This window comes from Trachypithecus francoisi, unplaced genomic scaffold (assembly GCF_009764315.1).
Source record: "Trachypithecus francoisi isolate TF-2019V2 unplaced genomic scaffold, Tfra_2.0 Lachesis_group5, whole genome shotgun sequence".
Classification (NCBI taxonomy): domain Eukaryota; kingdom Metazoa; phylum Chordata; class Mammalia; order Primates; family Cercopithecidae; genus Trachypithecus; species Trachypithecus francoisi.
Window position 1 is genome coordinate 138005751 of NW_022681470.1, and position 71860 is coordinate 138077610.

At 44.3% G+C, this 71860-nt stretch overlaps 1 protein-coding gene and 1 pseudogene across 7 annotated transcripts; both read right to left on the reverse strand.

The window, feature by feature from the left end:
• Positions 1–7691: 7691 nt before the first annotated feature.
• On the reverse strand, positions 7692–26837 carry LOC117074215 (zinc finger protein 440). Of its 6 annotated transcripts, none has more exons than XM_033195425.1 (5): positions 26628–26837; positions 11438–11573; positions 11171–11231; positions 9327–10479; positions 7692–8898 (listed from the first exon to the last, which is right to left on the reverse strand). In XM_033195425.1, exons 1-5 carry the CDS (start codon positions 26688–26690, stop codon positions 8728–8730), a joined length of 1584 nt encoding a protein of 527 aa, XP_033051316.1. In that variant the 5' UTR covers positions 26691–26837; the 3' UTR covers positions 7692–8727. The 6 variants fall into 6 exon arrangements, with proteins under 6 accessions (XP_033051316.1, XP_033051319.1, XP_033051318.1 ...); XM_033195428.1 differs by having other exon boundaries at positions 7692–8665; positions 9365–10479; positions 26628–26836; XM_033195427.1 differs by adding an exon at positions 20224–20427 and having other exon boundaries at positions 7692–10479; positions 11438–11564; positions 26628–26831.
• A 13463-nt stretch (positions 26838–40300) lies between these two features.
• On the reverse strand, positions 40301–58387 carry LOC117074221 (annotated as a pseudogene). The gene is made up of 6 exons (XR_004433529.1): positions 58213–58387; positions 43938–44073; positions 43671–43731; positions 41876–42993; positions 41295–41531; positions 40301–41070 (listed from the first exon to the last, which is right to left on the reverse strand). The product of XR_004433529.1 is annotated as a zinc finger protein 439-like (transcript).
• Between the last annotated feature and the right edge of the window lie 13473 nt (positions 58388–71860).

The following is a 71860-nucleotide window of genomic DNA, read 5'->3' on the forward strand; positions in this document are numbered from 1 at the left end:
AGATGCCACTCAAAGCTGCAGGGGCCACCTGTACTTCTCAGCAACTGCATCTAGATCTGGGTCCTGTACAACAACCTCCTCAAGTTCCATGATTTGATAGAACTACTCACAGTTCACTTACGTTTACCCACTTACTATGAAGGATACAACTCAGCAACAGCCAAATCAAAGACATGGACAGGGACAGAGTAAGGGGTGTAGAAAGGAGATGGGGGTAGGTGGGTAATCCTGAAAATAGCTGTGATTCAAGAAATCCCCCATCCTTTATGTTGTGCAAGGGCACCTTACTGCAATGAAACAACCTTCCCATTATGACTTAGATGATGCCACGTTTGTTATCTATGACAAACCAGACACAGACTAGAAATTGCAGTATTTACCTCACAAACCATTAGGCAAAAAGCTTTGTCTTTAGTGATCAGTCAAAATGAAATGTCTAATATTTGTTTTTTTGAGACAGAATCTCGTTCTGTCACCCAAGCTGGAGTGTATTAGCACGATCTTGGCTCACTGCAACCTCCACCTCCCTGGTTCAAGTGATTCTCATGCATCAGTCTCTGGAATGCCGGGGTTACAGGTGTGTGCCATCACGCCCAGCTAATCCTTGTATTTTTTGTACAGATAGCATTTCACCAAGCTTGCCAGGGTGGTCTTGAACTCCTGACCTCAGGTGATTGCCCATCTCAGCCTCCCAAAGTGCTGGGATTACAGGCATGAGCGACCACGCCCAGCCACCCCTGAATTTCTGACTGACCCCTTCTAAGCCTATATGCAACCCCACTTTATGTAGTTATTTAATATTTTTATTTTTACTTGTAAGTTCAGTACCTAGACTCTTTTTATGACCTCTCCTAATGATAAGCTGATTTCAAGGTCTAGAATTAAAAGTTATTTCTTACCTAAACCTACATTTGTTTCACTAGAAATGTCTAGAAAAACCTCCATGACAAAAACTGTCACTTGTGGAGGGCATCACTGAGTATCTGCCTGTGGATTCCTAGCTTTCCAGGGCTCTGAGGTTCTCTTAGTACAAAGCGCTCCTCCCATAGTCAATTTGAGCAGCTGAAACACCTACAGTGGGGGTACCATGGGAAGAACCAGGTGAGCTTTATTTATTTTTTTTGGAGACAGAGTCTTGCTCTGTTACCCAATCTGAAGTGCAATGGTGTGATCTCGGCTCACTGCAGCCTCCGCCCCGAGTTCAAGCGGTTCTCATGCCTCAGCCTCCCGAATGGCTGCAATTACAGGCTTGAGCCACTACACCTGGCTAATTTTTGTATTTTTAGTAGAGATGGGGTTTCGCCATGTTGGCCAGGTTGGTCTCGAACTCCTTACCTGAGATGATCCACCCACCTTGGCCTCCCAAAGTGCTGGGATTACAGGCATGAGCCACCACGCCTGATGTTAGCTTTCAATGACCTCTCTTTGTAGGTTTCTCATTGGCCTTAGCTTGCAGTCACTGGACTCAGGCCTCTGTTTCAATGAGAAAATACCCAGTGTTTGAAGAATCCAGCTTTTCTCTCAAACTTGCTTTATTATAGGCTGGAAGTAAATTATAAGGCACTTGCCTATCACCCCTCATCAGGAAAAGTATCTAACCCTTTCAGTCAATAAACATATTGAGAAATGTGTTGGCCGGGAGCGGTGGCTCAAGCCTGTAATCCCAGCACTTTGGGAGGCCGAGACGGGCGGATCACGAGGTCAGGAGATCGAGACCATCCTGGCTAACATAGTGAAACCCCGTCTCTGCTAAAAAATACAAAAAACTAGCCGGGCGAAGTGGCGGGCGCCTGTAGTCCCAGCTACTCGGGAGACTGAGGCAGGAGAATGGCATAAACCCGGGAGGCAGAGCTTGCAGTGAGCTGAGATCTGGCCACTGCACTCCAGCCTGGGCGACAGAGCAAGACTCTGTCTCAAAAAAAAAAAAAAAAAAGAGAAATGTGTTTACACTACCATGTAATTGCTCCTTCCATGTGCATGTCAAAAAGATTAATTCTCTTCCTTGTTCTTGGGCTATAAGTGATTAGAAAACACGGAGAAGAGACAGAGGTAGGATCCTTTTGAGACCACTACCCCTCCTTACAAAAAGTTAAAGTAATCATCCTTGAAATTTGGTAAGCTGCAGTTTGGCAAGTGGCAACCAATGAAATCATTGAAATATATGCACTGGCTTTGTATGGAAAATGTAACCCTAATTAAGCATCTTCATTTTGCCCTACAGAAGTGAAGACTTAACTTCCCCATGTTGGAGCAGTGACCCCACTCTTCAGGATCTGTTTCCCCAGTGGCTATCCTCAAACTTTGTGCTCAGATATACTCAATATTTAATCATATTCTCTGAATCTTACTATCTTATTAAGGTGGACATTATTACTTCATTATGATTTCCACAACAAAGCACATACTACACATTAATCATATGTGAACACAAACATATGACAACAGTTGCCAGCCAGGTCTTACCCCACAGATAACAGGAAAAGAACAGTTATCCATCATTACAAGTTCTCCAACCTGCAAAGGAGGACTGATATATTGCTGAATCTTTGTAATTCACCAATTTATCTACTATACTTTGTTGTGGAAGTTTACTCATTTTTCCCAGCTGTAATAAAAGATTTTCCCTATTTCTTTTCCCAAGCTGCATTCCCAAAGCTAAGCCCTGAAACTCTGTTAGAAATTATCCATAAATGGCCAGGCATGGTGGCTCACACCTGTAATCCCAGAATCTTGGGTGTGGTGGCATGCACCTGTAGTCTCAGCTATTAGGGAGGCTGAGGTGGAAGGATAGCTTAAGCCTGGAAGATGAAGGCTGCAGTGAGCTGAGATTGTGCCACTGCATCCCAGCCTGGGCACCAGAGCCAGACCCTGTCTCAAAAAAAAAAAAAAAAGGAAAGAAAAAGAAATCATCCACGAAAAAGGACAGACCAAGAAATGTACTACACCGCCTCTAAGGAAGAAAAAAATTAAACAAGAAGTTTGAGGCTGGGCATGGTAGCTCACGCCTGTATCCCAGTACTTTCAGATGCTGAGGTGGGCGGATCACAAGGTCAGGAGTTTGAGACCAGCTTAGCCAATACGGTGAAATCCGGTCTCTACTAAAAATACAAAACTTAACCAGGCATGGTGGCATGCGCCTGTAGTCCCAGCTACTCGGGAGGCTGAGGCAGGAGAATTGCTTGAACCTGGGAGGCAGAAGTTGCAGTGAGCTGAGATTGCACCACTGCATTCCAGCCTGGGCAACAAGAGCACAACTGTATCTCAAAAAAAGAAAAAAATAAGAATTTTGAAACTAACACTATATAAGACAAATGATTTTTTCCTGAAATCTGTCTTTATCTGGGCTCTGTGCAAAATTTTCTTATCTTTCCAATCATAATGAAAATACAATTTACAATTCATTTTAAAAATCTGAAGCTGCAATAGATGGACACCTTTTTTTTTGTTTTTTAACAAAGGCTCTCATTCAATTGTCCAGGCAGGAGTACAGTGGTGCAATCACAGCTCACTGCAGCATCAACCTCCCAGGCTTCGGTTATTCTTCTGCCTCAGCCTCCTGGATAGCTGGGAGTACAGGTACGTCCCACCATATCCAGCAAATTTTCTGTATTTTGTGTAGAGAGAGGGAACCATGTTGCTGTGGCTGATCTTGAGCTCCTGGGCTCAAGTGATCCTCCTGCCTTGGCCTCCCAAATGGTTGAGATTACAGATGTGAGCCACTGTGCTCAGCAATGAATAATTCTTTATAAGGGGACAAACCCTGTCTGAGCATGATGGCTCATGCCTGGAATCCCAGCACTTTGGGAGAATTGCTTGAGACAAAGAATTAGAGAGCAGCTGGGGCAACATAGCATAATCCTGTCTCTATTACTTAAAATTCTAAATGAAAGTCTGAAAAGTAGAATTTCCCACCTATTCTCTCTGAGGGAGCCTTCATCTACACAACGTCTGCTTTGCCAGCCAAGCTTCTTCCTTTCCTCTTGCAGAATCTGTCTTGCTATTAAATCTGACTTACCCATCAAACCTGGGATTTTTTTGGCCATGCCACGTCTGCATTCGTTCCTACCCTGGAATGGTAGTTTTTGTCTTATTGATGGGTGGGTCTTCATTCTGAAGGATCCCATATATACATGTTAAATTTGTATAACTTGTCTCCTATTAATCTGCTTAACTTCCTTGATCTGAAATTTTTTCCTGTTTTTCCACTTTGTTTTATTAAAAAAAGCACAGAAGTAAAACAGGCATATCTAAAAATGAGCATTTTCATATCTCATGAATCAAGGTATTTTCCATATATAACCAGAAAATGCTGTTCATATTTAATAATTCCTTAACATCAACACAAGAGTAATATTAAAACCTTATTAATTGTATAACGTGGAATTCTGAAAGCTTAGTTTGAATTCGTTTCATTTTCTCTGTCGTACATTGAAGAGAGTGTGGTGTTATGGTATGTATTTGTTCTCATCCAGGGTAATGTTGAGTGTGTTAGGCCTCTGGGGAAGGCCCCTGACCTTCTGCTGCCCTCCTTCCACTCTAGTTTCCCCACCTTTTTGATTGTGGGTCTTAAAACCCTCCCATGAGAGGGTCCCACTGACTTCATGAAAAGTTTTAGTCTTGGAAATACTCATGATATTCCCTATCTGTAGCTGTGTGTCTCAAGTTAGTTCAGAATAAACAAGTGTGTGGACTGCTAAAATAATTTATTTCTAAATGCTGAAAGTCAAAAATTGCAGATTTCCTTGTCTAACCAGATGCAGAAAAGCATATGTTATGAAGGATCAGGACTCCAACAGGCACTAACGTCACTGCCTTCCAAAATTAGTGGCCTTCCTGGCATATGAACACTCTTTGGGACTGTGCTCCAATGTCTCTTTGGGTTGCTACTTGGCTCTTTGTGAAGGATCAAGACACTGTCATAGTCTAGGCCAATGTCAGGCTCTCCAGTGTGTCCTGTTCAACACCCTCAACCTGCACTTCTATTGTTACTGTCATTGGCCATTCCAACACTGTGCTTGCATCCTGTGTAAAGTCACATTTGGGGTCAAGTGAATGGTGGTGTTTCTACTCTTCGGTGAAAAGTATCAGGGTGCATTTGGCCTTCAAGGCAGAAGGATGAGACAGGGGTTACATCCAGGTGCACCCAACTGTTTTTTAAATTTATTTTTATTTTTTGTGATGGAGTCTTACTCTGTTGATCAGGCTGGAGAGTACAATGGCCTATTCTCAGTTCAGTGTAACATCCGCCTCCCAGGCTCAAGCAATTCTCCTATCTCAACCTCCTGAGTAGCTGGAATTACAGGCACACACCATGATGCCCATCTAATTTTTGTATTTTTAGTAGAGATGGGGTTTCACCATGTTAGCCAGGCTTGTCTTGAACTCCTGACCTCAAGTGATCTACCTGCTTTGGACTAGCAAAGTGCTGGGATTATAGGTGTGAGCCACCGTTCCTGGTCAGGTTTCACTGCCTTGTCTTCCCTGCTCTGAGTTACTTTGTGTGACCTGACAATCAATGATTCCACCCTTCACTGATGTGGATACATTATCTGGGACTGGGTATGTCACCTCCACACACAGACAGGGTTTGGTCAGTGGCTGATGCTGCATCCTGTGGTGCCTGGATTTTGAACTTAGGGAGTTTTAAATAAGTGTTTCTGAAGAGCAGCTTCATTGGCACCTAAAAGGAAGTGACTGAATTGGTCTATGCCATTGCATAATATAGAAAAGAAACTTCTATGTTGCTGTTAACTTTACACTGCTGATATAAGCAGGCTGTTGACAAGTTAACATCAACAGCACATTATCAGAGAAAGACAGGCTTGTATTTAGACAATTTACACAATTTTTTTTTTTTTTTTTTTTTTTGAGACGGAGTCTTGCTCTGCCACCCAGGCTGGAGTGCAGTGGCCGGATCTCAGCTCACTGCAAGCTCCGCCTCCCAGGTTTACGCCATTCTCCTGCCTCAGCCTCCCGAGTAGCTGGGACTACAGGCGCCCACCACCTCGCCCGGCTAGATTTTTGTATTTTTTAGTAGAGACGGGGTTTCACCGTGTTAGCCAGGATGGTCTCGATCCCCTGACCTCGTGATCCGCCCGTCTCGGCCTCCCAAAGTGCTGGGATTACAGGCTTGAGCCACCGCACCTGGCCAATTTACACAAATTTTTAGCCTCCTATGACTCAGTAAAGCAATTTGAAAAAATGTAGCTTTATAAGGCATAAATGAATTTATATGTTTTAACTAAGGTACTTTCTGATAAACAGTGCCCATACATTTTAGGAAATATTTTAGTCTTTAGAGAATAAGTAAGGCAAAAACGGGTCCAGGAGTCTACAGATGACCTCCCCTCACCACAAAGTCAAGTCTTTTTTTTTTTGAGACGGAGTCTTGCTTTCACTTTGTCACCCAGGCTGGAGTGCAGTGGCGCAATCTCGGCTCACTGCAAGCTCCACCACCCGTGTTCATGCCATTCTCCCGCCTCAGCCTCCCGAGTAGCTGGGACTACAGGCGCCCGCCACCACGCCCAGCTAATTTTTTGTATTTTTTAGGAGAGATGGGGTTTCACCGTGTTAGCCAGAGTGGTCTCAATCTCCTGACCTAGTGATCCACCTGCCTTAGCCTCCCAAAGTGCTGGGATTACAGGCGTGAGCCATCTCACCTGGCTCTAAGGCCAAGTTGTTTTTTGTGTTATTTTTGAGATGGAGTTTCACTGTTATTGCCCAGGCTGGAGTACAATGGTGCGACCTCAAGCTCACTGCAACCTCTGCCTTCTATATTCAAGCGATTCTCCTGTGTCAGCCTCCTGAACAGCTAGGATTACAGGAGCATGCCACCACGCCCTGCTAATTTTTGAATTTTTAGTAGAGACGGGGTTTGATCATATTGGTCAAAATGGTCTCGAACTCCTGACCTCAGCTTCCCAAAGTGCTGGGATTACAGGCATGAGCCACTGTGTCCAGCCAAGGCCAAGTCTTTTACCACTGGAGAGACACGTGTCATATACCAGGCGTATGAGACAACGCTCCTCAGTGACCACGATGGATCAGGACAAAAAAAGAGAACATTTTATAACTACATTTCTAAATGTGATAAAAGAAAACATATTTCAAATCATAACCATGACCAAAATTTTTCTCTTCTTACTAATGTGACTTGGAATTCTCATACTCCCACAGTCATTGATGACTTGTGGTCATATTTACCACTACGGTATATTACACCCTTGCTGACAGCAGGTATGGCACTGGTGATTTTGGGGAAGAAGGCACTCAGAGGTATATGAGATAACTTTTGGTATTATGAGTGAATGAAAAATTAGGGTTGAGGCTGGGCACGATGGCTCATGTCTGTAATCCCAGCATTTTGGGAGGCCGAGGCGGGGCAAACCATGAGGTCTGGAGTTCGAGACCAACCAGACCAATATGGTGAAACCCCATCTCTAATACAAAATACAAAAAATCAGCCTGGCATGGTGGTGCACGCCTGTAGTCCCAGCTACTCAGGAGACTGATGCAAGAGAATCGCTTGAAACCTAGAGGCAGACGTGGCAGCAACCTGAGATCATGCCACTGCACTCCAGCCTGGGCGACAGAGTGAGATTCTTTCTGGAAAAAAAAAAAGAAGAAATAAAGAAAGAAGGAAAGATTGATTAGAGTTAGATAAAGTACCTAAGTATGAAAAGTATGAAAAGTAAAATTTCTGAAAAAAAAAAAGATGCCTGGCATTTTATCCACATGGTTATACTGACTCACAATGTCCAAGTAATAACAATTTAACAGTATAAGGTTGATCTAATACATGACACCAATGGGGTATTATAGCTTCTTAATTATTTAAAAAGAATAACATTTGTTAGTATGCAGTTATTATAAACAGTTAATTGTTTACATTCATTATGTGTATTCAAAGAATCTTGTCAGGTCTGAATGCTTTCCCATACTGCTTACATTCATAGGGTTTCTCTCGAGTGTGAGTCCTTCCATGGATTTGAAGGTGTGAGGCTGATCTGAAGGCTTTCCACATTGCTTACATTCACAGGGCTTCTCTCCAATGTGAGTTCTTTCATGATACTGAAGGGAACTAGAAGAAATGAAGGCTTTCCCACACTGCATACACTCATAGGGTTTCTCTCCTGTGTGAGTCCTTTCATAATATTGAAAAGAAGTGGAAGAAATAAAGGCTTTCACACATTGCTTACATTGATAGGGTTTCTCCCTAGTGTGAGTTCATGATATTGAAGAGAACTGGAAGAAGTGAAAACTTTGCCACATTGCTTACCTTCATAGGGTTTCCTTCCAGTGTGAGTCTTTTCATGTCTATGAAAGGAAGTAGGCAAGCTGAATGCTTTCCTGTATTCTTTACATTCATAGGGTTTCTCTCCAGTGTGTGTTTTGCATGTATTCAAAGGATCTTGGCAGATGTGAATGCTTTCCCACAACGCTTACATTCATAGGGCTTCTCTCCTCTGTGCATCCTTTCATGTATTTGCAAAGAAGAGAAATTATGGAACACTTTTCCACATTCCTTACATTCATAGGGTTTCTCTCCAGTGTGTCCTTTTATGAATTCAAATATTTTTGACAGATCTGAAGGCTTTCCCACATTGCTTACATTCATAGGGTTTCTCTCCAGTGTGAGTCCTACCATGCTTTCAAAGGTGTGAGGTAGATATGAAGGCTTTCCCACATTGCTTATACTCACAGGGGTCCTCTCCAGTATAAGTCCTTTCATGATACTGAAAGGAAGTGAAAGGAAAAAAAGGCTTTACCAAATTGCTTACATTCGTCGAGTTTCTCTCCAGTGTAAGATTTTTCATGTATTTGAAATGACTTGGCAGAATAAAAGCCTTTCCCACATATCTTACATTTATAAGGTCTTTCTACAGAGTGCATTCTTATGTGTGCTTGTGTCCTTTCATGAATTTGACGGTTCCTGGCAGATCTGAAGGGTTTCCTACATTCCTTCCATTCATACGGTTTCTCTCCATTGTGCGTCCTACCATGCATTCGAAGGTGTGGGGCACATCTGAAGGTTTTCCCTTATTGGTTACACTCACAGGGTTTCTCTTCAGGGTGACTCCTACCATGCATTTGAAGGACTGAGGCAGCTCTGAAGGCTATCCCACATTGCTTGCATTTATATGGCCTCTTTCCAGTGTGAGTCCTTTCATGATATCGAAAGGAACTGGAACTAATGAACATTGCTTGCATTCATAGAGTTTCTCTCCAGTGTGAGTTTTTTCATGTCTTTGAAACGATTTGGAACAATAAAAGCCTTTCCCACATATCTTACATTTATAACATCTTTCTCCCGAGTGTATTCTTATGTGTGTTTGTGTCCTTTCATGACTTTGAAGGTTATTCACATATCTGAAGGCTTTCCCACATTCCTTACATTCATAGGGTTTCTCTCCAGTGTGAGTCCTACCATGCACTCGAAGGTGTGAGGCAGATCTGAAGGCTTTCCCACATTGCTTACACTCATAGGGTTTCTCTCCAGTGTGAGTCCTTTCATGATATCGAAGGGAACTGGAATGAGGGAAGGCTTTACCACATTGCTTGCATTTATAGGGTTTCTCTCCACTGTGAATTTTTTCATGTCTTTGAAATGAATTCGCAGAACAAAAGCCTTTCCCACATATCTTACATTCATAAGGTCTTTCTCCAGAGTGCATTCTTATGTGTGTTTGAAAACTTGTAAGAGAGGATAATGCTTTCCCACACTGCTTACATTCATAAAGTTTTTTCCTAGAGTGGATCCTTTCATGTATACGAACGTAACGGGGACACGTGAATGCTTTCCCACATTCCTTACACTGATAAGGCTTCTCTCCCGTGTGACTCCTTTCATGTCTACGATAGGATCTGGGACTATGAAATGCTTTCCCACATTCCTGATATTCATTAGGCTTCTCCCCAGTGTGAGTTCTTTTATGTATTCGAAGGGTAGAAGAATAACTGAAGGATTTACCGCATTGTTTACATTCATATGGTTTCTCTCCAGTGTGAGTTCTTTCATGGATAAGATATAATCTGAGACAATGGAAGGTTTTCCCGCAAAACTTACATTTATAAGGTCCATCCCCTTTGTGTATCACCATGTGTCTTTGAATGCTTGAATAGAAAACAAAGGTTTTTCCACATTCTTTAGAAGCATAGGGTTTCTCTCCAGTGTGATCCCTTTCTGGTGTTCTAAAGGAGGGGCGATATCTGAAGGCTTTTTTAGGTTGTTGACACTTACATGGCTTCGGTCCATATTCCTGATACTCATATGCCTTGTGTCCAATGTCACCTCTGATGTTCATATTAAAAGATGAGTTACCTATGCCAACTTCTCCACACACAAAGCTGTCACATGATTTTACTTCAGGAGAAGCTTTTTTCTCCTGGAAGTTCAGCCTGTCTTGTGGAACCTGGGTAAAAGTTTCTTCACAATGACTGTCTTCTTTAATTTCATTGACTTTGTCTTCTATGAGACTCCTGTCAAAAGTGAGAAGCACATTACGAAGGGTTTGTTTATAAGTAATTTTATATTCATCAACAAGTACTGCACTTGCATTTTTAACACTGTCCATCAAAGTGTAGGCTTTCGGCCCTGGCTGAATTGTTTGAAGGTGACTGGACAACATATTCTACAAGGTGTCCCAGCCATAAGTATTATTTTAAAAAATGTTTATATGGGACTTCTTAATACTCTTCCCAAGTAAACTATTTTACAAATACTAAATACTCTGTCATTTTTCTTTTGTTTCAGGGTCTTGTCCTGTTGCCCATGCTGGAGTGCAGTGATACCATCATAGCTTACTGCAGCCTTTACTGGCTCAAGTGATCCTCCTGCCTCAGTCTCCTGAGTAGCTGGGACTACAGATGCATAGCACAATGCCCAGCTCATTTTTTGCTGTTGTTGATATATGGTCTCGTTATGTTGCCCAGGCTGTTCTTGAACTGCTGGCCTCAATCTATCCTCCTATCTCCACTTCTCAAAGGACTGGGATTACAGGAGTGAGCCCACAGCCTATGTCACATTTACATATATGTTTTTTGATCAAATATTCTAAAAATAAATGAACTTGATCCTGGACTTAGTTCTTTGTTTTACTTATTTTCAATATATTGTCATATTCTAAGATTGTCTAGAGAGACACTGCTTTGTCTTGTAAGTACAAATTACCTGAAGTTTCTCCTGGGGTTTTGGTACTCATATTCAATGTTCTGGTCTTTCCAACTTTTTCCTAAAATACAGACACACAAAAATAGTCCTGAGGCATTATAAAATTGTGAAAAAATTATTAGATTCTATGCCCATGATTTACTGCAGCCATACCTCATTTATTCATCAAAGTATTTCCTGTCTATGTTCTAAATCACTCAACAGCATTGATAAGCTAGAAACACTGGTTCACTAATGGACCGAGGAAAGGAATACTGTCATCCTTACCTATAGAGGTCAGGTTCCTGAAAGTTTCCAGCATCACTTCCCTGTAGAGATTCTTCTGAAAAATATCCAGCAAAGCCCACTCCTCCTGGGTGAAGTTCACAGCCACATCCTCAAAGGCCACTGGGTCCTGAAACATCTCACATGTGTAGAGGAGGATGGGTGAGAGTGACAGCACTGGGGGCCTAGACTCTATTCCCAAGATGTTCTCAGGATGCCGTGGACTCCAAACACTTATTCCTTGCTTTGCTCATCAGATCCTTTTCCCCCTGTATATACAGGGAGAAACTTTCTTCCATAACGCAATTTTTTTTTTTTGAGATGGAGTCTCGCTCTGTTACCCAGGCTGGAGTGCAGTGGCCCGATCTCAGCTCACTGCAAGCTCTGCCTCCCCAGTTCAAGTCATTCTCCTGCCTCAGCCTCCCAAGTAGCTGGGACTACAGGCGACTGCCACCATGCCTGGCTAATTTTTTTGTGTGTTTTTAGTAGAGGCGGCGTTTCACTGTGTTAGCCAGGATGGTCTCGATCTCCTGACCTCGTGATCTGCCCACCTTGGCCTCCCAAAGTGCTCAGATTACAGGCGTGAGCCACTGTACCTGCCTTTTTTTTTTTTTTGGGACAGATTTTCACTCTTGTCACCCAGGCTGCACCACTGGGGTCTAGCACTTCTATTTCCTCAGCCTCCTGAGTAGCTAAGATTACAGGCATGTGCCACCATACCCAGCTAAGTTTATATTTTTACTAGAGACAGGGTTTCTCCATGTTGGTCAGGCTGCCGACCTCAGGTGATCTGCCTGCCTCAGCCTCCCAAAGTGCTGGGATTACAGGTGTGAGCCACCATGCCCCACCAGCAGTTGTTTGGTTTTGGTTTTTTTAAGACAGTATCTTGCACTGTTACCCAGGCTGGAGTCTAGTGCCACCATCTTGGCTCACTACAACGTCTTACTCTTGGGTTCATGTGATTCTCATGCCTCAGCCTCCTGAGTGGTTGAGACCACAAGCATGTGCCACCACACCTGGCTAGTTCATAAAGCAATTGTGATGCTAGAACTGAACAAGGGGTAAAGTCAAAGTCACAGCAGGATAGGAAAATGTGTATATTCACTGAACCCAGGGAAAAAAGTGAACTGCCTGGGCTGTCCCTAATGTCTCTTTGGACTGTGGGTCTGTAGTACCTGTCATAATAGAATCCTGTGAATTCATATGCAGAACAAAGTTAACAATAGCAGACCTGAGGCCGTGCATCCTTGAAAATGCCTGTTCCCAAAGTGTCATCTTTGTTGATATTGTCAGAGGAAGCAGATAGCTAGCAAAGAGCATGATGGGGAGCCCCTGCTCTTTGAGGGAGCCACCCCCAGGGACCACCTGAAACAGGCATGCTAGATATAAGCAGAGAGTAGGGGAATCACCTCGGTAGAAAGAAACTTCCATTATGATCTCCAGGAATCATTCACTTTGCAGTTATCCTGCCAGAATGTAGCTAGATAGATGCTGACAGGGCAAAGGGGACATTCCTAAAAAAAAACCTGGCACTGTATGTACACAAGAGGACAAACAAGAAACTCCTAAGAGATACCCAGGTGTAATAAGCACAGATTTAACCACTATACGACCTTCCTGAGGTGGCAGTAATAAGCAATGCAGCCAATAACCTATCCATTGACAGCTGAATGGGAAAACAAAATGTGGTAAGCATATACATAAAATGCGATATTATTTACTATTATAAAATGACATCTTAGCCGGGCATGGTGGCTCATGCCTGTAATCCCAGCACTTTGGAAGGCCGAGGTGGGCGGGTCACCTGAAGGTCTGAGGTTGAGATCAGCCTCACCAGCATGGAGAAACCCCATCTCTACGAAAAATACAAAATTACCCAGGCGTGTTGGCATGTGCCTGTAATCCCAGCTACTCGGGAGGCTGAGGCAGGAGAATTGCTTGAACCCAGGAGGCAGGTGAGCCAACATTGTGCCACTGCACTCCAGCCTGGGCAACAAGAGTGAAACTCCGACTCAAAAACAAAAAAGAAAAGAAAATGAAATCGTGGCCCGTACTACAACATGCATGAAACCTCTGGATAATTTTGAAAAAAGCAAAATACAATAGAATTCATCTTAGAGAACTTAAGTAGATTTGTCAAACCATCTCAACTGTACCTGTAAAATTTCTTTAGCTGATAAGTTTTACATTCTTTTAAGATAAGTAATGATAATAAATCATGGTAGCAGCCAGGCATGGTGGCTCATGCCTATAATCCCAGCACTTTGGAAGATTGAGGCGGGCAGATCACTTGAGGCCAGCAGTTTGAGACTAGCCTGACCAACGTGGTGGAACTCCATCTCTAAAAAAATACAAAAATTAGCCAGGCGTGGTGGCATGTGTCTATAGTCCCAGTTACTTGAGAGGCCAGTGTGGGAGAATCATTTGGACCTAGGAGGCGGAGGTTGCAGTGAGCCGAGATCACGCCACTGCACTCCCACCAGGGCGACACAGTGAGACTCTGTCTTAAAACCAACAAACAAAACACCATAAGAATGTCCTAACAGAGGCAGAAAAGGCATCTGACAAGCCTTAACCAATTTATGCCTAGTGTTGCATTTTTGGAAAGCTAAGGATGTGGGAGTTATTTATATCCTGCTGCTTAAGGTCATGGCCAAAGTCTGATTTTTCGCACGTCTGCAATTCAAAAAAGTGCAACCTCCAGCATAAATAGGTTAATATCTCCTCACGATTTAAAATGCTCAACAAATTAAATATACGAGAAGATCCCATAAGATGACAAGACAGGCACTAGAAACAGAAAAATCTACCATAAAGACAAGTATTAAAAATGCAAACCCAGAAGCCAAGGCGGACAGATCAATTGAGCCCCGCAGTTCCAGACCAGCCTGGGCAACATAAGGAGACCCCGTCTCCATAATAAAGTAAAACATTAGGCATGGTGGCACAAAACAAATGGTATTGAAACACCTGAATTAGCAAATGCAAAGAAATGAATTAGACACAGAACTGTACCTTTTACAAAACTACTTCCTATTGAATCGTTTACTCAAATGGAAAATGCAAACCTCACAACTTCTAGAACATAACGCTTGTGAAAACCAAGACAACCTTGGATTTCCCAATAAGGTTTCACACACAACACAAAAAGCATGATATGTGAATGAGAAAATCGATAAATTGGACTTCATTCAAAACAAAAATGTTTTGGAAAAGACTCTGTCAACAGAATAAAAAGACAGGTGGCAGACTGGGACAAAATATTTGCAGAACACCTATCTGATCAAGAACTGGTACCCAAAAGGTATGAAGAACTCCTAAAATTCAGTAAGAAAAAAAACAACCAATCAAAAAAAAGGCAAAAGGTCAGGGTGGTGGCTCACACCTGTAATCGCAGCACTTTGGGAGGCAGAGATGGATGGATCACCGAGGTCAGGAGTTTGAAACCAACCTGACTAACATGGTGAAACCCTGTCTCTAGTAAAAATACAAAAATTAGCCGGGGGCGGGGTGCAGTGGCCTGTAATCCCAGCACTTAGGGAGGCCGAGATGGGTGGATCACAAGGTCTGGAGATCGAGACCATCCTGGCTAACACAATGAAACCCCGTCTCTACTAAAAATACAAAAAAAAATTAGCTGGGTATAGTGGTGGGCACCTGTAGTCCCAGCTACTCAGGAGGCTGAAGCAGGAGACTGGAGTGAACTCGGGAGGCAGAGCTTGCAGTGAGCTGAGATCACACCACAGCCCTCCAGCCTGGGTGAGAGAGCCAGACTCCGTCTCCAAAAAAAAAAAAAAATTAGCTGGGCCCGGTGGTGTGAGCCTGTAATCCCAGCTACTCAGGAGGCTGAGGCAGGAGAATCGCTGGGGCGTGGGAGACAGGTTGCAGTGAGCTGAGATCGCGCCGCTGTCCTCCAGCCTGGGTGAAAGAGCCAGACTCAGTCTCAAAAAAACAGCTCAATCTTTCCAAATATATCTCCCCCTAAAGAATGTAATTATGGCAAACAAACATATGACAGGATGCTCTACATTACATGCTATTAAAGAGCAAATGAAAACAGGCTGGGCACAGTGCCTCACGCCTGTAATCCAGCCCTTTGGGAAGCTGAGGCAGCTGGATCACCTGAGGTCAGAAGTTTGAGACCAGCCTGGCCAACATGGTGAAACCGTCTCCACTAATACAAACAGCGGCCATGCGTGGCAGCGAACACCTGTAATCGCAGCTACTCAGGAGTCTGAGTCAGGAGAATCACTTAAACCCGGGAGGCAGAGGCTGCAGCGACATTGTACACCGGTCTGGGTAACATGAATGAAACTCCGTCTCCAAAAGAATAAAAAAATAAAAAAGAAAGGAAAGAAACAGGGAAGCAGCAGCAAATACCTGGTGGAGTAGCTAAAATCCAAAGCACTGACCCTTCCTAATGTCAATGACAGTGAACTCTCCTTCACTACCGATGTGAATGGAAACTTCTACAGCCGATTTGGAAGACAGTCTGCGGAGCTCTGAAGAAAATAAGCGTGGTGTCCTACTGATTCAGTAGTCTCACTCCTACAATATTGACCCAAATGAACTAAAAACATGTCCACACAAAAGTCCTCCCACAAACATTTTTAGCAGCCTTACTCATAACTGCCAAAAACTAGACTCAAACAAGGTGAGTCTTTAAAAAAATAAATAAATGAAACAGAGGAGGTCTCACACTGTATCTACCAGGCTGGTCTCTAACTCCTGGCCTCAAGCAATCTTCTCTCCTCAGTCTCCCACGTGCTGGGAACTCAGGGATGAAGCATCACACCAGGCTCAAGATGAGCCTTTCAACAGGTGAATAAAGAAACAAACCATGGTAACACCCATCCAGTGTTAATGCTACTCAGTGGTGAAAGAAAATGAGTGGCCGGACATAGTGGCTCACAAGTGGAATCCCAGCACTTTGGGAAGCTGAGGTGGGAGGATCACCTGAGCTGGGGTGTTTGAGACCCTGTCTCTAACAAAACAAAAACAAAAACAAAATTTTTTTTTTTTTGAGACACAGTCTCGAGTGCAGTGGTGCAATCTCGGCTCACTGCAAGCTCCGCCTCCTGGGTTCACGCCATTCAAAAACAAAATTTTTTTAGATAAATAAACAAAAATAAAAAATACATGAGTTGTCAAGCAACAAAGCTTTCGAGAGACCTTCACCGCATATTTTTACATGAAGGAAGCAAGTCTGAAATGGCCACTTACAGCATCATTCCAAATATGTGATATTCTGGAAAATGCAAAACTCTAGAGGCAGGAACATCATCATTTGTTGCCAGGGATAAACAGGGATGGCAAAAGAGGGAGGAGAGAGCCATGATTAGGAGGAGCACAGGGGATTTTGAGGCCTGTGAAATGCTTCTGTATAAGACTGATGGTGAATACATGACACATGCAGTTGTCTTAAACCACAGAACAAAAGAGTGAAGTTTAATGTAAAAGATGGACTTTAGGTAATAACAGCATTGGCGTCTTCAATTTTCATCATGTTCACATGTAATGTATTCTTGCATCAACTGTAGGATACACCACACACAGTCAATATGGTTTCTTTGGTTTAAAACCTTTTTTTTTTTTTTGGAAACAGGGTCTTGCTATGTTGCCTAGGCTGGCCTCCAACTCCTGAGTCCAAGCCATCCTCCTGTTTCAGCCCCTCTAAGTGGTAGGATTACAGGTATGAGGCACAGCATCTGGCCAGTCAAGATGTTTAAAATACGGGGAACTATGAGCTTGGAAGAAAAATGCGGGAACTCTGTGGATTATCTGCTCAATGTTTTGGGTAAACAACCACTGTCCTAAATCATCAAATCAACTAAATAAAGTGAATTAACTATCATTCCATGTAAGGTTCACAAATGAGTTTAAATCAAACCCCAATATAAAATACGACATATTGGCCGGGCGCGGTGGCTCATGCCTGTAATTCCAGCACTTTGGGAGGCCGAGGCAGGTGGATCACGAGGTCAGGAGATCGAGACCATCTTGGCTAACACGGTGAAACCCCGTCTCTACTAAAAATACAAAATATTAGCCGGGTGTGGTGGCAGGCACCTGTAGTCCCAGCCTCTCGGGAGGCTGAGGCAGGAGAATGGCGTGAACCCAAGAGGTGGAGCCTGCAGTGAGCCAAGATCTCGCCACTGCACTCCAGCCTGGGCAACAAAGCGAGACTCTGTCTCAAAAAAAGAAAAAAAAAAAAATCACATGTTGGCATATTGGTTATCATTTGCATAAAAAACGCGCAAAAATAAAATATACTGATATGGATGGGTACCCAGGTTGGGGAAGCATAAAGAAAAGTAGGGCAGTTGTCTTATCATTCACAATACTGGCTCCATCAATATTTGGATTCATTGTGCAATTTTTTAATGTATTTTGTGCGTATATAATACTTTTAGTTTCTGGAATGCATACCCTATACAGAAATAAATCTCAGTGAATTCTAATTATCTGCAACAACAGTATAACAGATTGAAACTAATTTTTTTGTTTTTCTTTTTTCTCGAAACAGGGTCTCATTCTGTTACCCAGGCTGGAGTGTAGTGGTGCAATCATAGCTCACTGCAGCCTCGAACTCCTAGGCTCAACAGTTCTTTCCACCTCAGTGTCCTGAGTAGCTAGGACTACAGGCACACATCACCATGACCAGGTAAGTTTTTGTGTAGACAAGGTTTGCCATGTTGCCCAGGCTGGACTAATTTTTTTCTTTCTTTCTTTCTTTCTTTTTGAGACAAAGTTTCACTCTTGCTGCTGGAGTGCAATGGCATGATCTTGGGGTCTTGGCTCACGGCAACTTCTGCCTCCCAGGTTCAAGCGATTCTTCTGCCTCAGCCTCCTGAATACCTGGGATTACAGGCCTGTGCCACCACGCCTGGCTAATTTTGTGTTTTTAGTAGAGATGGGGTTTCTCCATGTTCATCAGGGTGATCTCGAACTCCTGAACTTAGGCTATCTGCATGCATTGGCCTCCCAAACTGTTGGGATTACAGGCATGAGCCACCACACCCAGCCACTAATTTCTATTAAAATTAATTTTCTTGAAGTCCAAAAAAATCTCAAGAAAGATAAAAAATGATTATTATGCAAAAAGTTTACACTGAAAAACATCAATATAAAATGCAATAATGGAAAAAATGCCATGTGTCCTTAAAAGGAGATTAAGTATCACTATGATGTAACCTCTTGGAAATATGCCTACAGTTATATTTTATTTTATGAAATGTACAATGGCCGGGCGCGGTGGCTCAAGCCTGTAATCCCAGCACTTTGGGAGGCCGAGACGGGCGGATCACGAGGTCAGGAGATCGAGACCATCCTGGCTAACACAGTGAAACCTCGTCTCTACTAAAAAATACAAAAAAAAACTAGCCGGGCAAGGTGGCGGGCGCCTGTAGTCCCAGCTACTCCGGAGGCTGAGGCAGGAGAATGGTGTAAACCCGGGAGGCGGAGCTTGCAGTGAGCTGAGATCCGGCCACTGCACTCCAGCCCGGGCTACAGAGCGAGACTCCGTCTCAAAAAAAAAAAAAAAAAAAATGAAATGTACAAGGCAGTTTGTTTCCTTCACTAAAATTAAGAAAAAACTACTTCTAAAAACTGAAATACAAGACAATGACTAAAAATAGCCAAGATCCTCTATAGAATATGGTTGGGGGGTGTTATGGTGTGAATATTTGCACCACTCCAAAAAATCATACATTAATAACCTACCCCCAATATAGTATTAAAGTTGACATCTCTGGGAATTAATTAGGATTAGATGAGAGCATAGGAATAAATCCTTTCTGAATGAGATTAGTGGTCTTATTAGAAGACACAGGAGAGCCGGCTCCCTCTCTTTTCTGTCAGGTGAAGAAAACACAAGATGACCATCTGCAAACCAGGAAGCGGGCCCTTACCAGACACTAGATCTGCCAGCTCCATGAACGTGGACTTCACAACCTCAAGAACTGCCAGAAATAAATGTCTATTCTTTAAGTCACCCAGTCTATGGTAATTTGATACAGTAGCCCAAGATAACTAAGATACAGAGGCACTATCCCTACTACACACTGCAGCTTTGAACTCTAAACTAATTAACAGAAAATGGTATTATCAGAGATGGAAAGATAGGCCAATGGAGAACAGCAAATTGTGAAACTAGGGCACCTATTTTTTTTTTTTTTTTTTTTTGAGACAGAGTTTTGCTCTTGTTGCCCTGGCTAGAGAGCAATGGTGCAATCTCAGCTCACTGCAACCTCCACCTCCCAGGTTCAAGTGATTCTCCTGCCTCAGCGTCCCGAGTAGCTGGGATTACAGCCATGCACCACCATGCTTGGCTAATTTTCAATTTTAATAGTGATGGAGTTTCACCATATTGGTCAGGCTTGTCTCAAACTCCTGACCTCAGGTGATCTGCCAGTCTTAGCCTCCCAAAGTGCTGGTATTATAGGCATGAGCCATCACACCCAGTCTGGGCATCTATTTAAGGTAATATGAAACTATGACAAACCAGGTGTTGCCAGCCAATGATATAAGTGGTGAACACTTAACAGAAAAAGCAGGGACAAATGGTTCTCTACCAGAGAATAATCAATCTGCTACCCATCATCTCCATATACAATAATTTAATTCATTCTACAGCTGCCGGTTATAGTGAGTTCTTATAATCATATGCTACCTTAGCATGCATTTTCTTTATGGATTTCACATTCTCATAACAGAAGAAACCTTTACTCAAACTCAACAGAGTTTCCAGTTCTCCACCTCCTCCCAGTTCCTCCATGGGGTCAACTCACACATAAGACTTATACAGCTGCATTCTGGTGACTACCTCCGTGTGGGACAGCTAGATACAATCTTGTTGGGGTGGCCTTTCCTTGTCTTTTGGGATATTTCTCTCTTCACAGTTGAGATAATCCAAAGGACAGATATCATTTCTGCTTTTTCTCAATAGCAACATCCGATTAGCTGACCTGCCATGCGTCTCCAATTAATGGAAACTGAAGTTGGGAGAGAGAAGCGGAGCACCCATGAATTGGGTATACTGTTCATCTAGATACCCAATTCATGGGTATCTAGATGAACAGTATACCAGGCATCTATCTCCTCCACCGTTAGTCATTCAGCTGCTCCCTTGGGAGGCCCCACTCCCCTAGGCACTGATACCCACTAGACCCTCCAAGAGACACGGCAACTGTGGGGGTCTTGGGTCAGCAACAGGCAGTTCTAAAACTCAAAACCTGGAAAAGATAGAAGGATGTACTGAAGACATACCACCCTGTAAAGTTTCCAGAAAGGAACCTCATCCCAAAGATATCCTGATAAGGTGTCTGTGTCTAGGAAAGATAACAGGAGGAGAGGCAGAAAGGATTTTTCAGGAAAATGTCTAGTGGTGATTCTCTGCTTTCCTCTCATGTGAAATGTTCAGACACTGATTTTACTGTAAGCCCTTGAAGAGTTAGGCTGTGGTATGAGGGTGGAGGATTTGAGACCCTGCATTGCATATATTTGGAAAATGTAAGCTGAAACCAATCACCCTGGAAAGTGTGAAAAAATTTAAATAAGAAGCAATGAGACTGAACTGTGTGTAGTATCCTAGGGTCCTACCTAAGGGCCCTGAAATCAAATTTAAATACAACTCTTGGAAATTGCTAATTTATAGGAAAATAAAATTTATGCTTAATCAGGCACAATTTACCAATTACCTTGTAATTACATACATAGAAATTTTCTACCTATATAGGCTGTGTGAACAAGTAAGTCAGGCCAGGTGCAGTGGTTCACACCAGTAATCCCACCACTTTGGGAGGCCAAGGTGGGCAGACCACTTGAGGACAGGAGTGTGAGACTAGCCTGGCCAATGTGGTAAAACCCCATGTTTACTAAAAATACAAAAATTAGCCGAGTGTGGTGGCACATGCATGTAATCCCAGCCACTTGGGAGGCTGAGGCAGGAGAATTACTTGAACCCAGGAGGTGGAGGCTGCAGTGAGCTATCGCGCCACTGCACTCCAGCCTGGCCGACAGAGTGAGACCTTGTCTCAAAACAAACAAACAACAAAAACAACAAAGTAATTCCAAAATTTAAGCTGACAGATCTCTCAATTATCTTGAAGCAATATGATCATGGGGTTGAGTCACATGACACACAGCTTTCACATAGACAGCTGGAACTCTCCTTTCCCTGATTACAGATTCACCTTCTTTCTTACCTATAGTGTTTTGTAAAATGTTCTAAATGACTGAAGGGAAACAGGAAAGACCCTTTCCCTCTTCACTTTTTATTTTTTAATTTAATATGATTTTTCACAATTGAGATAGGGTCTCGTTATGTTGCCCAGGCTGGTCTTGAACTCCTGAGATCAAGCCATCCACCTGCCTCGGCCGCCCAAAGTGCTGGGGTTCCGGGTGTAGCCATCCTGCCAGGCCCCTCTTCACTACTGATCTCTGTAGTAAACTAACTTCCCTCTTTACTTCCTCACACAAAGACTTCATGCCTATCACATTGTCTTCAGCTGGAATGTTAAATTCACTCTTTTAAATTGAAAAGGAAATAAAAACCAGCTAGAAAGAAAAGAATACAAGCTCTGGGGGAAAAAAAGCAAACCCTAAAGAATTAAGTTGTTAGCCGGGTGCAGTGGTTGGTATCTGTAATCCCAGCACTTTTGGAGGCCAAGGAAGCAGGACTGTTTGAGTCCAGGAGCCAGAGACCGGCCTAGGCTACATATCGAGACCCACCTCTGTTAAAAAAAAAAAAAAAAAAAAATCAGCCAGGTGTGCTGGTGGGCAACTGCAGTCTCAGCTACTTGGGAGGCGGAGGTGCTTGAGCCGGGGAGGTCAAGGCTGCAGCAAGCCATGATCACACCACTGCTCCAGCCTGGGCCACAGAACAAGACATTAGCTCACAGAAAAAAATAAAATTAAACTATTGTACCTCATACATCAGCCTTGTATGGAAAATGCAATCCTATTATATTTATTTGCAATTTCCCTATATAAGTGTCAGGGAAGCAGGGGCCTAGGGGAGCCAGAGTAACACCAATTTAAGTTCAGCTCCATCTTGAGACTAACAAGAAACACTCCTTGCCAGTCACAATCCATGATCATCAAATGTTTCCCACGAAGGAAACAGCCTGAAGATGCCTGCAAGTATCCTTACACTCCCACAACAACAGAATGTCCCGATGTCCCAATACCCGTAACAACATGTGCTTTCAAGATAATTACAGTTGGCCGGGCGCGGTGGCTCAAGCCTGTAATCCCAGCACTTTGGGAGGCCGAGACGGGCGGATCACGAGGTCAGGAGATCGAGACCATCCTGGCTAATACGGTGAAACCCTGTCTCTACTTAAAAATACAAAAAACTAGCCGGGCGACGAGGCGGGCGCCTGTAGTCCCAGCTACTCGGGAGGCTGAGGCAGGAGAATGGCGTAGACCCGGGAGGCGGAGCTTGCAGTGAGCTGAGATCCAGCCACTGCACTCCAGCCTGGGTGGCAGAGCAAGACTCCGTCTCAAAAAAAAAAAAAAAAAAAGATAATTACAGTTATGTTTTAATGCACTTAGGTGCTAAAATGTAAAGGGTAGTTTTCTTTAAATCAACAGAGTAATAAATTTTGTGACGCTGTCAGCCCACATGCAGGTAGGCACAGGTTAGTTTAGTCTTCACATAGACAAGACTCCCACATAAGAAAAACTTAGTACATTCCTCTACTTGCTTTATAAAGATGCTGTATGCTATAAGAGAATCACTCTTTCTTTTCCTTCCTTCCTTTTCTTTTCTTTTTCTTTCTTCCTTCCTCCCTCCCTCCCTCCCTCCCTTCCTTGCCTTTCCTTTTTTTTTTTTTTTTAATAGAGACAGGGTCTCGCTGTGTTGGCCAGCTGGGTCTTGAACTCTTGCCTCCCCAGTACATGGGACTACAGGTGCAGGCCACCACACCCAGCTAATTTTGTTATTTTTGGAAAAGACGGGGTTTTCCTATGTTGCCCAGGCAACATGCTCTCGAACTGCTGACCAGAAGTGATCCTCCCGCCTCGGCCTCCCAATGTGATTGGAAAACAGATCTAAGTCATCATGCTAGCCCAGAGTAAGCTTTCAACAAACTCTCTTCTCACTGCACTTTGTGACTCATCTTGCATTCCTTCCTGTGTGAGATCCAAGAACTCTCTTGGGGTCTGATCACGACCTCTTTTCCTGGTGATATAAGCAAGAACTTAACTTCCAATTTTAGAATACTGAGTCCACTTCTCTGGAGTCTATTTTTTCCTGAATGGGCCATTGCTATCTTTCCACTTGAATAAACTCTTCAAACTGAAATCTGAACCTTTCAATTATTTTGGGTTGACAAGTCCAAATAAGGCAACTGCATCTCTGCCACCAATCAAGCATTTATCTGGTTTGTCTCCTCATGTACCTAATAAAAGCCTAGCCTTCAATCTGTAAACTAAAAATAAAAACATACCTTCTGGTCTGGTGAGGTGGCTCACACCTGTAATCTCAGCACTTTGGGAGGCCGAGGCGGGTGAGTCACTTGAGGTCAGGAGTTCGAGAACAGCCTGGCCGACATGGTGAAACCCCATCTCTACTAAAAGCACAAAAATTAGGCGGGCCTGGTGGTGCATGTGAGGAAAAGAAAGAGAGATCAGATTGTTACTGTGTCTATGTAGAAAAGGAAGACATAAGAAACGCCATTTTGGTATGTACTAAGAAAAATTGTTCTTCTTTGAAACGCTGTTAATCTGTAACTTTAGTCCCAACCCTGTGCTCACAGAAACCTGTGCTGTATTGAATCAAGGTTTAATGGATTTAGGGCTGTGCAGGATGTGCCTTGTTAACAATATGTTTGTAGGCAGTATGCCTAGTAAGTCATCACCATTCTCCATTCTCTATTAACCAGCGGCACAATGCACTGTGGAAAGCCGCAGGGACCTCTGCCCAAACAGCCTGGTATTGTCCAAGGTTTCCCCCAACTGACAGCCTGAGATATGGCCTCGTGGGAAAGACCTTATATCCCCCAGCCCGACACCTGTGAAGGGTCTGTGCTGAGAAGGAGTAGTCAAAGATGGAGGCCTCTTTGAAGTTGAGATAAGAGGAAGGCTTCTGTCTCCTGCTGGTTCCTGGGAATGGAATGTGTCTGTGTAAAGCCCACCATTCATTCTATTCTGAGAGAGGAGAGAACCCGCCCTGTGGGAGGCGAGATATGCTGGCAGCAACACTGCTCTGTTACTCTTTGCTACACTGAGATGTTTGTGTAAAGTGAAACAGAAATCTGGCCTACCTGCACATCCAGGCACAGTACCTTTCCTTGAACTTACTCATGATACAGGTTCCTTTGCTCACATGTTTCCCTGCTGACCTTCTCCCCACCATCACCCTGTGGCCCTGCCACACTCCCCTCGCCGAGATAGTAAAAATAATGATCAATAAATACGGAGGGAACTCAGAGACCAGCACCGGTGTAGGTCCTCGCATGTTGAGCACTAGTCTCCTGGGCCCACTGTTCTTTCTCTATACTTTGTCTCTGTGTCTTATTTCTTTTCTCAGTCTTTCATCTCCACCCGATGAGAAATACCCCCAGGTGTGGAGGGGCAGGCCCCTTCAGGTGCGCGCCTGTAATCCCAGCTACTCGGAAGGCTGAGGCTGGAGAATCGCTTGAATTCGGAAGGTGGAGCTTGCAGTGCGCCGAGATCGAGCCATTGCACTCCAGCCTGAGTGACAGAAGGAGCCTGTTTCAAACAAAAACAAAAACAAAGTACCTTCCCAGGTAAGGGAAGTGACCGGCTCTTGGCCAAGAGGACCCCCAAAAAACCCTGAAAATTGAGTTCCTCTGTATGACAGGATGGGAGGTGAGACAGGCTTCCTTACACCCTCTCCCTTTAGGAGTTTAGATGCAGCAACTGACGCACATTAATGTAAAAACAGACATCATCAGACTGGAAAAAAAAGACTCCTGTGGCAATAAGATACCAAATTACAAACAAGACCTAAGGCCACGCAAGGTAAGGGTAAAGTCACACCTTAGAATTCATAAAATCTAGAGAAACAGGTCTGTTTTTTGGCTGGGATGGAATCAAGTGGCAGATAACAGACCCCCTTCCTTCAGCATTCCTTCCTACCTCCTCCAAACTTTAGACAAAGCTTCACACTCTTAACCAGCTGCCACCTACAGAATCCCCCAACCACCTGTGCCTTCTAATCCCCCTTCCACAGGTCCCACCCTTTCTGTTTTTTGTTTCTGTTTTTTTTTTAGACAGTCTCACTCTGTCGCCAAGGCTGGAGTGCAGTGGCACTGTGTGGGCTCACTGCAACCTCCCTCTCCTGGGTTCAAGCAATTCTCCTGCCTCAGCCTCCCGAGTAGCTGGGATTACAGGCGTCCACCACCATGCCCGGCTAGTTTCTTTTTTATATTTTTAGTAGAGACGGGGTTTCATCATGTTGACCAGGCTGGTCTTGAACTCCTGACCTCAGGTGATCCACCTGCCTCGGCCCGCAAGGTGCTGGGATTACAGGCGTGAGCCACCGCGCCCGGCCAGGTCCCTTTCTGCCAAAGGAACTTACACCTTCCAGTAACTAATTCATTATTTTCCCTGCAATTCCTGTCCCTCTAAAATGAATAAAACCAAACTGTCTTGAGCCGCCTCGGGACCACTCACTCCAGGCTTCTCGGGGCTGTTTTTCCCTCGGCTAAGGTCTCTCCTATTCGGCTCCGAACAAACTTCTTTATTTTACATAGTTTGGCTTTTTCCTTTGACAAACTACAAGCCAGGACTGGGTGTTTCTCATTCGTGAATCTCTGTTTGCTCAAATGAACTCTTTGTTAACTTCCTTAGTTTAGTTTTTAACAAGAGAAAAAAGGGACACTGGGGCCCCACAGACCGCTGCTCCTCCTAGGCACGAACCCCACACCCGAGTCGGGATCCCCCCCATGACCCTCCCGCGGCTTCCGCACAATCTGGGTAGACGCGTGGCTTCGGGCGCTGGAACCGCAGTCGCCGCGCAGGGACAGGACAGGACGCCTGGTGTCCCGGCTGTCGGCCCAGCCACACCCAGCAGCCGAGGGGACCAAGGGCCGAGCGGCTCCAGGAGGACTTGGTCCCAGATCCCGAAGTCGCCCGCAGGAAGGCCGGGGTCTCGCCACAATCGGTTCCCGTCGGTCCAGGCAGCCCCTCCCCCGTCTCACGACACCCAGCCTCACACACGCACCATTTCCTGGCTTTCAGATGTCCCGGGGTCCTCTCTACACCTCCTGTGACTACAGCAGGGCATAGCGCAGGTGATAGAGCGACAAAATCCTGGGTAGAGGCACCAGGTCCCTCTCCGGGCTGGAAAGACCGGATCCGAACCGCGGCCCGCTCAGCCACAAAGGTGAAGGCAGGAATGCGACCCCCTCCTTGTCTGGATGAACAGTGGGCAGGGCCACGCCCCAGTGCCTCTGATTGGATGGAATGCTAGACCTGCCCCCATGTATGAGTGACAGCGGAAGCCCTGGGTATCAGGCCCTGCAGAGCCAGACTCGCGGATTTTAACCACTGCTTTCCTAAGGGTGAGCTCCTTCCTGCACTCTGGTTATTGGATATTTGCATTTCAGCCAAACTTGCTATTGATAGAGGAGAACGCTAGCGTCCTCCTCACTCAACGGACTGTCCCTCTCCTTCGTTCTGCACGGGGTCACAGGAGTGTGCAGGGAATTTCAGACTCCGTGTCCACAGGAGCCATCTCCTGCCCCAGAGCAGCAGTGGAACGGAGACCAGGCCAGGCACGCCTGCACCAGGAGGAGAGGCATATGTCCTCAAGCGGGCCGCAACTGGGGATGAGACATGGCCAAGACTTGCTCACTTACCCCATCCCTTCCTCCCAGTGTGAAAATGCTCCTTCTTCCAGATCTTCATTTTCACCAGCAGCAAACTCTTTCCTGGGGTTAATTTAAGCTTTTGACCTAAATAAACTGTCAACTTTATCCAAGTGACGCCCCCCAAACAATTCTGTCTCTAACCTGATCTTCACACATTTTCTTTATATATATGAAGATCTCTGTTGGATATAAATGCTTTAGGAATAAATTCTTGGTCCTGCGAAGTAAAACTAACACTTAGGGAAAAGTTTAATTTGTTTAGCAAGGCAATTTACTTCTGCAGAAGGGTGCCACTTGTGTCAATCAGGATCACCAGAGCACAGAGAACAACGGTCACCAGGGGGTTTTTATGTCCTTAATGCAGTCCCTATCTCTGTGTCACTCCTTCATGGCCTGGGGTTGGATCACACAATCTGAGCTGACCCGATTGGCTACTTGTACCTATTTTTCTAAATATAGAAGGAGAGGGGAATGTGAGGTACAGAGGTGCAGCGTGTGAGACGTGCAGTTTCAGGGGAACCATGGGTACAGCTAACCAAGGGACCAGATGGGAGTTACTAATGAGAGCTGATGAGAAGGGGGTAGGCTGTTTTACAGTAACTAGGGGCAAGGAGGAACAGGAAAGTTGAGTTTGAGAACAAATGACAAGGAAGTTAGCCGGCTAAATCTTTGAAAAGAAACTCAGAGAAATGTACTGTGTGTTACAATTCCTCCTTTTAATTTTCTTATGATCTTTTTCTCTTTAAACTTTTTAAACGTGTTTTGGCTTTGCTGTTGATTTGATCTTTGGAAAGGAAAAGTTACTAGAAACCAGCGTGGGGGAGAACTAAGGGGGGTTTCAGTAAGATTGCTGGTCTGTTGCAATCCTTGGGATTAGCCTATGGATGCAGGTATGAACACAACACTAACAGGAAGTAAGTACATCTGTACGGACTGTACGAGCGTAAGTATTGAGGGGGGGCGCTAGATCTTTATTTACTGAACTACTTTCCTAGCCATCTTGAAATAGGGTCATTGACTCCAGAATTTTTAGCTAATTCTTTGGATAAAGTGGTAAGTCCTTGCAAGGCCTTTGTTATGCTCGCACTGGGGGGCAGTATTGTTTGGGATGAAGGTACAACATTGGGTTTTAATCATAACACAAACTCCACCTTTTTTGGCTAATAACATGTCTAGAGTCATTCTGTTTTGTTTGTTGGTTTTTTGTTTTTTGAGACAGAGTCTCGCTCTGTTGCCCAGGCTGGAGTGCAGTGATGCGATCTCAGCTTACTGCAAGCTCCGCCTCCTGGGTTCATGCCATTCTCCTGCTTCAGCCTCCCTAGTAGCTGAGACTACAGGCGCCTGCCACCACGCCCGCCTAATTTTTTTGTATTTTTTAGTAGAGATGGGGTTTCACCATGTTAGCCAGGATGGTTTCAATCTCCTGACCTCGTGATCCACCCACCTCGGCCTCCCAAAGTGCTAGGATTACAGGTATGAGCCACGGCGTCTGGCTGAGCCATTCTGTTTTCTTAAGCTATTTGGCTAGTAGGCCTTCATTAGTCAGCTATTCTTTTGATAGCATCCTCGGTATAATTCATAAACTGCTGCTGATTATAATAGATGTAATTTATCTAAGCTACATTTTTATTAATAGTTATTCATGGAAATATGGATTTAAATCTTGCAATTATTTGGTCTCAGGTTTTGAACGTGTTAGGCAACTGCCCGTGGGACTCTAATGGCCTTTATGTAAACTTGAGATTCAAAAGACTTATAAGGGGCTTATTTTATTTTTCGGTGTTGTGGTTTTTCCTTGTATAATTGATGAAATGCCAGGGTGAAAGGGATCGCCAGTTGGACAAGAGCACCAGTGCTGCTCCAGTTACTTGGCAGAGTGCCCAGTAAAGGTCCACTACAATACCACCATACATCTGCTTGAGGATGACTAAGGGCAGACTGATGGGTAAGTTTTTGGAAGGGCTTAAGCTTATTGCATCTTGTTAAACTTCTAAGGAATGCCAAATTCTCCTCTTGTTGTGAGAGACACGAGGTGAAACTGACATTGGGGGACGGACACTGAATGGCCTTTGGGGGCTGACCTGCAGGTTGTTGGACTTCAGGATATAGCAGAGAGAGAGCTTGGCATGCTTTGTTGCCCCAGGCTGTGGAATTTTGGAAAAGAGCTACCATACGGCCTATGCCTGGTCGACTGAAGGCCCATCCTAGTGGAAAGGAAACAATCCAGGCCTCTGGTCTGCCATGCGTACAAGCATAACAGTTGCTTTTGTTCAATGTGCAGACAGAATCTTGAATCAATTCCAACAGGCATTTACATCTTGATATCCTGTTTTAATTGCTAGGGTTTGTCTTAAATCTTTTACTTCTACAATATTTACTTTAGTATTATCATTAGGTAGAAAAGAGGTGGCAGTCTGATTAAAAGAAAGCTTAGAAGGAGAAGAGAAGGAAGGGGGTAAAGAGAATGAAGAATTAATAAAACGCACTTCAAAAGACCTTATGAGGTCTGTGCTGGCCAAGTTGGCTCCTATGCCATAGAAAGGACTTAAAGTAGGTTTAGGGTCAGTAGAGGCGGAAATTTGTATGGGATTACATTGATTATACTAGGAATTGGGGGAGGTGCTTTTTTTAGTGAAATGAATGTATGGTTTTTAGGATATACAGCCATCTGCTGATGAGGTCTAGCCTTGATATTTGGTTGTCCATAGGACATCATTCTAGCTATGAGAGACTTGTTTTCTTATATTTGTTAAGGAATAAGAGTCTTGGTAGGGGGAGCCTTTCACCTTAAAGGGACAGAGATACTTATACTTTTCTGAGGCTGAGACTTGTCTTTGACTTTGGAGATCTTTACAGGGTATGGCTAGATATAGCATTAAACGTGATAACGGGGTGAGTTTGATTGAGTCACATTAATGACAAGGTGGTCAGCATTGGAAGGGGAAAAGAAAGAGTAATAGAATGGGTGGAAGAGAGTTAAATTTTTCTTAGCTTTAGTTTGAGGGGGTTTCCCCCTGGAATAATGGCCTACGATTTTGGGGGTGGCAGTGCTTTCTTGACTCGGGTGTGATGGGTCTATCCTTTCTCTGCTGTCCGGACTGCAGTTTCAATGGTGGGAAGTACTAAGCCGCCTCGTCAGCTGGTGTTGATGTACTGGGAACTCTAGCGGAGGCACCTGCACTGGAAAATTGTGAGTTTTGAGGGAGAAAAGTGGAAGATAAACCAAGTATGTAGGAATGTTGGCAGTGGATTTTTTTCTGCTAACTGAAGGTTATTTAACACTTGGGTGATTAATCTTCATGAACAAGGCTTTGACCTTATTATTAATTGTCTGAAATTTTCTAAATGTATGAACCACCATAAAGGCGTATTTAGAATCAGTATAGATTAGAATAGATGGTTCCTTTGCAGGTACTTTAAAGCTTGACTAAGTGCAGACAGCTTACAGATTTGGGTAAACTAATTACTAAACAATTTTTAAAATTTTATTTCTCTAGGGACTTCTCTGTTAATTATTGAACATCTGTTAAATCCTTTTTTCTTTAATCATTTTTGAAGGGGGTTTCTCTTGAGTTTGGCCAGATGTTTGCATGGTAATCAGTTAAATCTAAACATGTGTGCTTCCTTTTTAGATTTGGATCTTTCGTTAAGAAACTTGTTAGGTTAAGCAAATTACTAGTAATATTATCATTTTCAACAGAATAGCTCTATTATACACATGTAAATCCTTGTTTGGTGGACATTTTAATATAAACCGAACTTTAAAGAATCAAAGTTAGGCCGGGCGCGGTGGCTCAAGGGGCCTGTAATCCCAGCACTTTGGGAGGCCGAGGCGGGTGGATCACGAGGTCAGGAGATCGAGACCCTCCTGGCTAACACGGTGAAACCTCGTCTCTACTAAAAATACAAAAAAAATAGCCGGGCGCGGTGGCGGGCGCCTGTAGTCCCAGCTACTCGGAGGCTGAGCGGGAGAATGGCGGGAACCGGGAGGCGGAGCTTGCAGTGAGCCGAGATCGCGCCACTGCACTCCAGCCTGGGCGACACAGCGAGACTCCGTCTCAAAAAAAAAAAAAAAAAAAGAATCAAAGTTCTTTTCTGGTGGATATTTTCACTTTTAACACTGGCCTGACTATAATAAACGCTAGTGGATATATCAGCTGAAAGATTATCTATTTCTTGCTCAGGAAACTTAGCTGCGGGGATGCCAGGCTGCTTGGAGCCATGGCTGAAGCCCCATATTACTCGGCCTCGGCAAAAGTAAGGCAGATATCCTATAATGTAGCTTGCACGGGGCATAGGGTGGGGCCTGGCTCGCATGTCATGCAGAGCCGCCGTCAATACAGTGCTGGGACCGTGGACCAGCCAGTGGGCAGGAGCATGGGCTTTGCCTGCCGCGGGGGTGCACTATGGGCCAGACAACGCTAACAACATGTTGCGGCAGATCATTCATGTTGCTAGCCTGGCAAAAGCCATCTGGTGAATTAGGAGCTTGGAGTTCTTTAGGGGAGAGGGACTTAGGCTGGGGAAGAACAGACTTATGGGGCAATGCCTGAGGGGAAGGGTTGGGTATATTAGGTGGGGAATGGTCTAGGGGATTTGCGTATTGTTCTTTTTGCTAGGAACCCCTGAGCCCCTTCCTTCACTGTCTTTTTCATTCAAGATGGTTCTATCTTAATAGGGCACATGTATAACTAATTTTCCTCCAAAGATTAGTTTTTGACTTGCTTCTTTCAATCCTTGGAGGAGGGGAAAAGACAACTCCTTGCCACTAACATAGGGCATAATCTATTTCTTCTCGGGAGGCAGGTCTTCTACTGGCAACATTCTGCATTAGAAGTTCACAAATCCATCCCTCATTTGACTCAAATTCTGGCCAGAAAACTAAGGGTTCAAGGATTAGTTCTTGAGTTTAAAAGGAACAGCAATATTTTATCATTAATTGCTTTTTCTTATGTTTAGTCTTTTCATTATCTTTCTAATATTTTAACATGAGATCTAGGGGACTATTGGGGGGATATCTTTGTTGCTAACTTTATATTTTTTGCTTGTAATGATTCCTATACTGGGTCCTGGTTAGGCTCAATCCCTCGTAATAGGAATCTCTTGCCTAGGGGCGCTTGCTGTGGCTCAACCCCTCATATTAGGGATCTCTTGCCTATTTGGGGGGTTCCTTGTGGCTCAACCCCTCATATTAGGGGGTCTTTTGCCTATCCTTCACTGGAAGTGTTGCCAAGGCTCAATTCGACTATCCTTTAGCTCCACCTGCTGGAGGTTCCTTGCACTCTTCTTTCGCTTCATCCACTCTGGCTGCTTCCCTCGCAGGTTTGTTTCAGATTCCTCTTAGCATTGACGGCAGGTCAGTATAAACCTGTGACAGGACCCCCGAAGGGCTGCCCTAAGCCGTGTGAGGTGAACACAGAACCGCAGATTGGACCCACTCACTCCGCACAGCAGTGGTGCTTGTTACCATTCATGCACTTTCAACCCCCAGAATGCCCTGACACACCCCTCCGACTACCAAAGAATTACTTTGTTGCCGACGTTTCCTACCTTGGTCTGTGCACAGAGTTTACCTGGTCCCTGCGGTGTTGCAAGCCTCTCTTCCCCGCGTTGCTGACAGTCCGGGTTTATTCGTCAAAATGGGTGGGTCTCGATCTCCTGTCCCTGAGGCCACCGCAATGGGGCAGTGGGACGCATCTCCCCAGGGTAGGGTGACCGAGGAACCCTTCCAAAAGGAGAATGGGGATCCCGGACGATCCCCCAGAATTGTTGGATATAAAATGCTCCCGGAATAATGCTCGGTGCCGTGAAATAAAACCAGCACTCAGGCAAAAGTTTTTTTTTTTTTTTTGAATTCTCTCAGCAAGACAATTTACTACCGCAGAACGGTGCCACTTGCATCAATCAAGATCACAGGAGCACAGAGAACAAAGGAGACCAGCAGATTTTTATCCTTAATGCAGTCCCTATCTCTGTGTCACTCCTTCATGGGCTGGGGTTGGACGGCACAATCTGAGCTGACCCGATTGGCTACTTGAGCTACTTGCATGTATTTTTCTAAATATAGAAGGGGAGGGGGACATGAGGTACAGAGGTGGAGCGTGTGAGACGTGCAGTTTCAGGGGAACCATGGGTACAGCTAACCAAGGGAACAGATGTGAGTTACTGATGAGAGCTGATGAGAAGGGGGTAGGCTGTTTTAAAGTAACTAGGAGCAAGGAGGAACAGGAAAGTTGAGTTTGAGAACAAATGACAAGGAAGTTAGCCGGCTAATAAATCTTTAAAGAAAAACTCAAATAAATTCACTGTATCTTACAAATCGGACCCCAGAGGCCCCATGCATGTCAAACCCCAAACACTGCCCAGAAGACAGCCCCAGGCTCCAGAGGTACAACACTAGAAAGGACAGAACTCCCACACATACGTGTGCATGTCGGTGTTATGCCTTCCAGGGCTCTTCAGCTTCTCAGAATCCACACTCCTTCTGGAGCTGCTCTGAGCAGCTGGAGGCCACCAGTAGGAGAGGGAGGGTTGCCCGGAAGCCCCCCGGAGCTCCCTTTCCCTCCCTTGGCAGGCTCCAGACTGGCCCCAGTGTGGAGTCACCGACCTCGGACTCTGCTGCCCCCTGCAGGTTATTCAGCTACTTCTCACCCCGTTGATCACTTCCATGACACAAACATCCTCAATCCCATTGTGTGAATAAGACACCAGCACAGTCCCTGCTCTCCTCCTATGTTTATGTATAAAGTGGGGTAGGAAAATTCTAAGATAACTTAAGTGCATTTAAAAGATGTCCAGATTGTGGTGGAGGTGGCAGCTGAGGGACCCGCGTTCAATGACACTGCAGCACCTCCAGGCCAGGCTGGTCGGAGAGATGGTGGAAAGCTGGAGATGGATGTGGATATGTGGAGGGAGCATTCCAGGGAACTGGGATCTGCAGCAGTGCGGCTCTAGGGCCCGGACCCCGGGAGAGCAGAGATGGGGGCTCCCGGGACAGCACGCTCGGGAAGGAGAGAGTTGGGCGGTTTCCATGGGACAGGGGTGCTGTGGCAGCTGGTGTGGGCCAGTAGCTATCATAACTAAGCCCGATTGGGACGTAAAAACTTGGATTCCATGGGAATTTATGGAAAGGAAGGCTCTGATGACAAAGAAGTCATCGATGAAGAGGAGGATGAGGGTCACTGGCAAGCTCGCCCCCTTATGAAAAGAAAAGTGAACACTTAACTACTGCTGCAACATGGGGTCAAAGGATGAGACTCTCACTGTCAGGGAACAGACTGCTGCAGAAGAGATTGCAAAGACCTTTCAACAACAGTCTGGGAGGCCCAGTGCTGTGGATCATGCCTGTAAACCCAACATTTTGGGAGGCCCAAGTGGGAAGATCACTTGAAGCCCGAGGTTGGAGACCACCCTGAGCAGTGAAGTGGGACCCTCCCATCTCCATAAAATTTTTTTAATTACCCAGGAGAAGTGTGTGTACCTGCAGTCTCAGCTACTCAGGAGGCTGAGACAGGAGGGTCACTTAAGCCCCAAAGTTTGAGGCTGCTGTGAGCTGTAATTGGGTACTGCACTTCAGCCAGACACTGTCTCTAAACAAACAAAATAAAATAAAAATCTAACCAAACTCCCTGGGGAAATGCTGACCCCCTTTGATGATCAAAGTGCAAAACATAGCAGGTGGTGACATTTCCTTATGGACTGGATCATTCCAGCCACATAAGAGGCTTGAACTATTGAGGATTTGCCAGGAGCGATGGCCTCCTTGCAGTCAATGGAAAAGGCCCTGGTAAAACCATCCCTTTAAACTTTATCAAATTCATCAGGGAGGAAGGGAGGAGGAAATCTTAAACCAAGCTTGCAGCACCTTCAGCATTAATCATTGGGTCAGCTTGTTCTCTGACCTTCCTCATTTTGCTTCATACCTAGTGTCCTAGAACCCCTTAGACCCTAAATGATAGTTCCTGTTAACTGCTCTATAGATAACAACTTGAGCATTAGATGTTTTCCCTTTGAATTTCCCTTTGAAATATTTCCTTTTCAGGGCGGGGTTCATTGGTTCATGACTGTAATCTCAGCACTTTCGGAGGCTAAGGTTGGGGGATCACTTGAGCCTGGGCATTCAAGAACAGCCTGGGCAGCCGGGCGCGGTGGCTCAAGCCTGTAATCCCAGCACTTTGGGAGGCCAAGACGGGCGGATCACGAGCTGAGGAGATCGAGACCATCCTGGCTAACACGGTGAAACCCCGTCTCTACTAAAAATACAAAAAACTAGCCGGGCGAGATGGCGGGGCCTGTAGTCCCAGCTACTCGGGAGGCTGAGGCAGGAGAATGGCGTAAACCCGGGAGGCGGGCTTGCAGTGAGCTGAGCTGAGATCCGGCCACTGCACTCCAGCCCGGGCGACAGAGCGAGACTCCGTCTCAAAAAAAAAAAAAAAAAAAAGGCCGGGCGCGGTGGCTCCAGCCTGTAATCCCAGCACTTTGGGAGGCCGAGACGGGTGGATCATGAGGTCAGGAGATCGAGACCATCCTGGCTAACACAGTGAAACCCCGTCTCTACTAAAAAAAATACAAAAAACTAGCTGGGCAAGGTGGCGGGCGCCTGTAGTCCCAGCTACTCGGGAGGCTGAGGCAGGAGGATGGCGTAAACCCGGGAGGCAGAGCTTGCAGTGAGCTGAGATCCGGCCACTGCACTCCAGCCTGGGCAACAGAGCGAGACTCCATCTCAAAAAAAAAGAAAAGAAAAGAAAAGAAAAAAGAAATCCAGACATTTGTTGGTCTTCAGATTATTGGAGAGCATTATCTGACACTTAGTCCAACGTTTGATACCAATATGTAGAATTATGAGAAAGGGGCACTTTGGGACTGGGACACAGCTCTGCAGTTAATGTGTTAGTATGCTGACATACTAACTTCAGCAAGACACGGTCTCAAAAAAAAAAAAATCCCACAAAACTCCCTGGGCATGGTGGCTCATGCTTATAATCCTAGCACTTTCGGAGACTGAGCTGGGAGGACTGCTTAAGAAAAAGAATTAGAGAACAGCCTGGGCAACATAGCATAATCCTGTCCCTATTATTTAAAATTCTAAATAAAAGTCTGAAAAGTGGCATTTCCCACCTATTCTCTATGAGGGAGTCCTCATCTACATAACAAGGTCTCCTTAGCTACACAGAAGGCAAGCTTCTTCCCTTCCTCTTCCCTAATCTGTCTTGCCATTAAACCTGATTTACCCACCAAATCCGGGATTTTTTGGTCAGCCACATCTGCATTCTTTCCTGGCCTCAGAATGGTATATAAGCTTTTTTTGTCTTATTGTTGGTGGGTCTTCATTCTGAAGGCTCCCATATATAAATGTTAAATAAATTTATATGACTTAATCCAAGTTCCATGATCTGAAAACATTTTTCCTGTCTTTTCACCTTATTTTATAAAAAAAAAAAAGTGCAAGAACATGCATATCTAAAAATGAGCCTTTTCATATCTCAGAAGTCAAGATATTTTTCATATATAACCAGAAAATGGTATTCGTATTTAATAATGCCCTAGTATCAACACATTGAGGGATATTAAAACATCATTGATAGTGTAAAGCAGAATTCTGGAAGTTTAGCTTTGAATACATTTCATTTTGTCGGTTAAACATTGAAGAGAGTGTGTGGTGTTAGGATATGTATTGATTTTCATCCAGGGTAATAATGTTGGGTGTGTTAGGCCTCCGGGAAAGTCCCTGACCTTCTCCTGCCCTCTTCCACTCTAATTTAGTTTCCCTACCTTTTTGATTGTGGGTCTTAAAATCCTCCCATGAGAGGGTCCCACTGACTTCATGAAGAGTTTTTTCCTACAGAGTGTAGCCTTGGAAATACTCATTAGATTCCCTATCTGTAGCTGTGTGTCTGAAGGTAGTTCCAGCATAAACTACGAGTCTGAGGATTGCTTAAATAACTTATTTCTAAATGCTGAAACAAAAATTTCAGATTTCCTTGTCTAACCAGATGCAGAAAAGCATATGTTATAGATGAAGCATCAGGACTCAAACAGGCACCAATGTCGCTGACTTCCAAAATTAGTGGCGTTCCTGGCATATGAAGATCCTTTGGGACTGTGCTCCAGTGTCCTCTTTGGGTGCTCCTTGGGCTCTTTGTGAAACATCAAGACACCCCCATATCTAGGCCAATGTCAGGCTCTCCAGTGTGTTCTGTTCATCACCCTCACCCTGCACTTTAATTGTCACTGTCATTGGCCATTCCAACACTGCTTGCATCCTGTGGAAAGTCACATTTGGGATCAAGTGAACTGTGTTCTTTCTACTCTTTGGTGAAAAGTATCAGGGTGTATTTGGCCTTCAAGGGAGAAGGATGAGACAGGAGTTGGATGCAGGTGCATCCAACTTTTTTTTTTTTTTTTTTCATGAGACGGAGTCTCGCTGTGTTGACTAGGCTGGAGAGTGCAAAGGTGTGATCTCAGTTCACTGTTATCGCTGTCTCCAGGCTCAAGCCATTCTCCTGCCTCAGCCTCCCGAGTAGCTGGGACTACAGGCGCCCACCACCTCGCCCGGCTAATTTTTTGTATTTTTTAGTAGAGACAGGGTTTCACCATGTTAGCCAGGCTTGTCTTGAACTCCTGACCTCAAGTGATCTACCTGCTTTGGACTAGCAAAGTGCTGGGATTATAGGTGTGAGCCACCGTTCCTGGTCAGGTTTCACTGCCTTGTCTTCCCTGCTCTGAGTTACTTTGTGTGACCTGACAATCAATGATTCCACCCTTCACTGATGTGGATACATTATCTGGGACTGGGTATGTCACCTCCACACACAGACAGGGTTTGGTCAGTGGCTGATGCTGCATCCTGTGGTGCCTGGATTTTGAACTTAGGGAGTTTTAAATAAGTGTTTCTGAAGAGCAGCTTCATTGGCACCTAAAAGGAAGTGACTGAATTGGTCTATGCCATTGCATAATATAGAAAAGAAACTTCTATGTTGCTGTTAACTTTACACTGCTGATATAAGCAGGCTGTTGACAAGTTAACATCAACAGCACATTATCAGAGAAAGACAGGCTTGTATTTAGACAATTTACACAATTTTTTTTTTTTTTTTTTTTTTTTTGAGACGGAGTCTTGCTCTGCCACCCAGGCTGGAGTGCAGTGGCCGGATCTCAGCTCACTGCAAGCTCCGCCTCCCAGGTTTACGCCATTCTCCTGCCTCAGCCTCCCGAGTAGCTGGGACTACAGGCGCCCACCACCTCGCCCGGCTAGATTTTTGTATTTTTTAGTAGAGACGGGGTTTCACCGTGTTAGCCAGGATGGTCTCGATCCCCTGACCTCGTGATCCGCCCGTCTCGGCCTCCCAAAGTGCTGGGATTACAGGCTTGAGCCACCGCACCTGGCCAATTTACACAAATTTTTAGCCTCCTATGACTCAGTAAAGCAATTTGAAAAAATGTAGCTTTATAAGGCATAAATGAATTTATATGTTTTAACTAAGGTACTTTCTGATAAACAGTGCCCATACATTTTAGGAAATATTTTAGTCTTTAGAGAATAAGTAAGGCAAAAACGGGTCCAGGAGTCTACAGATGACCTCCCCTCACCACAAAGTCAAGTCTTTTTTTTTTTTGAGACGGAGTCTTGCTTTCACTTTGTCACCCAGGCTGGAGTGCAGTGGCGCAATCTCGGCTCACTGCAAGCTCCACCACCCGTGTTCATGCCATTCTCCCGCCTCAGCCTCCCGAGTAGCTGGGACTACAGGCGCCCGCCACCACGCCCAGCTAATTTTTTGTATTTTTTAGGAGAGATGGGGTTTCACCGTGTTAGCCAGAGTGGTCTCAATCTCCTGACCTAGTGATCCACCTGCCTTAGCCTCCCAAAGTGCTGGGATTACAGGCGTGAGCCATCTCACCTGGCTCTAAGGCCAAGTTGTTTTTTGTGTTATTTTTGAGATGGAGTTTCACTGTTATTGCCCAGGCTGGAGTACAATGGTGCGACCTCAAGCTCACTGCAACCTCTGCCTTCTATATTCAAGCGATTCTCCTGTGTCAGCCTCCTGAACAGCTAGGATTACAGGAGCATGCCACCACGCCCTGCTAATTTTTGAATTTTTAGTAGAGACGGGGTTTGATCATATTGGTCAAAATGGTCTCGAACTCCTGACCTCAGCTTCCCAAAGTGCTGGGATTACAGGCGTCAGCCACCATGCCCAGCCAAGGCCAAGTCTTTTACTGTTGGAGAGACACGTGTCATATACCAGGCGTATGAGACGATGCTCCTCAGTGACCATGATGAATCAGGACAAAAAGAAGGGCATTTTCTAACTATATTTCTAAATGTGACAAAGGAAAACATATTTCAAATCATAAACATGACCAAAATTTTTCTCTTCTTACTAATGTGACTTGTAATTCTCATACATCTCACAGTTATTTATGGCTTTTGGTCATCTTTATCACTATGGTATATTACATCCTTGCTGACAGCAGGTATGGCACTGCTGGTTTTGGAGAAGGCGGCACTCAGAGGTACATGAGATAACTATTGGTATTATGAGTGAATAAAAAATTAGGGTTGAGGCTGGGCACGATGGCTCATGTCTGTAATCCCAGCATTTTGGGAGGCCGAGGCGGGGCAAACCATGAGGTCTGGAGTTCGAGACCAACCAGACCAATATGGTGAAACCCCATCTCTAATACAAAATACAAAAAATCAGCCTGGCATGGTGGTGCACGCCTGTAGTCCCAGCTACTCAGGAGACTGATGCAAGAGAATCGCTTGAAACCTAGAGGCAGACGTGGCAGCAACCTGAGATCATGCCACTGCACTCCAGCCTGGGCGACAGAGTGAGATTCTTTCTGGAAAAAAAAAAAGAAGAAATAAAGAAAGAAGGAAAGATTGATTAGAGTTAGATAAAGTACCTAAGTATGAAAAGTATGAAAAGTAAAATTTCTGAAAAAAAAAAAGATGCCTGGCATTTTATCCACATGGTTATACTGACTCACAATGTCCAAGTAATAACAATTTAACAGTATAAGGTTGATCTAATACATGACACCAATGGGGTATTATAGCTTCTTAATTATTTAAAAAGAATAACATTTGTTAGTATGCAGTTATTATAAACAGTTAATTGTTTACATTCATTATGTGTATTCAAAGAATCTTGTCAGGTCTGAATGCTTTCCCATACTGCTTACATTCATAGGGTTTCTCTCGAGTGTGAGTCCTTCCATGGATTTGAAGGTGTGAGGCTGATCTGAAGGCTTTCCACATTGCTTACATTCACAGGGCTTCTCTCCAATGTGAGTTCTTTCATGATACTGAAGGGAACTAGAAGAAATGAAGGCTTTCCCACACTGCATACACTCATAGGGTTTCTCTCCTGTGTGAGTCCTTTCATAATATTGAAAAGAAGTGGAAGAAATAAAGGCTTTCACACATTGCTTACATTGATAGGGTTTCTCCCTAGTGTGAGTTCATGATATTGAAGAGAACTGGAAGAAGTGAAAACTTTGCCACATTGCTTACCTTCATAGGGTTTCCTTCCAGTGTGAGTCTTTTCATGTCTATGAAAGGAAGTAGGCAAGCTGAATGCTTTCCTGTATTCTTTACATTCATAGGGTTTCTCTCCAGTGTGTGTTTTGCATGTATTCAAAGGATCTTGGCAGATGTGAATGCTTTCCCACAACGCTTACATTCATAGGGCTTCTCTCCTCTGTGCATCCTTTCATGTATTTGCAAAGAAGAGAAATTATGGAACACTTTTCCACATTCCTTACATTCATAGGGTTTCTCTCCAGTGTGTCCTTTTATGAATTCAAATATTTTTGACAGATCTGAAGGCTTTCCCACATTGCTTACATTCATAGGGTTTCTCTCCAGTGTGAGTCCTACCATGCTTTCAAAGGTGTGAGGTAGATATGAAGGCTTTCCCACATTGCTTATACTCACAGGGGTCCTCTCCAGTATAAGTCCTTTCATGATACTGAAAGGAAGTGAAAGGAAAAAAAGGCTTTACCAAATTGCTTACATTCGTCGAGTTTCTCTCCAGTGTAAGATTTTTCATGTATTTGAAATGACTTGGCAGAATAAAAGCCTTTCCCACATATCTTACATTTATAAGGTCTTTCTACAGAGTGCATTCTTATGTGTGCTTGTGTCCTTTCATGAATTTGACGGTTCCTGGCAGATCTGAAGGGTTTCCTACATTCCTTCCATTCATACGGTTTCTCTCCATTGTGCGTCCTACCATGCATTCGAAGGTGTGGGGCACATCTGAAGGTTTTCCCTTATTGGTTACACTCACAGGGTTTCTCTTCAGGGTGACTCCTACCATGCATTTGAAGGACTGAGGCAGCTCTGAAGGCTATCCCACATTGCTTGCATTTATATGGCCTCTTTCCAGTGTGAGTCCTTTCATGATATCGAAAGGAACTGGAACTAATGAACATTGCTTGCATTCATAGAGTTTCTCTCCAGTGTGAGTTTTTTCATGTCTTTGAAACGATTTGGAACAATAAAAGCCTTTCCCACATATCTTACATTTATAACATCTTTCTCCCGAGTGTATTCTTATGTGTGTTTGTGTCCTTTCATGACTTTGAAGGTTATTCACATATCTGAAGGCTTTCCCACATTCCTTACATTCATAGGGTTTCTCTCCAGTGTGAGTCCTACTATGCACTCGAAGGTGTGAGGCAGATCTGAAGGCTTTCCCACATTGGTTACACTCATAGGGTTTCTCTCCAGTGTGAGTCCTTTCATGATATCGAAGGGAACTGGAATGAGGGAAGGCTTTACCACATTGCATGCATTTATAGGGTTTCTCTCCACTGTGAATTTTTTCATGTCTTTGAAATGAATTCGCAGAACAAAAGCCTTTCCCACATATCTTACATTCATAAGGTCTTTCTCCAGAGTGCATTCTTATGTGTGTTTGAAAACTTGTAAGAGAGGATAATGCTTTCCCACACTGCTTACATTCATAAAGTTTTTTCCTAGAGTGGATCCTTTCATGTATACGAACGTAACGGGGACACGTGAATGCTTTCCCACATTCCTTACACTGATAAGGCTTCTCTCCCGTGTGACTCCTTTCATGTCTACGATAGGATCTGGGACTATGAAATGCTTTCCCACATTCCTGATATTCATTAGGCTTCTCCCCAGTGTGAGTTCTTTTATGTATTCGAAGGGTAGAAGAATAACTGAAGGATTTACCGCATTGTTTACATTCATATGGTTTCTCTCCAGTGTGAGTTCTTTCATGGATAAGATATAATCTGAGACAATGGAAGGTTTTCCCGCAAAACTTACATTTATAAGGTCCATCCCCTTTGTGTATCACCATGTGTCTTTGAATGCTTGAATAGAAAACAAAGGTTTTTCCACATTCTTTAGAAGCATAGGGTTTCTCCCCAGTGCGATCCCTTTCTTGTGTTCTAAAGGAGGGGCGATATCTGAAGGCTTTTTTAGGTTGTTGACACTTACATGGCTTCGGTCCATATTCCTGATACTCATATGCCTTGTGTCCAATGTCACCTCTGATGTTCATATTAAAAGATGAGTTACCTATGCCAACTTCTCCACACACAAAGCTGTCACATGATTTTACTTCAGGAGAAGTTTGCTTCTCCTGGAAGTTCAGCCTGTCTTGTGGAACCTGGGTAAAAGTTTCTTCACAATGACTGTCTTCTTTAATTTCATTGACTTTCTCTTCTATGAGACTCCTGTAAAACATGAGAAGCACATTATGAAGGGTTTGTTTATAAGTAATTTTATATTCATCAACAAGTATTGCACTTGCATTTTTAACTCTGTCCATCAAAGTATAGGCTTTCTGCCCTGGCTGAATTTTTGAAGGTGACTGGACATATTCTACAAGATGAGCCAGCCATACCTATTGTTTTAAAAAATATTCATAAGGGGCTTAATACTATTCCTATGTAAACTATTTTATAATTACTAAATACTCTATGTCATTTTTCTTTTGTTTCAGGGTCTAGTCCTGTTGCCCACGCTGGAGTGCAGTGATATCATCATAGCTTACTGCAGCCTTAACTGGCTCAAGTGAACCTCCTGCCTCAGTCTCCTGAGTAGCTGGGACTACAGACCACAATGCCCAGCTCATTTTTTGCTGTTGTTGACTTGTGGTCTTGTTATCCTGCCCAGGCTGTTCTTGAACTGCTGGCCTCAATCTATCCTCCTATCTCCACTTCTCAAAGGACTAGGATTACAGGATTGAGTCCACAGCCTAGGCCACATTTACATATATGTTTTTTGATCACATATTCTAAAAATAAATGAATTTGATCCTGGACTTAAGTTCTTTTACTTATTTTTAATATATTGTCATATTCTAAGATTGTCTAGAGAGACACTGCTTTGTCTTATAAGTACAAATTACCTGAAGTTTCTCCTGGGGTTTTGGTACTCATATTCAATGTTCTGGTCTTTCCAACTTTTTCCTAAAATACAGACACACAAAAATAGTCCTGAGGCATTATAAAATTGTGAAAAAATTATTAGATTCTATGCCCATGATTTACTGTAGCCATACCTCATTTATTCATCAAAGTATTTCCTGTGTATGTTCTAAATCACTCAACAGCATTGATAAGCTAGAAACCCTGGTTCACTAATGGAATGAGGGAAGGAATATTGTCATCCTTACCTATAGAGGTCAGGTTCCTGAAAGTTTCCAGCATCACTTCCCTGTAGAGATTCCTCTGGGAAATATCCAGCAAAGCCCACTCCTCCTGGGTGAAGTTCACAGCCACATCCTCAAAGGCCACTGGGTCCTGAAACATCTCACATGTGTAGAAGAGGATGGGTGAGAGTGACAGCACTGGGGGCCTAGACTCTATTCTCAAGAAGTTCTCAGGATGCTGTGGACTCCAAACATTTATTCCCTGCTTTGCTCATCAGATCCCTTTCTCCCTGTGTATACTTACCTTCTTCCATAAAGCAACTTTTTTTTTTTTTTTTTGGAGACAGATTTTTCACTCTTGTTGCCAAGGCTGCAGTGCAACGTCGTGATGCTGGCTCACTGCTGGGGTACAAGCACTTCTTATTCCTCAGCCTCCTGAGTAGCTAAGATTACAGGCATGTGCCACCATACCCAGCTAAGTTTGTATTTTTACTAGAGACAGGGTTTCTCAATGTTGGTCAGGCTGCCGACCTCAGGTGATCTGCCTGCCTCAGCCTCCCAAAGTGCTGGGATTATAGGCGTGAGCCACCATGCCCGGCCAGCAATTGTTTTTTTTCAAGACAGCGTCTCGTTCTGTTACCCAGGCTGGAGTGTAGTGGCACCATATTGGCTCACTACAACGTCTTACTCCTGGGTTCATGCGATTCTCATGCCTCAGCCTCCTGAGTAGTTGAGACCACAGGCATGTGCCACCACACCTGGCTAGTTCAAAAAGTAATTGTGATGCTAGAACTGAACAAGGGGTAAAGCCACAGCTGAATAGGAAAATGTGTGTATTCACTGAACTCAGGGAGAAAAGTGAGCTGCCTGGCTGTCCCTAATGTTTCTTTGGACTGTGGGTCTGCACCACCTGTCATAATAGAGTCCTGTGAATTCATATGCAGAACAAAGTTAACATTAGCAGTCCTGAGGCCGTGTATCCTTGAAAATGCCTGTTCCCAAAGTCTAATCTTTGATGATATTGTCAGAGGAAGCAGATAGCTAGCAATGAGCACAAGGGGGAGCCCCTGGGAAATCTCACACCCCCAGGGACCACCTGAAACAGGCATGCTAGATATAAGCAGAGAGTAGGGGAATCACCTAGGTAGAAAGAAACTTCCATTATGATCTCCAGGAATCATTCACTTTGCAGTTATCCTGCCAGAATGTAGCTAGATAGATGCTGACAGGGCAAAGGGGACATTCCTAAAAAAAAACCTGGCACTGTATGTACACAAGAGGGCAAACAAGAAACTCCTAAGAGATACCCAGGTGTAAGAAGCACAGATTTACCCACTATACGACCTTCCTGAGGTGGCAGTAATGAGCAATGCAGCCACCCACATATCCATTGACGGCTGAATGGAAAAACAAAATGTGGTAAGCATATACACAAAATGGGATATTATTTACTCTTAGAAAATGACATCTTAGCTGGGCATGGTGGCTCACACCTGTAATCCCAGCACTTTGGAACGCCGAGGTGGGCAGATAGCCTGAGGGTCGGAGTTTGAGATCAGCCTGACCAGCATGGAGAAACCCCATCTCTACTAAAAATACAACATTACCTGGGTGTGGTGGCACGTGCCTGTAAACCCAGCTACTCAGGAGGCCGAGGCAGGAGAATTGTTTGAACCTGGGAGGTAGAGGTTGCGGTGAGCCAAGATTGTACCATTGCACTCCAGCCTGGGCAACAAGAGTGAAACTCCGACTCAAAAAAAAAAAAAAAAAGGGAAAAAGAAAATAACATCTTGGCCTGTACTACAACATTCATGAAATCTTAGGATAATTGAAAAAAGCAAAATACAATAGAATTCATCTTAGAGAACTTACATAGATTTGTCAAACTATCTCAACTGTACATGTAAAATTTCTTAAGCCGATAAGTTTTATATTTTCTTTTAAGATAAGTAATGATAAAAAATCACAGTAGCAGCCAGGCACAGTGGCTCATGCCTATAATTCCAGCACTTTGGGAGGTTGAGGCGGGCGGATCACCTGAGGTCAGCAGTTTGAGACCAGTGTGGCCAACATGGTGGAACTCCATCTCTAAAAAAATACAAAAATTAGCCAGGCGTGGTGGCACATGCCTGTAGTCCCAGTTACTTGAGAGGCTGATGCAGGAGAATAATTTGAACCTGGGAGGTGGAGGTTGCAGTGAGCCGAGATCATGCCACTGCACTCCAGCCAGGGCGACACAGTGAGTCTCTATCTTAAGACAAACAAACAAAACGCCAAGAGAATGTCCTAACAGAGGCAGAAAAGGCATCTGACAAGCCTTAACCAATTTATGCCTAATGTTCCATTTTTGGAACACTAAGCATGTGGGAGTTATTTATATCCTACTGCTCAAGGTCATGGCCAAAGTCTGATTTTTCACACGTCTGCAATTCAAAAAAGTGCAACCTCCAGCATAAATGTATTAATATCTCCTGATCATTAGAAACGTTGAATAAACTAAATATACAAGAGAAGATTCCATAAGATGACAAGAGAGGCACTAGGAACACAGAAAAACCTACTATAAAGACATGTATTAAAAATGCAAACCCGGGCCGGGCGCGGTGGCTCAAGCCTGTAATCCCAGCACTTTGGGAGGCCGAGACGGGCGGATCACGAGGTCAGGAGATCGAGACCATCCTGGCTAACACAGTGAAACCCCGTCTCTACTAAAAAATACAAAAAACTAGCCGGGCGTGGTGGTGGGCGCCTGTAGTCCCAGCTGCTCGGGAGGCTGAGGCAGGAGAATGGCGTGAACCGGGAGGCGGAGCTTGCAGTGAGCTGAGATCCGGCCACTGCACTCCAGCCTGGGGCCACAGAGCGAGACTCCGTCTCAAAAAAAAAAAAAAAAAAAAAAAAAAAAAAAAATGCAAACCCGGAGGCCAAAGCGGACAGATCAATCGAGCCCTGCAGTTTGAGACCAGCCTGGGCAACATAAGGAGACTCCGTCTCTATAATAAAATAAAAAATTAGGCATGGTGGCACAAAACAAATGGTATTGAAACACCTGAATTAGCAAAAGCAAAGAAATGAATTAGACACAGAACTGCACCTTTTACAAAACTATTTCCTAATGAATCATTTACTTACATGGAAAACGCAAAACTCACAACTTCTTTCACACTTGTGAAAACCAAGACAACCTTGGATTTGCCAATAAGGTTTCACACACAACACAAAAAACATGATCTGTGAATGAGAAAATCAATAAATTGGACTTCATTGAAAACAAAAATGTTTTGGAAAAGACTGTTAACAGAATAAAAAGACAGGTGGCAGACTGGGACAAAATATTTGCAGAACACCTATCTGATCAAGAACTGGTACCCAAAAGGTATGAAGGACTCCTAAAATTCTAAAACAACAAACAAAAAAAAAGCAACCAATCAAAAAATAAGCGGCCGGGCGCGGTGGCCAAGCCTGTAATCCCAGCACTTTGGGAGGCCGAGACGGGCGGATCACGAGGTCAGGAGATCGAGACCATCCTGGCTAACACGGTGAAACCCCGTCTCTACTAAAAAATACAAAAAAAAATTAGCGGGCGAGGTGGCGGGCGCCTGTAGTCCCAGCTGCTCGGGAGGCTGAGACAGGAGAATGGCGTAAACCCGGGAGACGGAGCTTGCAGTGAGTGAGATCCGGCCACAGCACTCCAGCCTGGGCGGTGGAGCGAGACTCCGTCTCAAAAAAAAAAAAAAAATAAGCAAAAGGTCGGGCACAGTGGCCAATGCCTTAATCCCACCATTTTGGGAGGCAGAGATGGGTGGATCACCGAGGTCAGGAGTTTGAGACCAGCCTGACTAACATGGTGAAACCTCGTCTCTAGTAAAAATACAAAAATTAGTTGGGCCCGGTGGTGTGAGCCTGTAATCCCAGCTACTCAGGAGGCTGAGGCAGGAGAATCGCTGGGACCTGGAAGACAGGTTGCAGTGAGTCAAGATCACACCACTGCCCTCCAGCCTGTGTGACAGAACCAGACTCAGTCTCAAAAAAAAAAAAAAAAAAAGCCCAAATTTTCCAAATATATCTCCCCCTAAAGAATGTAATTATGGCAAACAAACATATGACAGGATGCTCTACATTACATGTTATTAAAGAGCAAATGAAAACAGGCTGGGTGGAGTGGCTCACACCTGTAATCCAGCCCTTTGGGAAGCTGAGGTGGATGGATCACCTGAGCTTAAAAGTTTGAGACCAGCCTGGCCAACATGGCCAAACCCTGTCTCTAGCAATAATACAAACAGCGGCCATACGTGGCCAGCATACACCTGTAATCCCAGCTACTCGGGAGGCTGAGTAAGGAGAATCGCTTGAACTCGGGAGGCAGAGGCTGCAGTGAGCTGAGATCGCGCCATTGTATTCCTGTCTGGGCAACAAGAAGGAAATTCTGGCCAGGCGCGGTGGCTCACACCTGTAATCCTAGCACTTTGGGAGGCCGAGGTGGGCGGATCACAAGGTCAGGAGATCGAGACCATCCTGGCTAACAAGGTGAAACCCCGTCTCTACTAAAAATACCAAAAATTAGCCGGGCGTGGTGGCGGGCGGCAGGAGAATGGCGTGAGCCCGGGAGGCGGAGCTTGCAGTGAGCCGAGATCGCGCCACTGCACTCCAGCCTGGGCGACAGAGCAAGACTCCATTTCCAAAAAAAAAAAAAAGAACGAAACTCCGTCTCCAAAGAAAAAAAAAATTGGAAAACAACAATGAAGCAACAGCAAATACCTGGTGGAGTAGCTAAAATCCAAAACATTGACACTTCCTAATGCCAGTGACAGTGAACTCTCCTTCACTATGGATGTGAATGGAAAATTCTACAGCCGATTTGGAAGACAGTCTGCGGAGCTCTGAAGAAAATAAGCGTGGTCTTACTGATTCAGTAGTCTCATTCCTACCTATTGACCTAAACGAAGTGAAAACTGATGTCCACACAAAAGTCCTCCCACAAACATTTTTAGCAGCTACTCATAACTGCCAAAAACTAGACTCAAACAAGGTGAGTCTTTAAAAATAATAATAATAATAATAGACAAGGTCTCACACTGTATCTACCAGGCTGGTCTCTAACTCCTGGCCTTAAGCAATCTTCTCACCTCAGTCTCCCACGTGCTGGGAACTCAGGGATGAGGCATCACACCAGGCTCAAGATGAATCTTTCAACAGGTGAATAAACAAACAAACCATGGTAACATCTGTACAATAGAATGTTACTCAGTGATGAAAGAAAATAGTGGCCCTGGCCCGGCGCGGTGGCTCCCACCTGTAATCCCAGCACTTTGGGAGGCCATGGCGGGTGGATCACCTGAGGTCAGGAGTTCGAGACCAGTCTCAACATGGAGAAACCCCGTCTCTACTAAAAATACAAAATTAGCCGGGTGTGGTGGCACACGCCTGTGATCCCAGCTACTCGGGAGGCTGAGGCAGGAGAATCGCTTGAACCCGGGAGGCAGAGGTTGTGGTGAGCCAAGATCATGCTATTGCACTCCAGCCTGGGCAACAAGAGTGAAACTCCATCTCAAAAAAAAAAAAAAGAAAAAAGAAAAAAAAAAATGAGTGGCTGGACATGGTGGCTCACAAGTGGAATTCAGGCACTTTGGGAAGCTGAGGTGGGAGGATCACCTGAGCTGGGAGTTTTAGACACTGTCTTTAACAAAACAAACATCTTTAGATAAATAAAGAAAAGTAAAAAATAAATGAGTTGTCAAGCAACAAAGATATTTAGAGACCTTCAATGCATATTTTTACATGAAAGAAGCAAGTCTGAAATGGCCACTTACAGCATCATTCCAAATATGTGATATTCTGGAAAATAAAAAACTCTAGAGGCAGGAACATCATCATTTGTTACCAGGGATAAACAGGGATGGCAAAAGAGTGAGGGGAGAGGTATGATTAGAAGGAGCACAGGGGATTTTGAGGGCAGTGAAACGCTTCTGTATAAGACTGTGTTGGTGTGATACATGTACTGTGATGGTGGATACATGACACATGCAGTTGTCTTAAACTACAGAACAAAAGAGTGAACTTTAATGTAAAAGATGGACTTTAGGTAATAACAGCATTGGCTTCTTCAATTTTCATCATGTTCACATGTAATGTATTCTTGCTTCAGTTGTAGGATACACTACACAAAGTCAATATGGTTTCTTTGGTTTAAAACTTTTTTTTTTTGAAACAGGGTCTTCCTATGTTGCCTAGGCTGGCCTCCAACACTGGAGTTCAAGCCATCCTCCTGCTTCGGCCTCCCTAAGTGGTAGGATTACAGGTATGAGGCACAGCATCAGCCAGTCAAGATGTTTAAAATACGGGGAACTATGAGCCTGGAAGAAAAATGCGGGAACTCTGTGGAGTATCTGCTCAATGTTTTGGGTAAACAACCACTGTCCTAAATAATAAAATCAACTAAATAAGAAAGTGAATTAATTATCATTCCGTATAAGGTTCCATATAACTGAGTTAAAACAAAATCTGATATAAAAGATCACATATTGGTTATCATTTGCATAAAAAACATGCAAAAATAAAACATACTGATGAGGATGCGTACCCAGGTTGTGAAAGTATAAGGAAAAGTAAGGCAATTATCTTACCATTCCCAATACTGGCTCCATCATTATTATTTGAATTCATTGTGCAATTCTTTTATGTATTTATTGTATATGTAACAGTTTCAGTAAGTTTCTAGAATGCACACTCTATACAGAAACAAATCTCAGTGAATTTTAATTATCAGCCACAATCTGTTGAATATAATTTTTAAAAGACAAAATACCCTATTAAAACTAATTTTTTTCTTGTTCCTTTTCCTTTATTTTTTTTGAAACAGGGTCTCATTCTGCTTCCCAGGCTGGAGTGTAGTGGTGCAATCATAGCTCACTGCATCCTCGAACTCTCAGACTCAACAGATCCTTCTACCTCAGCCTCCTGAGTAGCTGGGACTGCAGGCACACATCACAGTGACGAGGTGATTTTTTGTATAGGCAAAGCTTGCCATGTTGCTGACACTAGAATAATCTCTTTATTTATTTATTTATTTTTTTGAGATGGAGTGCAATGGCGCAGTCTTGGCTCAGTGCAACCTTGGCCTCCCGGGTTCAAGTAATTCTCCTGCCTCAGCCTCCCGACTAGCTGGGATTACAGGCATGCGCCACCAGGCCTGGCTAATTTTGCATTTTTAGTAGAGACAGGGTTTCTCCATGTTCATCAGGCTGATCTCCAACTCCTGACCTCAGGTGATCCGCCCACCTCTGCTTCCCAAATATTGGGATTACAGGCATGAGCCATCATGCCCAGCCACTAATTTCTATTAAAACTAATTTTCTTGAAGTCCAAAAAAGTCTCAGGAAGGATATATAAAATGATTCTTATGTAAAAAGTCTACACTGAAAAACATCAATATAAAATGAAATAAATGGAAAAATGTCATGTGTCCTTAAAAGGAGATTAAATAGCACTATGATGTAACCTTTCTGAAATATGACTACAGTTATATTTTATTCCATGAAATGTACAAGGCAGTTTGTTTTGTTCACTAAAATTAAGAAAAAACTACTTCTAAAAACTGAAATACAAGACAATGACTAAGAATAACCAAGATGCTCTACAGAATATGGTTGGGGGGTGTTATGGTGTGAATATTTGCATCCCTCCAAAAAAATCACACATTAATAACCTACCCCCCAATATAGTATTAGAAGTTGACATCTCTGAAAAGTCATTAGGATTAGATGACAGCATTAAGAGTCGATCCTTTCTGAATGAGATTAGTGCTCTTATAAGAAGACACAGGAGAGCCGGCTTCCTCTCTTTTCTGTCATGTGAAGAAACCACAAAAAGATGACCATCTGCAAACCAGGAAGCGGGCCCTTACCGGACACTAGATCTGCCAGCTCCCTGAACGTGGACTTACAACCTCAAGAACTGCCAGAAATAAATGTTTATTCTTTAAGTCACCCAGTCTATAGTAATTTGATACAGCAGCCCAAGATAACTAAGATAGAGAGGCAATACACCGACCCACTAAACACCATAGCTTTGAATTCTATACTAGTTAAGAGAAAATGATATTATCAGAGAGATGGAAAGATAGGCCAATGGAAAACAGCAAATTGTGAAACCAGGGCATCTAGTTTTTTTTGTTTGTTTTTTTTTTTTTTTAACCGGAGTTTCACTCTTAGTGCCCAGGCTGGAGGGCAATGGTGTGATCTCGGCTCACTACAACCTCCACCTCCCAGGTTCACATGATTCTCCTGTTTCAGCCAACCGAGTAGCTGGGATTACAGCCATGCACCACCACGCTTGGCTAATTTTGTACCTTTAGTAGTGACGGGGTTTCACCACATTGGTCAGGCTGATCTTGAACTCCTGACCTCGGGTGTTCCTCCCGCCTCAGCCTCCCAAAGTGCTGGGATTACAGGCGTGAGCCACCGCGCCCAGTCTGGGCATCTGTTTAAGGTAATGTGAAACTATGACAAACCAGGTGTTGCCAGCCAATGATACAAGTGGTGAACACTTAACAGAAAAAGCAGGGACAAATGGTTCTCTACCAGAGAATAATCAATCTGCTACCCATCATCTCCATATACAATAATTTAATTCATTCTAGAGCTGCCGGATATGGTGAGTTCTTATAATTACATATTACCTTAGCATGCATTTTCTTTACGGATTTAACTTTTTCAGAAGAAAACTTTATCCAAACTCAACAGAGTTTCTAATTCTCCACCTCCTCCCAGTTCCTCCATGGGGTCAACTCACATATATTTCTTTTTTTTTTTTTTTGAGACGGAGTCTCGCTCTGTCGCCCGGGCTGGAGTGCAGTGGCCAGATCTCAGCTCACTGCAAGCTCCGCCTCCAAGGTTTACGCCATTCTCCTGCCTCAGCCTCCCGAGTAGCTGGGACTACAGGCGCCCGCCACGTCGCCCGGCTAGTTCTTTGTATTTTTTAGTAGAGACGGGGTTTCACCATGTTAGCCAGGATGGTCTCGATTTCCTGACCTTGTGATCCTCCTGTCTCGGCCTCCCAAAGTGCTGGGATTACAGGCTTGAGCCACCACGCCCGGCCAACTCACATATATTTCTTACACGACTGCATTCTGGTGACCATCTCCCTGTGGGACAGCTAGATATAACCAATTTGAATTGTCTTACTAACCCTTACATCCCACATGGATGGCACAGACCAGCTTTTAATCACAGTGCGACTTCACAGAACTAGTGCCTGCTTGCTCTAAATCCACCAGAAACAACTCCCCGAGAGACACCTCCTTGGTCAATTCCCTCAACCCTGAGAAAAGCTCTGGCCCACAGGTCCCTGTCTGTCCTGCTCCCCACCTGCTGGTTGAATGTGGATCCTGGATGTTCCCCCCACTCTGTGTTGCTCTGCAGGTGTGCTGCCCTCCTCTCCTGGGATTGTGAGCAGTGCACTGTGATGTCATGGGCTTTGTTGAGTTGCCTCTTCTGTGTCTCACTGACCTACGCAATCATTCTTGGATTTGGCCCTAGTGAAAAATGTAATGTAAAGTTAATTTGAAACACTCAAGCTGCAATGTATGAACAATTCTTTACAGGGACAAGCCCACAGAGGGGCAGTGCTGGCTGGAACACAGTGATGTCTGACTCATGTGTCAGCACAGGTCACCCCATCACAAGAGACATCTCTCCACCCCCATCCTCCTCACCGAAGCGCTCAGTGACTACTTTCCACCAACACCGCACTATACCCCGCTGTGTACCCCCTTCCATATTCTGATTTGCAGGCTACTGGTCCGCCCTGCTGGGGTGGGCTTTCCTTGTCTTTTGGGGTTTTGTCTCTCTTCACAGTTGACACAATCCAGAGGACAGGAATCATCTCTCCTTTCCCTCAATAGTACCACCCAACTGGCTGACCAGCTGCGTGTCTCCAACTTATGAAAACTGGGGTTGGGAAGGAAAAGCTGAGCATCTCCAGGGGTTGGCTATCTAGATGCAGAGTATACCAGGAGTCTCCCTGCACCAGAAGGCATTCAGCTGTTCTCTTGGGAGTCCCCATTCTCCTACCTCACTCTGTTCCCGGGGAGGAGTGACCCAGGGGCTGATACTCATGAGGCCCTCCAAGAGACAGGGAAGCTGTGGGCATATTAGGTCACCCCAATTCTGCCACCCAGGACCAAGAAAACATAGGAGAGTGCACTGAAGACACAATACCCTTTGAAGTTTCCAAAGGGGAGCCTCAACCAAAAGACAATCTGATAAAATGTGTTTCCACAACAGAGGAAAGGAGAAGCATGCACATTTTGACAGGAAAGTGTCTGGTGGTGATTCTCTGAACATTTCACATGAGAGGAAAGGAGAAGTGCTCAATGACTGTTTCCCACCAACACTGCATTCTGTCCCCTGTGTACCCCCATGTATATTTTGCTTTGCAGGCTATTGCTGTACCCCGTTGGAGTGGCCTTTCCTTGTCTTTTGGGATATTTCTGTCTTCACAGTTGAGACAATTCAGAAGACAGGAATCATTTCTCCTTTTCCTCAATAGCAACATCCAACTGGCTGACGGCCATGTGTCTCCAATGAATGGAAACTGGAGTTGGGAGAGAGAAGCTGAGCACCCCAAGAACTGGTTATTTAGATGAAGAGTATACCAGGCATCTCCTCCACCATTAGTCATTCAGGGGCTCCCTCAGGAGGCCCCACTCCTCTAGGCACTGATGGCCACTAGACCCTCCAGGAGACAGGGCAGTAGTGGGGATTTTGAGTCATCCCCAGGCCGTTCTAAAACCCAAAACCTGGAAAAGATAGGAGGGTGTAGGTCTGGGCACAGTGGCTCACGTCTGTAATTCCAGCACTTTGGGAGGCCAAGTCTGGTGGATCACGAGATCAGGAGATCGAGAACATCCTTGCTAACACAGTGAAAACCCGTTTCTACTAAAAATACAAAAAATTAGCCAGGTGTGGTGGCAGGCGCCTGTAGTCCCAGCTACTTGAGAGGCTGAGGCAGGAGAATGGCATGAACCCAGGAAGTGGAGCTTGCAGTTAGCTGAGATGGTGCCACTGTACTCCAGTCTGGGCGACAGAGCGAGACTCCGATTCAAAAGAAAAAAAAAAAGGATACAAGGGTGTACTGAAGACACATCACCCTGTAAAGTTTCCAGAAAGGAACCTCGTTCCAAAGACATCCTGATAAGGTTGATAAGGTGTCTCTGTCTAGGAAAGATAAAAGGAGGAGAGGCAGAAAAGTTTTTTCGGGAAAATATCTAGTGGTTATTCTCTGCTTTCCTGTCATGTGAAATGTTCAGAAACAGCTTTTACTGCAAGCCCTTGAAGAGTTAGGCTGTTGTATGAGGGTGGAGGATTTGAGGCCCTGCATCCCATATATTTGGAAAAGGCAGGGGGAAACCACTTGCCCTGGAAAGTGTGAAAAAATGTAAATAAGAAGCAATGAGACTGAACTGTGTGTTGTATCCTAAGGTCCTATCTAAGGACACTAAAATCAAATTTAAATAAAACTCTTGAAAATTACTATAGGGAAATGAAATTTATGCTTAATCAGGCACAATCCAACAATTAACCTATGATTAAATGACTAGAAATCTTCTACCTATATAGGCTGTGTGAACAAGTAAGTCAGGCCAGGTGTGGTAGCTCACTCCTGTAATCCCAACACTTTGGAAGGCCGAGGCAGACAGATCACTTGAGGCCAGGAGTTCGAGACCAGCCTGGCCAACATGGTGAAACCCCCGCCTTTATTAATAATAAAAAAAATTAGCCAAGTGTGGTGGTACGCACCTGTAATCCCAGCTACTTGGGAGGCTGAGGCAGGAGAATTACTTTAACCCAGGAGGCAGAGGCTGCGGTGGGCCAAGATTATACCACTGCACTCCAGTCTGGGTGACAGAGTGAGACCCTGTCTCAAAAAAAAATCGAAAAACAAAAAAAACACAAGTAATTCAAAAATTTAATCTGGTAGATCTCTAAATTATCTTGAAGCAACGTGATCATGGAGTTGAGTTACGTGACACACAGCTTTCACATAGACAGCTGGAATCCTCCATTCCCTGATTACAGATTCACCTTCTTTCTTTTTTTTTTTTTTTCTGAGACAGAGTCTCGCTCTGTCGCCCAGGCTGGAGTGCAGTGGCATAATCTCAGCTCACTGCAAGCTCCGCCTCCCGGATTCCGGCCATTCTCCTGCCTCAGCCTCCCAAGTAGCTGGGACTACAGACGCCCGCCACCTCGCCCGGCTAGTTTTTTGTATTTTTTAGTAGAGACGGGGTTTCACTGTGTTAGCCAGGATGGTCTCGATCTCCTGACCTCGTGATCCGCCCGTCTCGGCCTCCCAAAGTGCTGGGATTACAGGCTTGAGCCACCGCGCCCGGCCAGATTCACCTTCTTTCTTACCTATACTGTTTTGTAAAATGTTGTAAATGACTGAAGGAAACAGGAAAGGCCCTTTCCCTCGTCACTATTTTTTTTTTAATTTAATATGATTTTTCATAATTGAGATGGGGGTCTCACTATGTTGCCCAGGTTGGTCTTGAACTCCTGAGATCAAGCCATCCACCTGCCTTGGCATCCCAAAATGCTGGGGTTCCAGGTGTGAGCCATCCCACCAGGACTGTAGTAGACTAACTTCCCTCTTGACTTCCTCACACAAAGACTTCATGCCTATCACATTGTCTTCAGCTGGAATGTTAAATTCACTCTTTTAAATTGAAAAGGAAATAAAAACCAGCTAGAAAGAAAACAAGCTCTGCAAGAAAAAAGCAAACCATAATGAATTAGGTTGTTAGCCATGTACAGTGGCTCATGCCGATAATCCCAGCAATTTTGAAGGCCAAAGAAGGAAGACTGTTAGAGGCCAGGAGCTAGAGACCAGCCTGAGCAACATATCGAGACCCCACGTCCGGAAAAAAATAAAAAATTAGCCAGGTGTGGTAGTGGGCAACTATAGTCTCAGGTACTTTGGGAGGCGGAGGTGCTTGAGCCGGGGAGGTCAAGGCTGCAGTAAGCCATAATCGCACCACTGCTCCAGCCTGGGCCACAAAACAAGACATTGTCTGAAAAATAATAATAATAATAATTAAACTGTTGTATCTCATACATCAGCCTTCTATGGAAAACGTAATCCTGTTGTATTTATTTGCCTTTTGCCTATATAAGTGTTAGGGAAGCAGGGGCCTAGGGGAGCCAGAGTAACACCAATTTAAGTTCAGCTCCATCTTGAGACTAACAAGAAACACTCCTTGCCAGTCACAACCCATGGTCATCAAATGTTTCCCATGAAGGAAACAGCCTGAAGATGCCTGCAAGTATCCTTACACTCCCACAACAACAGAATGTCCCGATGTCCCAATACCCATAACAATACGTGCTTTCAAGATAATTATAGTTCTTTTTTGTTTGTTTTGGTTTTTTTTTTTTTTTCTTTTTTTTTCTTTTTGAGACGGAATCTTGCTCTGTCGCCCAGGCTGGGGTGCAGTGGCGCGATCTCGGCTCACTGCAAGCTCCGCCTCCCGGGTTCACACCATTCTCCTGCCTCAGCCTCCCCAGTAACTGGGACTACAGGCGCCCGCCACCTCGCCCGGCTAGTTTTTTTGTATTTTTTTTAGTAGAGACGGGGTTTCACTGTGTTAGCCAGGATGGTCTCGATCTTCTGACCTCGTGATCCGCCCGCCTCGGCCTCCCAAAGTGCTGGGGTTACAGGCGTGACCCACCGCGCCCGGCCAGACCCTATTTAATTTTAAACCTTAGCCAATCGAGTTAGGTTAGATTGTGAGGTCCAACCCTAGCCAATGAGGAAAGGACACAGAAGTGCTAGGAACTGCGTTAAGGATAAAAAACCCTTCCCTACCCCGCTCGGTGTGCTCTTGCGATCATCCGTGACTGGCGCAAGCTGCACACTTATGTACAAATAAATTTGCCTTGCTGAGGAATGTTCTGCTTAGATGCTGGTTTTCTTTGTGGCATCGGGCACTTGTTTCTAACAAACCCCACACCCGAGGCGGGATCCCCCCATATCCCTCCCGTGGCCCCCGCATAATGTGGGGAGACGCGGAGCTGGGGACGCGGAGCTGCCCAGATTGGGCTCCGGGGCCGGGCAGCAGTTGCCGTGAAGGGACGGGGCAGGACGCCTGGGGTCCCGGCTGCCGGCCCAGCCTCACCCTGCGGCCGAGGGGACTCGCGTCCCAGACCCCGGAGTCGCGGCGTGGAGGCCCGGGTCCGCCTCAGCCCGCCCTGGCTGATTCCAGCCCCTCTCCCAGTCTCCCGGACGCCAGCCCCCTCACACACACCATTTCTCGGCTTCCAGGGTGTTCCGGTGTCCTCTGCGTGGCTCCCGCGACTAGTGTAGGTCACAGTGCAGGTTACAGAGCGACAGAAGCTCTGGTGGAGGGACCTGGTCCCTCTCGGAGAAAGAGCGCCGAGTTGCTGACTGAAGCCGGCGCAGCACCAGAGGAACGGACGAAGGGCGACTGTCCCCTCCCCCTTCCCCGGATGGACTGCTGACAGGGCCCCGCCCCAGCACCCGATTGGATGGGGCGCCAGGCCCCGCCTCCTCCGTCCTGAGTGACAGCAGAAGCCCTGGGTAACCGGGTCCTGCAGATCGTGTCTGACTTGTTCCGGCCACAGCGTCTCTAAGCGAGCAGCCTCTCTAAGCGAGCGCCTTCCTTGCGCTCTGGTTATCGGATATTTGCATTTCAAGGCGACTTGCTCCTTATTGTTAGAAGAGGCACTGTTAGCTTCCTCATTCAAGGAGCTGTCCCTGCTCCTTCCTTCTGCACGGGATCACAAGTGTGTGCAGGGCATTTCAGACTCAGTGTTCAATGGAGAGATACGCTTGCCTCAGAGCCAGGAGGGGAGCCCAGACCAGGCAAGAGGCATGACTGCACCATGAGAGAGAGGCAGATGTCTTTCAGGGTGCGGGAAATGGGATGAGGCATGGCCAAGGCTTCCTCACATTGCAATGGACTGCTGCAAGGTTTTCCTTGTAAGAGAGCTAACCAAGCCAGAACTTATTAAAGATTTAGAGGCTCTCAGTACTATGTATATCTATCCCTGGTGCATTGACAGTGACTGAAGACCCATTTTTCAGGACACGCTGTGTAGGACTGAGCCAGGGAACACGATATAGCACGGCACTTTTATCTCACATATAACCCCCAAGGAGCAGGGTTAACTGAAATGAAAGATTTCAGTTAACCCTGCTCAGGGGAAGCTGTAAATGAAAAATTCTGTAATAGAAATTATGACTTAGGCAGGCCGGGCTCATGCCTGTAATCCCAGCACTTTGAGAGGCTGAGGCGGGCAGATCACGGGGTCAGGAGTTCAAGACCAGCCTGGCCAACATGGTGAAACCCTGTCTCTACTAAAAATACAAAAATTAGCCAGGAATGGTGGCACACGCCTGTAATCCCAGCTACTTGAAAGGCTGAGGCAGGAGAATTGCTTGAACAGGGAGGCAGAGGTTGCAGTGAGCCAAGATCATGCCACTGCACTCCAGCCTGGGACACAGTGAGACTCCATCTCAAAAAAAAAAAAAAACAAAAAAAATGTTTTAGGCATCTTTTTTTGAGATGGGGTCTCACTCTGTCGTCCAAGCTGGAGTGCAGTGGTGTGATCACTGCTCACTACGGCCTCAACCTTCCAGGTTCAAGCAGTCCTCCCACTTCAGCCTCCTAAGTAGGTGGGACTACAGGTGTGTGCCACCATGCCTGGCTAGTTTTTTATTTTTGGAAGAGATGGGGTCTCATTCAGTTGTTCAGGTTGATCTCAAACGGCTGAACTTAAGTGATCCTCCAGCCTCAGCCTCCCAAAGTGTTGGGATTACAGGTGTGAACCCGGCCTCTTGGGCATCTTCATTGCTCCACACCTTACAACGATAAATTCAATATTCCATGAATATTGCCTGGAGAAATTAGCACAGCCATAACTTGTGATAAGGCAAATCAGGTGTTGAAATTTAAACATTCCTGGAAACTTCATTTAATAAACCTAATTTTGCTCATATGTGAAAGTACTCATACATATTCATTGTTCAGACACGGATAACCATGGCAAGAAGATGAGGTGCTATGAAAAATTATGTTGGGACAACAGGTACTATCAAGGATTCTCGTTGGCAAAGCAGGACACATGGTCAGATGATTTCTGAGGCAGTTTTGTACCTTATATAAAGGTAGAAAGTGTTGGAACTAGAAGACATCGAGCTGGAGTCAGTTGCAGAATTGATGCTTTGCTTGGTATGTGGGGAACACTCCTCAAATATTTGCATTTGGTCACAGAAGTATTCCGTGTTGTGTGAGAGCAGAGGAAAAAGACTGACTTTTTTCCCCTGCTCTTAAGTCTCAGAACAACTCAGAAATCCAGTACCCCAGACAGGATGTGTGGATGTTAAAGTCACCCTCACCGCAAGAGTGAGCTTCATTGACTTCCCCTATCCGGAAAATGGCTTCAAAGCCGTTTTCTATAAGTCCTTCTTAATATAAGATATACCAGTTGTTAGAAATAAAGATAGGACAGGTGTGGTGGCTCATACCAGTTAATCCTAGCAAATCCTAGCACTTTGGAAGGCTGAGCTAGGAGGATCGCTTAAAGGCCAGGAGTTTGAGACCAGCCTGGGCAACATAGTGGGACCCTGTCTCTACTGATAAAAGAAAAAAAGTTAAGGTAACATCATTGAATTTGATTTCATTTACGTGTTTTTTTTTGTTTGTTTTGTTTTTTGACAAGGTCTCGCTCTGTCACCCAGGCTGGAGTACAGTGGCACAAACAGAGCTCACTGCAGCCTTGATCTTCCGGACTCAAGCAATTCTCCCACCTCAGCCTCCCAAGTAGCTGGGACCACAGGTGTGCGCCACCATGCCCAGCGAATTTTTGTATTTTTTGTACAGATGGGGTTTCACCGTGTTGCCCAGGCTGCTCTCCAACTCCTGGCCGCAAGTGATCCTCCCACCTCAGCTTCCTAAAGTGCTGGGATTACAGGTGTGAGGCACTATGCCTGGCCAATTTAACTTTTCATAGATTGATTTTTAAAAAGTAATGAACCTGGCTGGGCATAGTGGCTCATGCCTGTAATCCCAGCACTTTGGGAGGCCGAGGTGGGTGGATCACCTGAAGTCGGGAGTTCGAGACCAGACCAGCCAACATGGTGAAACCCCATCTCTACTAAAAACACAAAAATTAGCTGAGTGTGGTGGTGCATGCCTGTAATCCCAGCTACTCAGGAGTCTGAAGCAGGAGAATTGCTTGAACCTGGAAGGTGGAGGTTGCAGTGAGCCGAGATTGTACCACTGCACTCCAGCCTGGGCAGTGACAAAGCGAGACTCTGTCTCAAAAAAAAAAAAGAAAAAAAGCAAGAAACCCTGTGAACCTTGATTGGATTTCCCAGATCCTAAAAAGTACAGTGTAACAAAAAACTGAATGGAAAGAAGTAGGACTAACTGAGGTGACAGGAAGAACCCTCTGTGGAGGTGACATTTGAGGTGACCTGATATAATGTATTAGCATTAAGGAAATGTTAACATGAAAATTATGGGAGACTGTTGTTTTGGACTGAGCTTCTGCACTAGGCACTTAGAAACCAGACCAAACCAAAATGGAGTCACTCATGCTAACTGCCACATCACAAAACTGAAACTTAAAGGAAGCGAATAGATCCCTATACAGATGAGTTTTTCTTTATTTTTTTTTTCCGAGACGGAGTCTTGCTCCGTCGCCCGGGCTGAAGTGCAGTGGCCGGATCTCAGCTCACTACAACCTCCGCCTCCCGGGTTTATGCCATTCTCCTGCCTCAGCCTTGCGAGTAGCTGGGACTACAGGCACCCGCCACTTCGCCCGGATAGTTTTTTTTTTTTTTTTTTTTTTTTTAGAAGAGACGGGGTTTCACCGTGTTAGCCAGGATGGTCTCGATCTCCTGACCTCGTGATCCGCCCGTCTCGGCCTCCCAAAGTGCTGGGATTACAGGCTTGAGCCACCGCGCCCGGCCTACAGATGAGTTTTTCCATCGAAAACCAGTTCAGTTTCCTGTTGGCCAGACTGATCTCGATTTGAGAAACATCAAGGCCCCTCCATAGTCTAGGCTAATAATGTCCAGGCTGTGTCCCATTCATCACCTAAACCTGCACCTCTAGTGTTCCTTACCTTCACTGGCCATCCCACCACAGTGCCCGCCTCCTGTAGAAAATCACATCTGAAGTGAAGTGGGTGACATTGTTTCTACTCTTTAACCAAACTCTCAGAGTGCACTTGGCCTTCAAGGGAGAAGGATGAGGCCGTGTTTGGTGTCAGGCACACCTAACTCTGTACTACCATTTCTTTCTTGATCTAAGTGACACTCTATAAAAACTGACAGGCAATGGGCTGGGTGCAGTAGATCATGTCTGTAATCCCAGCACTTTGGGAGGCCAAGGTGGGCGGATCACAAGGTCAGAAGTTCAAGACTAGCCTGGCCAACATGGTGAAACTCCGTCTCTACCAAAAATACAAAAATTAGCTGGGTGTAGTGGCAGTTACCTGTGATCCCAGCTACTTGGGAGGCTGAGGCAGGACAATAGCTTGAACCCAGGAGGCAGAGGTTGCAGTGAGCCAAGATCGTGCCACTGCACTCCAACCTGGGAGACAAAGTTAGACTCCATCTCAAAAAAAAAAAAAAAAAAAATTGACAAGCAATGACAGTACCTTTCACTCATGTTGATACATAATCTGGGGATGGATGTGTCGTCTGCACATACAGTCAGGAGTTGGTCACTCATTGCTGCTCTGTCCTGTGGTACCAGGTTTTGACTCTAGGGAGTTTCAAACAGGCTTCTCTGAAGAAGAGTTTGGCTGGCACTTCAAAAAAGTGATTGGATTGTTTCATGCCACTGTATAATATATAAAAGTAACTCTGGCCAGGCGTGGTGGCTCACGCCTGTAATATCAGGACTTTGGAAGGCTGAGGCGGGTGGATCACGAGGTCAGGAGATTGAGACCATCCTGGCTAACACGGTGAAACCCCGTCTCTATTAAAAATACAAAAAAATTAGCCGGGAGTTCGAGACCGGTCTAGCCAACATGGTGAAACCCCGTCTCTACCAAAAATACAAAACTCAACCGGGTGTGGTGGCAGGTGCCTATAATCCCAGCTACTCAAGAGGCTGAGGCAGGAGAATCACTTGAACCTGGGAGACAGAGGTTGCAGTGAGCTGAGATCACACCACTGCACTCCAGCCTGGGTGAGAGTCTGTCTCAAAAAAAAAAAAAAAAAAAAAGGTAAAAAGTGGTCTAAGGACATAAATAGACACTTTTCCTTCCTTTCCTTTCTCCCTCCCTCCCCCCTACTTCTTTCCTCCTTCTTTTCCTTTCCTTTCCTTTCTCTCTCTTTCTTTTTCTTCTCTTTCTTTTCTTTTCTTTTTTCAGAGACAGTGTCTCATTCTGTCACCCAAGCTAGAATTCAGTGATACAATATTAGCCACTCAAATTCCTGGGCTCAAGAGATCCACCTGCCTCAGCCTTCTGAGTAGGTGGGATTACAGGCACATGTCATGACACCCAGTTAATTTTTTTTTTTTTTTTAAAGAGACAGGGTTGGGCCACGTGTGGTGGCTCACGCCTGTAATCCCAGCAATTTGGGAGGCTGAGGTAGGCAGATCATGAGATCAGGAGTTCGAGTAAAGCCTGACCAACATGGTGAAACCCCGTCTCTACTAAAAATACAAAAATTAGCCAGGCATGATGGCATGCACCTGTAAGCGCAGCTACTCAGGAGGCTGAGGCAGGAGAATCGCTTGAACCCAGGAGCTGGAGGTTGCAGTGAGCCGGGATCCTTCCACTGCACTCCAGCCTGGGCAACAGAGTGAGACTCTATCTCAAAAAAAAAAAAAAAGAGAGAGAGAGAGAGAGTCTCACTACGTTGCCCAGGCTAGTCCCAAACTCCTGGCCTCAAGCAATTCTCCTGCCTTGGCCTCCCAAAGTGTGGGTAATACAGGCGTGAGCCACCATGCCCAGCTGACATTTTTCAAAAGAAGACGTACAAATAGTTAACAAGCATATGAAAATATGCTCAGCATCCCTAATCATCAGAGAAATGCAAATTAAAGTCAAAATGAGATATCATCTTACACCAGTCAGAATGACTATAATTAAAAAGAGGAAAAAAAATAACAGATGTTGGTGAGGATGCAGAGAAAAGGGAATGTTTATATGCTGTTGGTGGGATGTAAATTAGTACAATCTTTATGGAAAACAGTATAGAGATTTCTCAAAGAACTAAAAATAGAACTACCCTTTGATCTGGCAATCCCACTATTGGGTATCTACCCAAAAAACAAGAAATCATTATTTCAAAAACATACCTATACTTGTATGTTTATCACAGCACTATTCACAATAGCAAGCATATGGAATCCACCTAAGTGTCCATGAATAGATGACTGGATAAAGAAAATGTGTTATATATACACAATAGAATACTATTCAGCCATAAAAAGAATAAAATTATATCTTTTGCAGCAACATGAATAGAAGTGGAGGCCCAATCTTAAGTGAAACAACTCAGACACAGAAAGACAAATACCGCATGTTCTCACATATAAGTGGGAGCTAAGTAATGTGTACACATAAACATAGAGTGTGAAATAATAGACAGTGGAGAATTAGAAGGGTGGGGAGTGGGAAGGGAGAGGACAGAGAAATTACTTAATGAATACAATGTACTTTTTCCCAGTGATGGATACACTAAAAGCCCTATCTTCACCACTATGCAAATATATCCATGTTACAAAATTACACTAGTACTACACATTTTTTTTTTTTTTTTTTTTTTTTTTTTTTTTTTTTGGAGATGGAGTCTCGCTCTGTTGCCCAGGCTGGAGTGCAGTGGCGGGGTCTCGACTCACTGCAACCCCTGCCGCCCAGGTTCAAGCGAGTCTCTTGCCTCAGCCTCCCAAGTAGCTGGGACTACAGGCGCCACACCCGGCTAATTTTTTTTATTTTAGTAGAGACAGGGTTTCACCGTGTTGCCCAGGCTGATCTTGAACTCCTGAGCTCAGGCAATCCACCCACGTTGGCCTCCCAAACTGCTAGGATTACAGGGGTGAGCCACCATGCCTGGCCTTACATAAATTTATATGAATAAAATTTAAATTATTTTCTCTTCCTTTCTTGTTTTATTTTTAATTTTGTGGGTACATAGTAAGTGTATATATTTATAGGTTACATGAGATATCTTGAAAGAGTCATGCAGTGCATAATAATCACATCAGGGTAAATGGGGTCATCACCTCAAGTATTTACCCTTTGTGTTACAAACAATCCAATTATATTTTTAGTTATTTTAAAACGTAGAACTAAATTATTTTTTACTATAGTTACCCTGTTGTGCTAACAAATACTAGGTCTTATTCATTTTGCTCTTTTTTTTGTGTACCCATTAACCATTCCCATTCCCCACCCCCTCTACCCTTCCCAGCCTTTGATAATCATCCTTCTACTCTTTATCTCAATGAGTTCAATTGTCGCAATTTTTAGCTCCCACAAATAAGTGAGAACATGTGAAGTTTGTCTTTCTGCACTTGGCTTATTTCACTTAACATAATAACCTTCAGTTACATCCATGTTGTTGCAAATGACATAATTTCATTCTTTTTGTGGCTGAATATTCTATTGTGTATATATAACACATTTTCTTTATCCAATCATCATTGATGGACACTTAGATTGATTCCATGTGTTTGCTATTGTAATAAATAAATATGGGAGTGCAGATATCTCTTTGATATATTGATTTCCTTTCCTTCTCTTTGATATACTGATTTCCAATCCCACCCAGCTGTGGGATTGCTGGATTGTATGGCAGCTCTATTTCTAGTTTTATGAGAAACTTCCAAACTGTTCTCCATAGTGGTTGTAATAATTTACATTCCCGCTAACAGTGTACAAGGGTTCCTTTTTCCCTACATCCTCACCAGCATTTGTTACTGCCTGTCTTTTGGGTAAAAGCTATTTTAATTCAGGTAAGGTGATATCTCCTTGTAGTTTTGATTTGCATTTCTCTGATGATCAGTGATGTTGAGCACTTTTTTTTATGTCTGTTTGCCATTTGTATGTCTTCTTTTAAGAAATGTCTATTCAGATCTTTTGCCCATTTTAAAATCAGATTATTAGATTTTTTTTCTATAGAGTTGTTTGAACTCCTTATATATCGTGGATATTAATCTGTTGTCAGATGGATGGTTTGCAAATGTTTTCTCACATTCTATGGGTTGTCTCTTTGTTGACAGTTTCCTTTACTGTGTTGTTTCCTTTTTAACTTCTTGTGATCCCATTTGTCCATTTTTGCTTTTGTTGCCTATGCTTGTGGGGTATTACCTAAGAAATCTTTGCCTACTGCAATGTCCTGGAGACATTTTTCAAAGTTTTATTTCAGTAGTTTCATAGTTTGAGGTCTTGGGTTTAAATCTTTAATCATTTTGATTTGATTTTTGTATATGGTGAGAGATAGGGGTCTAGGTTCTTTTTCCTGCATATGAATATTCAGTTTTCCCAGCACCATTTACTAAAAAGACTGTCCTTTCCCCAAGACTGTCCTTTCCCCAATAAATATTCTTGGCACTTTTGTCAAAAATGAGTTCATTGTAAATGTATAGATTTATTTCTAGGCTCTCTATTCTGTTCCAGTGGTCTATATATTTGTTTTTATGCCAGGACCATGCTGTTCTGGTTACTATAGGTCTGTAGTATAATCTGAAGTCAAGTAATGCGATTCCTCCAGTTTTGTTCTTTTTGATCAGGATAGTGTTGGCTATTCCAGCTCTTTTGTGGTTCCATATAAATTTCAGAATTATTTTTTCTATTTCTGTGAAGAATGTCCTTGGTATTTTGATAGGAATTTCTTTTAATCTGTAGGTTGCTTTCAGTAGTAGGCACATTTTTAACCATATTTATTCTTCCAATCCATGAACACGGAATATGTTTCCATTTTTTGTCCTTTTCAATTTCTTGCATCAAAGGTTTATAGTTTTCTTTTTTTTTTTTTTTTGAGACGGAGTCTCGCTCTGTCGCCCGGGCTGGAGTGCAGTGGCCGGATCTCAGCTCACTGCAAGCTCCGTCTCCCGGGTTCACGCCATTCTCCTGTCTCAGCCTCCTGAGTAGCTGGGACCACAGGCGCCCGCCACCTCGCCCGGCTAGTTTTTTGTATTTTTAGTAGAGACGGGGTTTCACTGTGTTAGCCAGGTTGGTCTCGATCTCCCGACCTCGTGATCCACCCGTCTCGGCCTCCCAAAGTGCTGGGATTACAGGGTTGAGCCACTGCGCCTGGCCAGTTCTAAGTTTTTTGTGAAGTCTTTAGGTTTTTCCCAAATATACGATCATGTAATCTGCAAAGAAGAATAATTTGACTTACTTCTTTCCAGTTTGGATGCCCTTTATTTCTTTCTCTTGTCTGATTGCTCCCACTAGGACTTCAAGTACTATGTTGAATAACAGTTGTGACAGTGGGCATCTTTGTCCTGTTCCAGATTTTAAGGCTGTTTTTCTCCATTCAGTATTCTAGTTGTGGGTCTGTCATATATGGCTTCTTATTATATTGAGGTATGTTCTTTGTATACTCGGTTTTTTTGAAGGTTTTTTTTATCACGAAGGGATGCTGAATTTTATAAAATGCATTTTCAGCATTACTAAAATGATCATATAGTTTTTGTCCTTCATTCTGTTGATATGATGTATTACATTGATTGATTTGCATATGTTAAACTATCCTTGCATCCCTGGGATAAATCCCACTTGGTCATGATAAATTATCTTTTTGATGTGTTGTTTAATTAGGTTGCTAGTATTTTGTTGAGGATGTTTGCATGAATATTCATCAGGGATATTGACCTATAGTTTTCTTAATGTGTCTTTGCCTGGTTTTGGTATCTGGGTAATACTGGCCTCATAGAATGAGTTTGAAAGTATTCCTTCCTTCTTTATTATTTTTTTCTTAAGGCTGAGTCTTGCTCTCTCACCCAGGCTGCAGTGCAGCGGTGTGATCTCAGCTCACTGCAACCTCTGCCTCCCTGGTTCAAGCGATTCTCCTGCCTCAGCCTCCTGAGTAGCTGGGATTACAGGCACGTGCCACCACACCCGGCTAATTTTTGTATTTTTAGTAGAGACAGGGTTTCACCATGTTGGTCAGGCTGGTCTCGAACTCCTGACCTCATGATCTGCCTGCCTCAGCCTCCCAAAGTGCTGGGATTACAGGTGTGAGCCACCGCACCTGGCCTCCTCCTCTATTTTTCAGAATAATTTGATTAGGATTGGTATTAGTTCTTTAAATGTTTGGCTCATGCCTGTAATCCTAGCACTTTGGGAGGCTAAGGTAGGTGGATTGCTTGAGCCCAGCAGTTTGAGACCGGCCTGGGCAACACTGCAAAACCTTGTCTCTATAAAAATTAGTTGGGCATGGTGGCATGCACCCGTGGTCTCAGCTACTCAGGAAGCTGAGGCAGGAGGATCACCTGAGCCTACGAAGTCAAGGCCTCAATGAACCATGATTGCACAACTGCACTCCAGCCTCGGCGACAGAGCGAGACCATCAAAAAAAAAAAAAAAAAGAGTGGACATTGTTTAGTTTGAAAAGTCCTTTGGTAAGTTCAAGCCAAAGGCCAAAGGCTATTTAAAAACATTAGTCATGGAGTGGCAGAAAATAGTTTTGTTGTGAATTAGCAAACTGAATGTTGATCATATAAATTCTTGCCAAACTCAACTATAAGAGTCAACAGGCCAAAGGGGAAAAGCATTCAGGGCACATACCAGTGCTCCAAGCATGTCATTCTCTGCTAAGCTGCTGAAACAGCCAGTTGTATCCTGAAACCAGTTTTATCTAATAGCTACTGAAACAACTTGCTGTGATTTTAAGAATAGTTTTACTCATTGCCATCACTTACCGATCAGAACTTTCCAACTCCCAAAAACCTTACTAGTGCCAATGAACTTTCTTGAAGAACCATATGTAACACTTCTCCTTTTCGTGAAACCTCCAATGTTCTCTGTTTTTCAGACATACCAAAGACCACTCGGTCTGTGTGTATGCCCTGAATGACAAGTATTTCTTCCCAAATAAAATGTTTTAATTTCAGAAATTCATCTCTGACAAATCTGACTTTCTGACATCAGACACTTCCATGAGTCTACAGTCCCTTTTCTTCAGTTTTACAAACCAAAAAGTTCTGAAAACTCTTTTTTGTAAGGCAGGCACGAATCTGCTATCAAGAAATAAGAGGCTATTTATTGGCCGGGCGCGGTAGCTCAAGCCTGTAATCCCAGCACTTTGGAAGGCCCAGACGGGCGGATCACGAGGTCAGGAGCTCGAGACCATCTGGCGAACAGGGTGAAACCCCGTCTCTACTAAAAAATACAAAAAACTAGCCGGGCGAGGTGGCGGGTGCCTGTAGTCCCAGCTACGCGGAAGGCTGAGGCAGGAGAACGGCGGAAAGCCGGCAAGCGAAGCTTGCAGTGAGCTGAGATCCGGCCACTGCACCCCAGCCTGGGCGACAGAGTGAGACTCCGTCTCAAAAAAAAAAAAAAAGAGGCTATTTATTGGCTTTTTTTTTCTGTTTCAAGTTTTTACTTATTTTGTTGTAGGTATATTGCTGAGTTTGATCTCACGGTGCTGTTTCAGTTTCTACTGAGAACACTACATTATCTATGATATATTAATTATCTCAGCTTTTCACAGATGAAGTAATAGGCTCAAAGAGGCGCAGTGACTTGCCCAAGGTTGTTTCACATCTAGGGAAAATAAAGAGTAGAACTGAGGTCTTCTGCCCCCTTCAACTGTTTTTTGTTGTTTTTCCTCATTGCACTGCACTGCTTCCTCACGATATTACCTCTGAAGACCATCTTGATAAATTCTTCTGTGTGGAATGTCATTAAGCAATGACATTCATCTTATTTGACATTTTCTTTTATTTGAGACAGGGTCTCACTGTGTCACCCAGGCTGGAGTGCAGTGATGCCATCACGGATCACTGCAGCCTCAACCTCCTAGGCTCAAGCAATCCTCCCACCTCATCCTCTGGAGCAGCTAGGACTACAAGTGCATGACACTATGCCTGGATCATTAGAAATAAACTTTTTTGGTAGAAATGAGGTCTTGGTATGTTGCCCAGGCTGGTCATTCATAGGTGTTTAAAGTGTGATAAATGGATGATTTAAGTCTGATAGAACCTTTACACATATTATACATTTAAGTATACACATGGAAGCTCCTAGGAGTTGGTTATGTTTACACGGTGGGAAAAAACCTCGAAATAATTATTAGTTTGAGAAAAAGATGTCAATAAATAATTTCTACATCAACACACTGTTATATATATATATATATATATATTTTTTTTTTTTTTTTTTTTTTTTGAGGCGGAGTCTCGCTCGGTCGCCCAGACTGGAGTGCAGTGGCCGGATCTCAGCTCACTGCAAGCTCCGCCTCCCGGGTTTACGCCATTCTCCTGCCTCAGCCTCCCGAGTAGCTGGGACTACAGGCGCCCGCCACCTCGCCCGGCTAGTTTTTGTATTTTTAGTAGAGACGGGGTTTCACCGTGTTAGCCAGGATGGTCTCGATCTCCTGACCTCGTGATCCGCCCGTCTCGGCCTCCCAAAGTGCTGGGATTACAGGCTTGAGCCACCGCGCCCGGCCCACACTGTTATATATAAAAGAGCTAATCAAATGTGAGCTTCCGACAATTCCCTCTGCTTCATTCTTTCTGACTTTCAGCAGATCATGGTTAACACCAAGGGCTCTGTGTCTGAGCTTTCACACGTTTAGGTCACCTATTTTAAACGGTCTCAACCCCACTCCACCACCACCGACCCATCCAATCACTTCCGCAGCTAAATCCAAAGTATTGTGTAAATAGCTTTCCCTTTCAAGGAGTCTAACTGGCTGGACTCAGGTTGAACCCCCTTGTGGCTCTCTCATGTTCCTTGATTTATTCATTTGAAATCGTCTTCCAGGAGAGATTGTGATATCCTAAGTGAGGACCTCATCCATTTTATTTGCTTCTCTTCTTTCTAACCTGCTACACCACCTGTTCATTGAAGGCACAGAATATTTTAAACTGACCATCACTTGCTCTAAATTCTGGAGATCTCAGCACAACTCAGAAATCCACACCCTAGAGGAGTATGTGTGGATGTTAATGCCATCCTCACCACAAGAGGGAGTTCATTGCCTTTCTTTTTCTGCAAATCGATGCAAAGCAGTTTTCTTTTCTTTTTTTGTTTTGAGACGAAGTTTCGCTCTTGTTGCCCAGGCTGGAGCACAATGGCGCGATCTTGGCTCACTGCAACTTCCACCACCGGGGTTCAAGCAATTCTCCTGCCTCAGCCTCCCGAGTAGCTGGGATTACAGGCACCCGCCACCACACCCAGCTAATTTTTGTATATTTAGTAGAGACGGGTTTTCAGCATGTTGACCAGGCTGGTCTTGAACTTCTGACCTCAGTTGATCCACCCTCCTCGGCCTCCCAAAATGCTGGGATTACAGGCATGAGCCACTATGCCCAGCTTTTTTTTTTTTTAATCTATGGGATAATACTTCATAAAAGTAACAGTGACACTATTCACTTTGGTTCATTTATATGATTTGACTTTTCATAGGTTGATAAGAAAGTAGTAAAGTCTGTAAACGTAGATTGGATTTCCCTGATTCTGAAAAGTGCATTGAAAAAAATGTACATGTGGAAAGGAGTAACTGAGGTGACAGAAAGACCTGCTGAGGAGGTGACATGTGGGATGGGACCTGAAGTAACGTATTAGCATAAAAAGTCAGGTTAGAGGATTCAGGGAAGATGGCAGAATAAAAAGCATGAAGAATCTGTATCCCCAACTGGATGTGCATTAGCAGAATCCAACTGATGTAGCTATTTTGAAACTGTGGATACTACTAAAAGCTTGCAGCTTCCAGGGAAATTGGCTAATAAAATT

What these genes read in the sequence shown, in the direction of transcription:
- LOC117074215 (XM_033195424.1), bottom strand. Translation starts at nt 26,690, where the DNA reads ATGCCCTGCTGTAGTCACAGGAGGTGTAGAGAGGACCCCGGGACATCT. An exon ending in CATCTGAAAGCCAGGAAATG is followed by an intron (nt 11,574 to 26,627) that starts GTGCGTGTGTGA and finishes TACACATGTGAG; the next exon opens with ATGTTTCAGGACCCAGTGGC. An exon ending in CAGGAACCTGACCTCTATAG is followed by an intron (nt 11,232 to 11,437) that starts GTAAGGATGACA and finishes TCTGTATTTTAG; the next exon opens with GAAAAAGTTGGAAAGACCAG.